We start from the raw sequence: 54,034 nt of genomic DNA, 5'->3' as shown, positions 1-54,034 counted from the left end.
TATTTTGGCTAGGAGTCTTTTGTATGCATTGTCCTATTTGCTAATGGGAAAGAGACCTGATTTCCCGACTGCATTTTTCTCAAGATCAATGTCATTTTCACTGTTGTATATGAGAACAGATTATGGCCAGTTAACTCTAAAGATTAATTAATACAATTAATATATAACTACATTATGCAATACAAGCATGCAACAACAGGAAAAGTGTTGACATTTTTCTTGCTGTTACATTTCTCTGCCTGTATTGGTATATCTAAACATTAATTATTTTTATTCATTCGTTTTTAGAGCTGACTGGCCATAATCTGTTCCCATATACAACAGTGAAAATGACATTGATCTTGACAAAAATACAGTCTGGAAATCAGGTCTCTTTTTCCATTAGCCAATAGGACGATGTATACAAAGACTCCTAGCCAAAATACAAAACTTTCAGCCAATGAAAGAAGGCGATAGAAAGTTGGGTGTGGTGGAGGCATCTGATTGGTCAACGTAAGTCTTTGGAAAATACTCCCATCTTTCTTGACTTTGACAGGCAGTATACCTGCGGACTTGGAAGTGTGTTAATTTTGAGTGCTTGTGAAATGAAAAGAGGATTCCGGGTAAGACTAAGGCATTTCAAGTTTCCTTTAATATTTTGGGGATTTTTATGACCTTTTAAATGCAAGTGGTTCCGAGAACCATGCATTACTAAAACTTTATTGTTGTAATGACCGGCCACGTACTCCTATCATTCAATTTTAATATTTAGTGACCCTCTCAAAGCAGTTCTTATGCAAAATGGTGTCAGCTTGAAAAGTATCGCCATTCTTGGCATAAACCCGCTTTGGGCGATATGTTGTGTTACCTGGGATTGCAAAGACTGCCTCACCTATGTTCCCAGAGAACAAATTCAAATTCAAATTTTTAACACGAACCATTTTAAATCCAAACCATTTTCGTGAACTGTTAGGTAATAACGACTGTGGGTTTTAAGGTTAACGAAGTTGCTTTAAATCTAATAGATATTTAAAAAAAAAATTTGGGTAATTTCAGGGTAGATCTATATTACTACTCCGCGATGGCCTAGACTATGTCAGTTGCGGTTTTTCTATGCAGTTTTACCTCCTGAACAAGAATTTTAAGTAATATTTACTCGGACGACTGTAATTAACCCCCAGGGGTCAGTACTAAACACGGCGAAATACATTAAACACCCTAATCCCTATACTCTAGCTACGAAAGGTTGAGTGAGACTTTCCTACAATTAGCATCGTTGACACGTCTCCCATCTCACCAAAGGAGGTATTTAATCCTAATCTAATAAGGTACATTTTCAGGATTAACCTCCTTGAGGCTAAGTTTAATCCGGAAAATGGGCATATACAAGCGTACTGTCCAGTTATTTGCTTTTATTCGCAGTGACCTCGTTTTTTGAAGTAATATATGCCATGTGTAGGTATGTATGCTTCCGTTTAACGTATTTACATATATATATATATATATATATATATATATATATATATATATATATACATACATATACATATATATTGTATATGTATATATATAGCCTTAATTAAATTTTGCATCAAGCAACTCGAAAAATATATAGGAAGGCCCAAGTAGTATGTATACTGTTTTGATCTCCGAGTTTTGCTTTTGTACCGACGAATGGAGGGAGGTGACAGACAATCCTCTTATTACTGTGACCACGTGTGATCCGTGGTCACTTCCCTTAATCATCCATACACGAGGAAATGGCAGTGCCGCTCAAAAATTTTGCCAAATCTACCAAATTGTCACCCCTTTTCCTGAAACGTTTGAACGAGTTTAAGAAAATATGGCAGCAGTGCTAATCACCCTCGAGTCTTAACCTTTTGTAGCCAGAGTTTAGTGGATGTCGTATCCGCCGTTACGTTCCTTGCAGTTTGTGCAAAAAAAGGAAACTATTCTTAGGAAGTTACCGGGGCCCCCTCATTCATAGGCAAGCAAAAGGCCCTTAATTACAGCTGGGAGTTTGGATGGGGTACGTGTCCTGGATTTATTTTCTCGGTACCCTAGACCATGACCTGCTCGTCACCACCTTAAGGCCACCCTAAATCCTCCACTATATGTACGTATATATATATATATATATATATATATATATATATATATATATATATATATATATATATATATATATAATTTTTTTTTTAAGGTGCGGAGCCCTTTGCTTTATTTTATTTATTTATTTTTTTTTTCAAACATAGCAGTAAGAACCCTGGAATCAGATTAAAGGCTGGGTATTTCTACAGAAGCAGTCCGCACGGACGGCAAGGAACGTAACCCTGGATACGACATCCACTAGGGATTGGGGCGTCCAATGTATTTCGCCGTGTTTAGTACTGGTCCCTTTGGGGGGGGGGTTAATTACAGTCGTCCGAATGAATATTACTTAAAATTCTTGTTCAGTAAATAAAACTGCATAGAAAAACCGCTGTGGCGGGATGCACTAAGCAACCCCCACACCCTTGATCCCCCTTACAGACAATAGTCTCCTCACAACACAACTTTCTACTTACGTTATCTGTAACCAGACTCTTAGATAAAAGGATATTTAAACCACTCAAATGCCTTAACACTACATTTCCTAACTTACTTAACACTATATTTCCTAACTTGCCTAACACTTAACCAATAACAAAAATAAACCCACAACCTAACATAAACGACCCGACTAAGATTATATGATATATTGGCCTTATAAGCGAAAAGTGCCTGCAGCACTCCACACCAGTGGCACTTGAGCCTCAGTACCGTGACCAACGGTACTTTTAGGTCAATCAGTATGATCCGCAGTCAACCTCTCAATCCAAATTCGTTCCAGTCGTCAACTTCAGGAATATCAATCCTCCGATTCCACTATCAATTCCAAGGTCCAGCCATAGTCGTCGTCATCAATATCAATCTTAATCCATAGTCACAATCTTCCACAATCAAGGGTCGTTCCGGGTCGTCAACAATATCAATCTTACAATCCTCCAAGAACAATCTAATCCGTAATCCAATTCCATGCAATAGCCTCCAATCCAATGTAATACCGGGAGATATGAGGACAATTCCCTCTCTACAGCTTATGTGGGAAGATGTAGATAGAGGAAGGTTAGGAGGAACTGCAGTCTGTAAAGAAACGTCAATCATCACTATAATTCAAAACTAACTAAATAAACAAACAATTATAACCCAATCCTATCACTCACATCCACACTAAAAAAAACAGAAGTGCTTACTGTCAAAATCAAGACAAATAATCCAAAAACTATAAATAGTCCAGGCAGCCGAAAACACATTCACCTCTGCTGCAGCCAGAATAAAAAAATCACTCGCTCGAAACACTCGCTATCGTACTAAACTACAAAAATAAACTACCTCAATTACACTCACAGTTGTTTGTATCACAAACTACCGTTCCACCAACCACCTCTCTCTCTCTCTCTCTCTCTCTCTCTCTCTCTCTCTCTCTCTCTCTCTCTCTCTCTCACTGAAGAATTTGGCAATACAGAAAATTCAATCTTCCACACCGCAACTGCCATAGTCTTGGCCACCGCGGATAGTACCCTAGATCTACCAAAGGCTGTTGTCGTTATCCAATTCTTTGAACTTCTGTTCTGAGGAATGTCGTCTTTAGGGATGCAGGCTTATTCGGACCTTGGCTGATTCGGATTCGGACCATTTGCTAGGCTGATTCGGACCATTTACTAGGCTGATTCGGACAAATGTTTAGGCCATATACCTTTTGCTCGGCTGTTTCGGACCTTTGTTTTGGGTGATCTGGACCCATACTAAATTTTATATTATAGCAATAATGTTAGTGAAACCTTTGATGAACTTACAGGCAAGGCGGGTGTTATTGGGCCAGTTAGAGAGTTTATGGATTATGCTGACCTAACGTGGTTGCAGAGTCGTGCATGGAAAAAGGAGAACTGGTCAGTGTTTGGGCGCAGTATTAGGTCAAACAACCATGTGGAGGGGTGGGATCATAAGCTGAACAAACTAGCCAAAAAAAGTAACCTCGCATCTTAGTCACTTATATCTTTAATATACTTAGAGGCAAAGGAAATACCGAATCAGGTGAATTAAGCTTGTTAAAGAGGGTAAATTAAAGAGACATCAGAGAAAGCAGGTCAAGGAACTACAAAGGGGTGTCATGAAACCGTTGGAGGACTATAATGAAAGGAAAATAACAACTGGTCAGCTACTGAAGAAATGTGCACATGTATACTATGCGCCAGTGTAAATAAAGGGGCTATTTCGGGTGAATTTGAATGAATTTGGGCTTTATTTTTACATGAACTATTTTAAAAATTAGAGCAATATGTAACTGTACAAAATAAATGGTCCTAGAAACGCGAGAGGAGTGGATTTTCATTGCTTCCCCAATATATTTTCATATTAGACTTTGGAATGATTATGGATTACAAACATTGAAACAATATTATAAAACAATGTCACATATGTTACATATGTAAATACATAGCAGTGGCGGCGCGTCAGGAGGCATTGTGGAACTGCAGCACCTCCTATAGATTTCATAATATATATGCACAAAATTATGAATATATACATGAATAGGAGAAATTAAGCATAGATTATCAATAATCCTTTAAAAATGATACCATTCTCTTATTTTTGTTAAAAAATAATAATAATAATTGAAACTATGTGGAACTGCTGGTGCTCAGCAGTTCTTATTTTGCTATCGTAAGGTGATAATGTAGCCAGCTCGCACGAAAGGATGATGGGAGCACTGCCCAGTGGCCAGTGCGGCCTCGAGCAGTATTAGCCTAGCTGTTGGAGGGCGAAAATGTGATTTGAAATTCGTCAATAGCCTAATCAATATGTAGTATTACTGTATTAATGATAGTGATAAAATCAGTGACGATACTAATGATATGTAATGTAATGCAGAATAATCAACTCAGTGGTGAGTTGCAATAAATGGGAAAAAATGTTAACCACAATAATGTCAATGATGCTAAAATTCAAAATAGCTTTCGGCAGCGATTCTGCTTCCTCCTTCAGTGAGTGAGTGAGAGAGAGAGAGTGAGTGGGTGACGTGCATGTATGCATGCGTTTTAGGTGGGTGTTCTTTAGTCATTTTGTTTTATATAGGCCTATGTTATTTTATTTTACTTTCATGCTCAGTTTTGTACTATCTTAATATTTTTGCTTTCGAGTTTATATTCTTTTAAATGGTTTAATGATTTTTATTTTGCTACGCTTAGTTTACATAAAATTAATATTTTTGTTACCTCATATACTCAATTTTCCGCCAGTTCGTCCGCCAGTCTCTCCGCTGACGAAAGTTACTGCTTTGAATTTTAGTATTTTAATACTTTTTCAGTTTTGTTTACAGTTTCAAATTTTATTAGGGTAATCATCCATTAGTAATCAGTCATAGCCCAAGAAAAATAGAACCTGAAGAAATTAAGTTTTCGGCATCTTTTATAGTGCCATATATATATGTGTGTACTATATAATGTTTATACAGTTAATATCAATTAATTGGAAAAAAAAAATTAACAGCAGCCCTATGAATGATAGCCAGGAGCCGCCACTGCATATTAGGTCCGAATCGGCCAATCAAATGAAGCCAAGGCTCCGAATAACCTGTTCCCGTCTGAGGCACTGTAATAGTTGAGGTGGCTAAGGCGCAGCTTTAGAAAATTTTTCTGAAACATACGCTGCCTTGCTTAGCAAGTAATTCATATATTCTTTTTATATATATACATAACGCCTGTACCTCCTAATATAAGTCAGTAACATGAAGTCATACTATTAGGATCCTGTGTTAACATGTGTGATATGCTTCTTTCCAAATGTTACTCAACAGGTGCTCAGTAAAATTCTACTTGGAGAACATGAAAAACTCTTGGTGTTCTAGGGTGCTGCATATTTTTGTGGAAACATTGCGTAAAAGTTTACATATTTGAAAAATAAATTAACGCGTTCGTTTAAACATCATTCCGCTTTAAACGCAGTTTCTCATAACCATAGTTAAATAAGAGCTAAAACTAGCAAGCAACAGCCGGACCTCAGCCTAGACTTTACTTGACTAGGCTGCTCTAATATTTCTTAAACTTTTATCTAGGGTTATTGCATCATTTTACTGTCTTCAATATCATGTCATATTTTCCCATACGGAGAATTTTTGATTTTTTTTTTTTAAGGTCACTTTGGGGTAATGGGGCAGTGTGGGGGGTGTGCTAATTTTTGGGCTACACTTTTTTTCTCTACATTATTTCTAAAAAAAAATAATCCCTTAACTGCATCAGCCGGTATTCAGGTTTACAATCGCCATCAGGATTTAACATATTTCCTTTTATTCGCTTTTTTTCTTCTTTTTCTTTTTGAGGCACAGCTTAATCGTAGTTAGGGAATAAACGCTTATATAGTATTGAGCCTTGTTTTCTACCCGATGTATTGAAGTTCCAGATAGGCCTAATGTACCCACAATTTTGATTCAATTTGTTTACTGCATTCCTCTCCAGTCAAGGGATAAGTTAACTCTCTCTCTCTCTCTCTCTCTCTCTCTCTCTCTCTCTCTCTCTCTCTCTCTCTCTCTCTCTGCGGAATATTAGAAAGGTAATGTAAGATATGTTGGCAACCCATGTACAATAGCGTTAAACCATTTCAAATGTTTTGAATGTCGACAGAGTTTTTGTGTTATCGAGCATGGAGATCGGTGCCCGTGGGGACAAGGGGTGTGATTGCTTCTCAAGCAGATAAACGAGAGTGAAATGACTCGGCATAGCTGAACCTTTCGGGTGTGGGCATGCAGGCAAGTTAGCTGCCTATTCTGAGTGCAACACTGTGGCGAAGTGTTCCTGTAGTTAGCCAAAGAAACCTTGATGTCCTCTGACAGGACAAGAATCCCCCAGTCTAGTGCAGCCCTTAAATGAGCAGGAGATGCCAAGAATCTCACGGTCACCTAATTCTTTTATTCATGCTTAAAGCACTATCAAAACTGACAATTGGAATGTGAGAACGCTAACTCAGGATAGCAAAGTTGAAGAGTTGTTGGCAAGTTTTTAAAGTTAGTATTTATACATTTGTGCTGTGAATTAGGCATTTGTACAGTAACAAAGACAAAGATTAACTGGAATCGATAAACTGGATTTGGAGAATAATTTGTTTGTTGACGTCGGGACGACGTGATATAATGCATTATCAGGGAGTGAGATTGATGTTGGGGTGCAAGGCAAGAGGGCTCTGATATAAGTGAATGGGAAGAGGGCCGCAGGTTGCAAAGGCCTTACTTAGATTATGCTGATGATATTACTAGTTTTGATGTGCGAGGAACCAGGAAAGATAGTGTTGGATTGTCTAGTTTGTGAAAGTCGAAAGGTTGGTTTGGTTATTAACAGTTGTAAAACTTAAATCATGAATAATGAAAATGCACCGTATTGTCTAATTGAAGTCATGGTTGTAAAATAAGTGAATAAGGTTTAAATATTTACAATACATAGTTATTTAGATAAAGATGGTTCTCTGCGTACATAATTAATTAAAAATCTCATTAGGCATTGCGAGTCCTTAAAAAAACATTTGGAATAATAGCAGTTTTTTTTCTATGCATGCAAAAATAGAAATTTGAGGTAATGGTTAGGAGTATTTTTATTATTGGGCATGAGTCTTGGTACAGTACAGTAACTTCGGATAATAAGTTCTTAGCATTTAAAAATGAGGCGCTCGGAAGAATATTAGGAATTAGTTGGAGGGATAGGATATTAAATAACAGAATTAGAGAAGTGACGGGGATGCAGCCGGTCGATGAGTATGTTAAGTTCTCAATTGCTGGAAGTAACTAGACTAGACCATGTGTATTTACTATAAGCGGGAAGCAGATGAGTTTTGGAGAGACCTTGAGGAGTTCGCCCAGAACAGAATACGGTGGCGGGAATTCATCGAGCCCCTATTCATCCCCTTGGGCGCCACGGGAAATGATTGATATATAGGCATATTTTCGAAATAATTTACGTGGTTTGGCACCGCAGTATTTTTTATATTAAAGCTGGGGGCGTTTTATAGTTAACCATTAAACGTAAAAATTTTCTCGTGCACATCGAAGTTTTCAACAGGGACCATAATGGCATCTCAAGGCCTTGTTGACTAAAGTTGAAACGCATTTTTTTTATTTTTAATTGTTTTTCTCCACTTGAGCATGCAAGAATTAACTATATTTCTGCGTGATTTTGGTTATTTTGTATTTTCAGTAATTTAAATGACAGCTGGCCATACAGTTGTTCAGTTATTCGTAAATAAAGCTTTACGTTAAAACCATCTGAAAAATTGTCATTAGAAAAAGCTATAATGTTGAAAGCCAAATGGTGAACAGGTACTAAAATGTATTAAAGAAGGCTTCCAGTGACCTGCCAAAAAATTTGACATGACCTTCATCCATTCTGTCAAGAATAAAGCCCTTACGTAAAATACACTTGTCAGAAAATCAGGAAGCTATGCATAATACTGTGCAGCAGCTAATAACTGGGAAAAGCATTCTGCGTCTTATTGATGCCAGGTACCTTTAATATGGTAAATCCATTTCAATTTGATCTTTTAAGTATTGAATAAGATTGGCTATTTGATAATTTATAGTAATGCAATGTTTAAGAAAGTGGACTAAATACTGTATAGAGAAGAATGGGTCTTAATCTGAAATTCAAACTTCCAAAGAATATATACTTTTTCCTATTTAAGTTTTTATTTAAAAAATTACTTGCACAAGTTTACAACAAATCAAGAACTACATACATTTTCATGTAGAATACATTGCTGTCAATGTTACAAAAATTCTTGTGAAATGCTTTAACAATTTGTCTTTCAAAATGGCTTTGATATCTCTTTGGTTTTTTATAATGGAAGCTTTTATTCTATTTATAATCAAACGTTCAGGCACATTTTTCTTCTAGTGCTGAAATAGAATCATGTAAACCTGCACCGTGCTGCCACCTACCGTCACCCAGAAGAAACAATCAACCGGCTTCTTGGGTCAGCTTGGTCGGTTGACTACTCATACCCGAAACCGCTGGACATCTTAACAATTCGTTCGGGTTTTCGCTCATTTCTGCGTTCATCGTCTCATTTACCTTCACGTTAATGATGTGTTTCTGTAGTGATGTGTGAGAAAACAATAGAATACCTAATTACAATGTATTTGAATTAAAACTGCTTACACTTGGTGCGTTATCTCTTCACCGGAAGATGCAGTTTTGTAGTTAAATAAAACAAAATATAACTGGAAATATTTTGAAAATAGAGAGGCTGATTCGTTGGTAGTTAAGTAGTGCTAATTAGAACTACTTTAGAAATGATAATATATTGATATATACTTTTATGATTCTGTATACTTCGTAGCATAACTCTTGATGCAATGAAAGATGTCTCACATGCATAAAAAAAACTAAATATATATCATTCGTTCATGGCAAATAAGAAACAGAAATATTTACCAATTCTTCCGAGTATTTGTAAAATTGTGCTTATCCTTTTCAGTGGCCGAATGCATAGTGTAATCATTAACATAATTTGAATATTGCACATTAAATATTGTAAATCAAATAGACAATAAATAAACACAGGGTGAAGGAGAAGTAAAACAGAAAAATATATTATTATTATTGTTATTATTCTGAAGATAAACCCAATTCATATCACCGGCCAAAAAGTGATGCAATCACAATAGGGGCAGTGAAGCCCAGCCACAAGAGACAGATGGTCAAGAGATACAATTTAACTGACAAACTGACACTCGGCAAGGTCTGAATGGTGTAACAGGAGGGAAAATCTCGTAGTCGCAGAAAATTTTCCTTTTCATCATAATATATCAGGTTGCGGATTAGTCATGCGCCCAACGACTTCCTTTGTATTCTTTGACCTTATCTGTCTCTTGTGACTGGGTTTCACTAACCCTTTTGTGATTGCTTCACTTATTGGCCGGTGACATGAAAGAAGGTTATCTTCTTAATAATAATAATGGGAAAAAGAAACCCTCAAAACTACTGAGTATAACTTGTTTACTTGTATTTACATAGTATCTTAATACTTACAAGTAAACAAGTTATATTCAGTAATTTTGTGGGTTTCTTTTTCCATCTTCAGGAGAAAACTGAAGGAAGTTTTAGTTTGATTTAGTATATAATAATAAAAATAAGTACGAGGATCTAAATGTGGAATTGTGGGAAAACTCCACATATTCACTAAGAAGTAATATCTAAAGAGGCTTGATAGCAAGACTGAAGAAAGAATGAATTGGATTGAATTGAATATGGAATTTAGGCCAAAGGCCAAGCACTGGGACCCATAACGTCATCTAGCGCTGAACTGAAATTGACAACAAAGAGTTTGACTGGTATATCAGGAGGAAAACTTCAAAGCAGTTGCGCTATGAATCAACTGTTGGGAGAGGGTGGAAAGTTAGATGGAAGAAAGAGAACATGAAAGGAAGTATAGAAAGAATAGAGGTTGAATAAAAGGTTAAAAAGTTGAGGTGTAGCCAGGGGCCGAAGGGATGCTGCCAACGCCATTTTAATAACCCCTACAACATAGTACTTCGAGGTGCACTGAAGCCACTACCCTCTAAACCTGAAGAGGAAGAAGTTGAGTATTATGTATATCTCAGTTTAACCAGAGCACTGAGCGGATTCATAGCTCTCCTAGGGCTGGCCCGAAGGATTAGATTTTTTTTTTTCTTACGTGGCTAGGAACCAAAATGGTTATATAACAACGGGACCTACAGCTTGTTGTGGGATCTGAACCTTATGATATCGAGAAATGAATTTCGAATCACCAGACATAAATTCCTCAGATTCCAGTGGGGAATCGGACTCAGGACTACAGAATTGTCCAACGAGGAACTCATGAAGAGGAGAATTCGCGCTGAAATTCTGAAGGGAAAGTCTTGTCAATTACCAGAATGGCATAACAGATAAGTCAGTCAAGCAATACGTGAACGAAGACACAAATCGGAGACAGCTTCATATTGAAGAGGCAGAACACGAGCGCTCAGCGCCGACAGGAAATAGAACAAAAATAACCTTAACAATGCATCCATTGTGACCGGCTACACGATCCACTATTCCATTTCGTTAACGATGATGATTCCCACATGTCTTGTAACATTTATGAGGCGTTTTTGCAAATTATTTTCGTTCCTTCTCATCCGTGATATTTGACCTTTGAAAACGATAAAGGACATTCTGTTTCAGCTAAACTCGTGTTTTTGCAGTGCCAGTTTATGATTGAAATTGGTCGTTTTAGCGTTTGAAAAATGGTATTAAAAAGTGAGAGTGATGGGCGTAAGGTGTTTAAGGTCTTTATCATAATTGCAGCTGAGGGAAAAGACATAATTATGGATAAAATCATGAATCTTTGTATAATAAAATAACTTGGTAACATCCACAGCTAGGAAAATGGATACAAATTTTCAATATGAAACGGCTGGACCATTATGCAGAAAATAACATTTTTTTTTCATTATCTGAAGAATCTATAATCATTATTTTTCGTGGAGGAAGAGAATGCGGTCAAATTATGCAAATCTCTATCAGTTCAGAGATGAGGTCATTTCCGAGGACAAAGGACCTTTGACATGAGCGAACGATAAATTTATGAGGTAGCGCAACAGTAGGTATACGTCTGAAAAGCCTTCACGAATTCTTGACCAGGGGGTCGTTGTTTTCTTGATAAACGACTAGTTTGCTATACTGCAAAGATAGTCAAATGAAACGCTCCTAGTTCCTCGTTGGACGAGTGGGTTACGTACTCGCCCTGGGGCGGGCAGGCTAGGAGGTCTGCCGAGCAGTCTCAGGCAGGCGGACTGTTCTGGCCCACCCGCCCCGGGATGGCTCGGCAGGCCTCCTGGCCAACCCACCACGAGACAGCGCAGTGGAATTCCTGGCCCGCCCGCCCCAGGGCGGCTCGGCTGGCTTCCTGAACCGCCCGCCCAGCGGCGGCTCGGTGAGCCTCCTGGCCCACCCCCCTCGGGGCAGCACGGCAAGCCTCCTGCCCCGCCCACCCCGGGGCGGCTTGCTGGGCATCATGGCCCGCCCACCCTGGTGCTGCTCGGAGGACCTCCTGGCCTGCCCACCACGGGGCGGAGGGAGGCTCGCCGGGCCTCCTAGCCTGCCTGCCCTATCCCAGGCCAGGAGGTCTGCTAAGAAGCTCCGGGGTGGGCACTGTCCTGGCCCATCCGCCCTAGGGGCGCTCAGCAGGCCTCCTGGCCCACCCGCCCCAGGACGGCTCAGTGAGCTTCCTGGCCCGCCCTCCCTGGGGCAGCTCGGCGGACCTCCTGGCCCGCCCACCCCAGGGGGGGCTCGGTGGGCCTCCTGGTCTGCCAGCCCTCCCCCAGGGAGGCTCGGCGGGCCTCCTGGCCCGCGCCCAGTGGGGGCTCAGCGGACCTCCTGGCCTGCCCACCTCTGAGCGGCATAGGGACTTCCTGGCCCGCCCGCCCCACCCCGGGGGACTCAGTGGGCCTCCTGGCCCACCCGCCCCGGGGCAGCAAAGCAGGCCTCCTGGACCGCCCACCCTGGGGCAGCTCGGAGGACCTCCTGGCCCACCCACCCCAGGGCGGCTCGGCAGATCTCCTGGTTCGCCAGCCCTCCCCGTGGGGGGCTCAGCGGACCTCCTGGCCCGCCCACCCCAGGGCGGCTCGGCAGATCTCCTGGTTCGCCAGCCCTCCCCGTGGGGGGCTCGGCGGGCCTCCTGGCTCACGCGCCCCAGGGGGGCTCAGTGGACCTCCTGGCCCGCCCACCCCATGGCAGCTCGGCGGGCCTTCTCCAGGCATCTGTAATTCCCCTGCAGGTTCTTGAGCTTGCAAACCAATTTCTCCTTCGCTCCTCGCATCTGTCGAACCTCGTCTTCCAGCTGGTCCTTCAGTTCGGCCTGGACACCAGTCTTCCTCTCCTCCGAAATGATTGGCGACGGTTTCCTTCCTCAAAAAGGGCATGTCAGCTCGCTCCTCTTGAGTTACGCAGTCTGATCTTCACACTGGAGTCCACCTTTTTCCTTCGTCATGTCTTCCACTTCATTCTGCAGGCGCTGCAACCTGACCTCCACGTCTTTCCGGTCGCGTCGTTTTCTTCCTGGATGAGCCTCCCCATCCGCGCCGCTTCTGCGGTCTTTAGCTGCAGGTGTTTCTCCTTCTGTCGTAGGAGTTTCTCTTGCCTCTCAACCTGGCAGTTTACCTCTGCCAACTACTCACATAGGGCATCGTTTCTCTGCCCAAATTCCTTTGTCTTGTCCATCAGCTGCTGATTTTCTTCTGTGTCTTGGGGATCTTGTCTTCCAGCTGCTGTTTTTCCCTCTTCTCTTGTTCGTTCTCCTTCAGAAACAACGTCTCAGCTTCGAGCGGTCGATCCTCTGTTGCGGCTGAAAAATTATCCTGTCGAAGTTCACCTGCTGCTCTCTCTGGCACTGGATGGTGTCTCGCAAGACTGCAATTCTCTGGTTCAGTTCCTTTTCCTTGGGCTGTTCACTTCCATCATCAGTCGACAGGAGGAACCTCACCAGTGAATAGGCATTCACAGTAAATAAGATGATTATTCCTGCGTTAAGACTTCTCTCCGTATTTAGAACATCTGGACAACAACGTCCCAACAACACCTTCTAACTGGAAGCCATCTCTGAAGTGTGTTACCCAGTTCATATACTCTCCTCTCTCCCTCGATTTGTCGTTGGTTGTCTATATTCCACGAGAGATATTTCGATTTATCAAAACATAGCAGGAAATATTCTGAAAATATTTTAAGTATACCTTGTCTCCTGGCGTTTATGAATTGCTGAAATCTCTCTGGGATTTTTTGCAGTACGTATCTTTTTCGTCTGATCTTTTACTTACTTATATCAGTCCTTATTACAAAAATAAAAAACTTGTTGATGTAAATAATTTAATTTACAGATCACTTGTCAGTGCCAGTCTTATTATTAAATACTAATAATTTCAGGTCTAGTTTAAATGTATTATGATGTAAACAGAAATAACTAGATTGAATAATGTGTGCTACTAATTTTACTTCAACATAAAGGACAAGATATTGTCATGGAAAATTAACAGAGTACACTCCAATATAGCGAGGTGGGCATTGTGATACAAAGCTAGCTCTCTCTCTCTCTCTATCTCTCTCTCTACACCCTTTGCAATGGCGGCATGCAGCTGCCCACGGCGATTTCGCGCATGTCCATTCCATGTTTATATACATGCATATTTATTTTATTTTTTTATTTTTTTATTAATTAATTTATTTAAGTATTTAATTTAAGTAGAGGAAAAAAAAAGACCCCATATAGACTCCACTTTTCTAGCCCCGCCCCCCCCCCCCGCCCCCCCAACCCCCCAGGGGCTACCCCCCCAACGCTGTGGCTACCCCCCTGCCCCCCCTCCTGATTGGCTCATCCCCCCTACGTACGTGAGGCCAAAATAAAAAGGGGGCGGGACAAACCCCCCAAAAACCCCCAAAAGCAAAAGGGGTGTGGCCACCCTGACCCCATATAGACTCCACTTGTCTGGGGGGGTTGTGGCCACCCCTGACCCCATATAGACTCCACTATTCTGGGGGGCGTGGCCACCCCTGACCCAAATTGACTCCATTTGTATTATAAGCTCATGTACGTACATGAGCTCATAATTGACTCCATATGTATGATAAGTTCATGTACGTACATGAGCTCATAATTGACTCCATTTGTCTTACAAGCTCATGTACTACATGAGCTCATATTAGGGGGGTGTGGCCTCCCCTAACCCCAAATCGACTCCACTTTTCTACCCCTGTGAACGTCACATAACTATAAGGAATAAAAACCATTCTTTTCAACCCTCCACTATTCTGGGGGGCGTGGGCGTGGCCACCCTGACCCCAAATTGACTCCATTTGTATTATAAGCTCATGTACGTACATGAGCTCATAATTGACTCCATATGTATGATAAGTTCATGTACGTACATGAGCTCATAATTGACTCCATTTGTCTTACAAGCTCATGTACGTACATGAGCTCATATTAGGGGGCGTGGCCTCCCCTAACCCCAAATTGACTCCACTTTTCTACCCCCTGTGACGTCACATAACTATAAGGGAATAAAACCATCCTTTCAACCCTCCACTATTCTGGGGTCCCTGGCCCACCCTGACCCCAAATTGACTCCATTTTGTCTTACAAGCTCATGTACGTACATGAGCTCATATTAGGGGGTTGGGGGGCGTGGCCTCCCCTCCAACCCCAAATCGACTTCCACTTTTCTACCCCTTGGTGACGTTCACATAAACTATAAGGGAATAAAAAACCAACGTTTTCAAAGCCCTCACAAATTGACTCCAACTATTCTAACCCTGTGAACGGTCTACCGTAACTTCTGGGAATTTAAAACCAATTCTTTCAACCCTCACCCCAAATTGACTCCACTTTATACACCCCTGTGACGTCACGTAACTCTCTGGGAATAAAACCATTCTTTCAACCCCTGACCCCAAATTGACTCCACCTTTCCTACCCCTGCCCCCTGGACGTCACGTAACTCTCGAATAAAAACCATTCTTTCAATTTTAACCCCACCCCAAATTGACTCCACCTTTCCTACCCTAAATTGACTTCAGTAACTCGGTAATAAAAACCAACATTTCAACCCCTCCCCCAAAATTGACCATATTCTACCACTGTGACGTAGTAACTCTCTGGGAATAAAAACCATTCTTTCAACCCCCGACCCCAAATTGACTCCACCTTCCTACCCCCTGTGACGTCACGTAACTCTCTCGGTAATAAAAACCAACATTTCAACCCTCACCCAAATTGACTCCACTATTCTACCCTGTGACGTCACATAACTCTCTGGGAATAAAACCATTCTTTCAACCCCTGACCCCAAATTGACTCCACCTTTCCTACCCCCTGTGACGTCACATAACTCTCAGGGAATAAAAACCAACATTTCAACCCCCACCCCAAATTGACTCCACTTTTCTACCCCTGTGATGTCACGTAACTCTACGGGAATAAACTTGACCCCACCCTGACCCCAAATAGACTCAGTTCACTGTTTTTTGCGACTCATGTCCCCTTTAATTGTTTTCAAAGTAACCGGGACGTTTACCTCATCCTCCTCCTATAAAATCTCTAAATTTATATATGCATATTGCGAATATACTCTCTCTCCCTCCCTCCCTCCCTCCCTCCTTCCCTCCCTCCCTCTCCCTCTCTCTCTCTCAGCCGTTACATTTTGTTTTATATATATACACACAGCTGCTTAGATATTCAGAGTATCATGATAAAAGGATATTTGGCGACTGACTTCATCCACATGTGATATCTCCCCCAATAACCATATCAGAGTCAATGTTATCTGATGATGAATCACGCACACACACACACATATGAAGAAAACGAGACCTTATCGCCATATTTGCCCAGCTGACTTCACGCCAACGTGAAATTTATTTTTCATAGAATTTGAGTCATAATCTAGGTGGCGAACACAAGGACAAAGGTACACATTTCAATTTTGTTTATTTATTATACAGAGTTTGAAAGAGGATGAAAAATCAAATTACAGACGGAATTGTTTATTTTATATTTATAACCAATCCTAAATACAGGGGAATGAATTAATATTCCATACAAATACATACATTAGAAAAAAACTGTACAAACACGAACCGATAATATGCGCATTCGCTTTTTCAAAAAAACAATACTTCAACGAAAACATACTACGGTACTATATATATTTTCTAACCTGTTCCTTGGACATCACACCCTTAGTATATACCACAAACATCTTCTCCAGCACTTTCCCGACCGTGTATCGAAGACGACGACGTTTTCATCTAACACCTCAAAGCTTTTAAATTTAGCTAACAAGTTTTTCAACTAACTTGTGCGAAGAGGTTGATGAACCATGGCGAGAGTTCACGTCTTGATGTGACAATCCTTCAAGTCACCACGCATGACTCATTTTATCAAAAATCAGTATCACGTGACTAAACAGCTCCGATATCATTGTTCCTAAAATGTTAATAAGCACCCACACACTCGCCATCTTGTTTTTCGCATGTCCCGCCCTCACCTTCCCACCCCCTCCTCCCCCTCCTCCTCCTCTTCCCCCCCCTCCTCCATTTTCCCCATATTTCGCCACGTTTCGATTTGCTTTTTAATGGCTATATCCTTAACATCCAATCTTTAACCCCCGCCATTTCAATGAAGTAGCGATAATTCGAAAATATTATCAACGTGGGTTTTTTTTATTCCCTTGAAATTCTCGAGCTATATCTAAAATATTATAACCTGCGAGCGGATGAGTTAAATCTCCTTCTTCATTCCATTCAAACCGTGTTAGAATCTTGTAAGTGCTTAACAAAAGCCATAACGTATGACTTTTGGGGTTCTTTAAAAAATATCGGAATAATACCTGTTAAATCGGGATTGCTCTTTTTGCGAGTCATGTCCCCTTTAATTGTTTTCAATGTAATGGGGGCGTTTACCACCTCCTCCCCTCCAGTCACTGCACCTACATTTTCTATAGGAGGGGGAGGAGGAGGAGGAGGAGGAGGTCCCGTGAGCGATATAGCCGGCATAGGTGGTTTTTGGATATTAAGGGAGACGTGTCCACTACTACTAACAGCTGCCGTATCCAACTTGCCAGTACCCTCTAGGTTATTAATATCACCATCATCAAACCTCTTTTCTATTCATTAACCTCTCATAGGTAATGGCAGGGATAACGTAAAACTCCTTCATTTTAAATTAAAAAGACTCCCTACCAAACTCGCAGCAATAGGCAATAAAAACCGATAGAATAGTCCCCCCTTTACGACGTTTTCAGTATATTTTTCTTCTTAGATATGGACGTTGTTTTCAAGGACACAAGATGAATTTCTCGTCTACAATTTCTTAAGTGTTTAATAAACTTCTTATCTTGAGTTAGATTACCACCACAAAGAAATTTCTAAAAATTTCCGAGAGAGTAGACACCAAACCACCGTTTAAGATGGGAATAACTTTACTTCTTTCACTGGGTGATAAACCAGAGATGAATAAAATAAAGTTTTTATTTTTACGTATTAAAGGTTGCTTACGGTTCATATCCGTACAATTTGAGACTCATCAACCCAGGAATTGAATTGACTCGGATAACCTTTCCAATGAACGTAATATTGAGTTTTATTATCTTTCCTCCTCCTTCCCAGAATAGTGATATCATACGTTTCTGGTAGATTTGTGCGAATTAATTCTTCACGATAAAATACGCCCATTTATTTCTTCACCGCTAAATCTTCCAAGAAGTATAACGACCGGATTTTGCCTTGTATCCACTTTTCGGATTTTAAAAATTTCAAGAGTATTTTGAATTGTATATCCCCTCCTAAAAATTGCGTTGCGACGCTCATCGGCAATACGTACAACGTCTCCAACATTCAAGAGCGAAATGGCGGGAGGATTAACGAGAACAGCCTTTTTATACATGCTCGAGAATTGACGTTCAATGTCATCTCTATCCGTTTAATGCGTGAACCTCTTGCGGGGTGCGACCCAAACTTCTATGTATGATTATAACTCTGAACAATGTCGCGCAAGACGTTAATGTATTTTAAGGTATTCTTATGTGTGAGATATCTATATATACGACCCTTAATAGTCCTTATGACTCTTTCAGCTATAGAGGATTTTATTTCTCTCGAATAAACGCTATATAATTTTATATTTTTACTATCTAGATATTCCCTGACGTGTTTGTTATAATATTCCCTACCCTCATCGCTATTCAAACGTGAAATTCCCAAAATTCGGTAGATTCGATAACCTTCTTCAAGCGCGACGCATAGTAACACCATCCTTCTTTTTCAAGGGAACAATTTGTAGATATCTGGAAAACACGTCAATAAAGACTAGCAAATATTTAAACCACCCATTATTATCCGAGCTAATTTTGGACATATCAGCTAAATCGGTGCTCGCTATTACTCTCGGTTTGGGTGATATGATTTTTCTTCTGGGGAATTTTTTTCGAGTGACTTTATGCAGTGTGTAAGACTTTTGCCCACGTAAGAATTCTTTAACATTTTCACGAGTAATTTGGCTATTCAGATTTTTCGCTACTCTGAATAAAGAGTCCACCCCGCTGAAACTACCCACACCCCGTGCATCTCCATACAAAGTTTTTAGCAGTTTTATCCGTTCTTTATCCATATTGGTAAGCTATTTGATATTCCGTTTCACCCAGAATATTAGTTCGGAGCTGTAACAGTTCAGGTGTTGACGGAGCGAAGTCTACTAACAAATAACCGTAGCGGTTACGTGATAGGGCCTTTTTATATATGTCTGAAAAGGCTGAACGCTTGACGGCCGAATAACTGCCCGACCTAAAGTTTCAATTTGACTAAAATCAACGATTTTTCATTAGAAATATAATTGTGAGCAATTCAAGCTTATACTTCTTACTAAAACTTGCCCGAATGAAAACATATTCTGCGTTGATGAATATAACTGAAAATAGATGAATGGAACTGTTCCCGCTGTGTGAAGGGCGTTGGTGACAAATTGTTTATTATCACTGGGGCCTCAAGGAAGCAATCATCGAGTAATGAATAATAAGACCTTTATTAACCCCCGTCTGTACCCTTTCAGTGTAATCAAAGGGATTTAAAATTTCTTTGGATACTTTAAAATTTGGGACCTATTGAGGATGCGTTTTCGAGGGGCGGGGTGGTTTCAGATACCCGCCCCCAATATAAAATGTATTGGAAATGCGTTTCATAGCAGTTCAATGATTTTGTTTTTTTGACAAATAGGACTGACATTGCCACTGTTACTAAACCCCGCGATGATAATACGAGCGGGATTGAGCGCAACTGGGTTCGAACAACTGCCAGGGCAAAGGGAAGGGACCTGTCGCGGGGCCATGATGTTAGCAGCGTTTAAAGAAGTTTAAGACTATAGTTGTGTACTTTACGTAACCGCTACTTTTTTCCTTTTTATATACAGCCTTAATAATAATTAGGGTGAATGGAAGTTGACGGCAACTAATATTTGTTTTAATTTTCCATAATGAAATACATACAAGGTTTTTCCTACAATATAAAAATAGAACGTTAAAGTATAAAAATGCAAACTATAATAAAAAATTAAATATAATAATTCAAAATAAAATAATAAAAAACTAACTTGTGTAGTATGATTCTTATCATAAAAAATAAAAACATTCATTTTATATACCAATATAAACATATTAAATTAAAATAATGAAATAAGAAGAAAATAAAATATAAGTAAAATATAACAAAACTTAATGACACCCGGCTCAAGGTGTGATACGCCCCCGTTTAACTGAGGAGGAGAGGGTGAAACCATTTCCCGTCCGAGGAGAAGTCCAAAGACGTCGAAGAGAGAGAGGCAATTAACAGCGTATATTTTTTACTTATTCTCCTCTTCGATCGTTTTGAACATCCCCTTTTCAACCCGTGGGAAAATGACGTGGGATGGATGTATGGTCGGAGGAATAGGAGTACGTAGGAATTCTCCGAGGTGCTATGGAGCGGGAATATTTAAAAGTTGGAGAGATTAGCCGGCAACTACCGGCGCCACCCACTACCCTCTTTTTTTTCTACGATCCTCCTCCTCCCTTCCCCCTCCCCCTCCCCCGTCCCCACCCCCTTCCCCCCCCCCTTCCTCCTCCGCTATACCATCCTTTCCACCCCAATGTCTGGATGGTCCATTACGGCCAAACGATTTATAACGGTGTCACAAATTATATTCTCTTGTACCCTTCTAAAGGACAGAGAGATAACCTTTCACTGGCTCGTATGACACAATCGTGCCTCCTACTCTTTGCCAAATTGTGCACACGAGTATTACAAGTAAATTGCTCATTCTTTTCGATTACAGCTCGATACTGGTCATGTGGAATGGTCTTTTTGCCGGCATCCTTTGTACACCTTTCAAGGGTATTTACTAACGACTAGGTTTTCCGGTACAGATAACGAATAAAACCTTTAGGTTTAACGCCGAATAAATTCCCTCATGAGTTCAGCCCCCCCGTTTTCAACCTTCACTAACCCGAGTTCCCCCTTACGTGACGGCCATCATTACAATTCGTGGAGTTTTTGGGGAAATTACTCAAATCCATGTAGGGTTTGAGCACACCCTTCAGTTCCCGATTGAGTGGTTATCAGTCACCAGGGAAAAAGATCAAGCTGTCAGTTGTCGGTATTAAAGGAGCTTGAACTCGGTGTCCAATACTGCTTTCGACGAAACGTCGTAATAGGAACGCCGATACATTCATATCCTTTTCGCCATGTCCTAGTAGACTGAAACCGATATAAATCGGGATTCAGCCATAACAGGACTCTTTGCAATGGTTTACAATGTACCTGTCTGTTACCCAGTTTTCCAAAGACTTGTACGTGTGTTTGGACACATTCCTGAGAAGAGAGGATTCACCGGTGGTGGGGGACGACAGTTCGAGGGTAGAATAATTCCAATGAATTTTTAATAGTGACCACCGAACAAAAGACCATTTCATCTTATGATTTTGATGGTGTTCCTCTTGTCGGATCGGTCTCTTTTAGCACCCGCCTTTTTTTCGGCATTCTCCAGAAATATATTCCCTCAAATAAACACAAAAAATCCTGTTTGAATTTGTTAACCTTTCCCTTATTACCATTCACTTCGAGACCGAAGCCTTATCAAACGTTTGTAATAACGGAAGACAGATCAATGTGATTAGGGCGGCGCAATGGGTTAAATGCGTACCCGTCAAACTTAAACATTTTTCGTTGGGTAGCTTTCACCTTGAACCTTAATTCATTAGGTTTTTACAATAGCGGGCGATTAGAAATCCTGGTGGGAGTCACAACTTCATGTGATGAATGGCGGAGAAGGGAGATAGTCCCGTCTGTAGAGCAAACATTCCCAGTCTAAAACTGGTTTGGTATCGAGCAGTAGTATAAAAATAACCGTATTTCCACCCTGTGAATCAATGGCGGTAATATCGCTAGCGACAAAATAAAACTTTCTAATTCGACAGGCGGGGAAAGTTCAGTTATTTTCACCCATAAGGGCATTTTGTATTTACTCATGACCTGTGGGATACAAACCTGGTGAAGTCCAACCTTAATAATAAATGTACGATTGAGGATCACCCACCCTAAAACTGGGAATTTAACTCTGGATTATTAGCTACGCATTGCCTTCGAACTAGACTACAAAACCGCCGCGGATGTCTTTTTAAACAAATTAATGATAGAGTTCACCAAGGCGAAATGCAAATGGGGGAGGGGGGACGAATTTTAGAGGAATAGAGGAAAGCATCGAGTGAGAGAGAGGTAGAAGCTCAGGTTAACGGGCAGGGTTCTAGTCCCGAATTGCACCATGGCAGCCTTCCTCCAAGCTAAATAAACGTCCGATTAATAAGCACCCACATCCATTAAACAAATACAAAAACGGTATAATCTAAAGAAGATTGGGTTGCACAATTACGGCGTTCCAAAACCTTGACCACGTTGTGCATAGCTCCCCCGCTGGAAAGGGTTTCTTTCTCCCGTAACGTTCCGAATCGAACACAAAACTCCTCGAGAAGGGATCTGCCGGGCTTTCCGCAGGAATATTGAAGCCCGTAACACCTAAATCATAAGGTTTAGTACTGTTTACCCGTACCCGAAAAACTAAATAGAGACAATCCCGAGAATACTGGGGTTAACAACTGACGTGCGATTCGAGGGGAACCGTTTCTGTTTGATATGACTCGAGGCGAAGACTAGAAAAGGGGTCCACCCCCGAATCACGTTGTTTTTGCTATCCACTGAATCTCAGATTGTCCCGATTTCCTGGCCGAAGGTAAAATTTACTAACCCTCAACGGCGTTTTCAGAATTTGAAAATCATCATGTCTTGAGCCCCCAGCCTCTTTGCAAGACCAGAGGGCGAATGTCCATATGACAAATTGTGTACGAAACAACATGTTAAAGCTTGGCTCCTTTTAAATTGCATATTCAAATTAACACCGTTTGACCACAAAGCCGTACAAACCACAAAGTTGTCCCCGTGCCACAAAATGAGCGTGGATGTCGCATTTTCGTGACTTCCAGCCTTGAATTCGACGTTTACATCCTCCGCAATGAGTGCGCCGCTTTCAAACTTTATCGGGCCTGGATTCAGGACTTCATATGTAAAGGATACGCACGCATTTGTTCACTCGGCAATAACGCCCAGTCCCGAGGTTCACGTTTTCCTGAAACAACAATCATCAAAAAACGCATTTGCTCTCCGTGAACGTTAGGTCTATGGGTAGCAATATTGCCCACCCCGTTCTACCGTCAACGATCACGTAGCAGTAAGCGAAAGCTTTCTGTCCGAGTATACTATTCTCGGATCGTCTTCTCCGGTCCTTTTCGGTTTTGAATATTATACTGCCTCAAACAATCCATGGAAAGCCATGTGCGAGATTGGCAGCAGGAGCTTTAACTTTAGTACAAAAAAAACTGTTTTACAAATTGGCCGGGTTCTGGGTATTCGACAGTGGTTCGAGCAGTACAGGGCCTGGGTCCTTGTGTGGCGCCTCAACGGATGGTGGAACTAATTAAACAAAGTCCAAAACAATTGTAACAACATTACCACCCGCGCTGCTCAATTCCCCCGCCCCCGCCCTGCTTGAATTCCGTGGGTCGGAAACTTCTTCACGAATGCCAACAATATCTTTAATCAACGCGACGTGGTCGTCCAGTGAGTTAATAACAACGTGGAACCAACATGAGGGACGTTTGGGGGTTTACCACCTTTCCATCGCTAGATGTAACCGTCCCAACTGTTTTTTCCGCTGTTTCCCATGATAATTTCAACTTAAATAATTTTATACAGATATAATTGTTGAGGTTATTCCCCTTTTCTAATGTTTTGAAAGAGTCATGGGGTCCCAACGGCATATACTGGCGATGTTTTGTTTAGAAATTTAAATGGTCCCCATCCCCATCCTCCTCATTAAGACACCGAGGGAGGTTGGTTAATACGTGTGGGAGGAGGTTATACTCGCAGTACAAACGTTACGCTTCTAGCGCATTGTAACGGACACCAGTTGTACCCGGACTTGAATATTGATAAACCTGATCACTACCGCGGACTCCCTTTGGGATGGAACACAACCTGGAAGTTATTAATATCACTAACTCCACGCCGCGTGATATGAAAGTTCAACCCTATTCTAGCGAGGTCATACACCAAACCCGAACCCTCAGTTACGGTTGGAAGCTCTTTCTTTCCAAGGTTATTAGCTATAAAACTCAATGGCCTCCCTCCTATGGAGTCCATAGTATTCGAGTACAATCGTAGTGAAGGGGTGGGTGGTAGTTACATTACATCAAGGGGAAAAGCACTTTTGTTTTTTCATTCATGGTCGCCTAGCATGCCTTCACGCTTGGTGAAATAATAAACGCACAAGTATAGACATAGCCGAATCGAATACCCTCTTTCGAGGAACGTTTACTGTTGCACATCTTTCGCGTAATCGGGGTTTATGCTACTACTTTAACCTTCATTGCCACGTCAATGTGGCGAACCCTACTGCGGCCGCCATAGAATGATTAATGCTACTCAACTACCTTATTACCCTCCAGTTCTTTACCCTCGTGAGTGAAGATCCCCTTCTGGGTTCCTACAACCTCCACCAACGCGCGATGCTTCAGTTATTATTTTACTTACCCGCCCCCCATCAAATCTTCATCTTTAATGGGAAGTTCTTCAGCGAACGGGATCTTGTAAAGGATAATTTTAAATAAGCACCGGGGAGTTTGAACGTGTAATTATAATTAATAAAATTTTTTTTTTAATAATAATAACTTGCAAAAACTGCAATAAATAGTAATAAATAATAATAATAATAATAATAATAATAATAATAATAATAATAAATAATAATAATAATAATAATAATAATAATAACTAATAATAATAATAATAATAATAAGTATTTTTACCTGGAGTCGGTAGGGTGGTGAGGATGATTCATCATTGGAGGTTAGAGGCTTGGAACATTTTCTTGAATGACGTGACAATCTGTGTGATAACCAAATTCCATGAATAAAGTGTGACAATAACATGAAAACGTGGAGGTTTTTATGTACTATATTATTAAACAAACCCGATGCCCATTGTTTAGTCATTACAGTCTACATTCAACTATGGTGGTGGGCGATCACATCATATACGTTTAAGAAAGCAAATGCCTGTATAGGTACATTTCCAGAAAATCGGGCGTGGCCTAAATTTACCAATAGGTTAAGCCGGTCCTATAATCATTACCGAAAGGAGTGGAATTGATGAGTGGGGTCTAGTGGGAGTCCATTCTTCCCCGAAATTATTATTACGCTATTAAACCACCAAGACGTTTGAATTTTACTATTTCAACTTTAACGCCGATTCCTATAAATGAGTCAGACATGGGGGAAACCGCATTTACACGATACTTGTATTATTTATTGAAGTCCATTTGCGGGTTTGTTGGGTTGGTGATATGAAATGTCATGACTAGTAGCGTTTAATACGGGAAATTTATTTGAACAAGTTATCTGAATTTTACGGAGAAACATATTTCGCGGAGGCTATCGCAGGGGACGGTTTATTCCTCATAGGAACGATGACACGAAGAGCAATGAGCCATTCCACATATCGATGCAGGAGGCCAGCCAAAGTATTGATATGATTTAGATTCAATTAATTACGATTAAAAACTCAGTGGCTAAAGCAGCTAATATGTTTGGTTTCAATGAAAAAGTCAGGTTATTTGAATATAGCAGTTGCGGGTGGGGCGTTGAGACGCCTCATCACAGTAGAAAATATATTCCAGCAGGGGGCGTTGAATACGGTTTACCTGGTATTCGGGTATTCGTTCAACCTACCATATTTGGGGTGATAAAACGAAAATGGTTAATCTCTTAGACTTACTTTCACCGTTAGGATGTGCAATGTGGTAAACGGTCCGCATAATGCCATTTTAAAAACCGATTTAAATAAACCATTGACGTATTGGATTACATTACTATCGATGTCTTCCAGATCAGAAACGGTGAAGAAATAATGTTTAACTGAAAATGGGGTTTCTATCGTGCCAGTCTTGCAGATAAGACCTAGATAAAACGCTATCGGAAACTTTTCTTATAAATGACCATAACGTGACATAATCATATCCCGTCGTAGGTAATTTAAACCGACATGGCTGGTGAACACACTATATATTTTGAGCAGTGTTCTCGGCTGTTTAGGGACCACGTATACGCAAAAATACACCTTCGAAATTTGCCAATAGAATTACCATACACCATATATTAGTTACCCTAATGGGGTTTGAATATGAAGTAGGTTTAGCTTTCGATTCATGTTCCACCGGGGGAGTTATTACTGCCTATATATTAAATCCAAAGATGATTTATTCACTCCTAGAATGTTTTATTACAGAGCGTCATAAACGTGATAAGGCATAACATAATTTGTATAGACCGAGAATAAGCAATGTTAGCGGGGGATATGAAGAGACTAGTTGAGAGCTCGTTAATAAGGACGTGTAATTGATTAACTTAAAGTTTATTAACGGTGATAATTTTCATAAAATTGATTTTAACTAGTAAACGTTTATATTTCATTGGAGAAAGATTTAAGAAGAATTACTATAATCCAACGTATCAAGAGAGAGAAACTTGAGAATCGGGGGACCGGTTAAAAAGTATATACGTCAAATTTACGCCCCCCTGGAAAAAGCCCGCCGCGAAATTATTTAGGTTTTCATATTTAATAACCGGTTATGAAATATTAAATTGGCGGGGGGGGGGGGGGGCGTTGAACTGATAATTCAACACGTTTTGCCCTTGATTCTATTTACCTGAATAATTGTGGGGTAGGATTTATATAATATGTTGGTATACGGATATAGTTCAACCGACGATTTTTGGCGGGAGACTAGTCAAATTCATATTGGACTGTTTTACTTTACTTTAGCAAGTGGTAGAGGAAAGGAAAATACATAATAACTACAGTCCTACAAAGTTGTTGGAACACGAAACATCTTTGGATCAGATTTCTATCTTTTATCACGGATCAAAATGGTCAACCCTCCTTTTTCTACCTCCTTTTACATTTCAATAAAGACTCGAGTGTTTACTTGCCTGCTCCGTATAAAAACCTAGAGGAAAATTAGATGAAATAGGGGAGGTATAATAATTCGATGTTCACCCTTGGCCATTCCTTATTCGTGATCGGTAAACAACCCCCTCGGAGTTCAACTAGAACTTGCGAATCAAGCTCAACTTCAAAAATTGTTTTGGGGAATAGTATAAAACAGTAACAAAATGAGAGTTGTATTGCGCGCCGCCTTCAGAGGCGGAATTTAAAAAAACTTTTTTATTTTTATCAGACCCATTTATTAAGGAGAGGAGCGGGAATTTGAGGATATTTCCGTTTTTCTATTTTCTATCCCGCCGGCAAGAAGGGGAAGCGGTTTTTCTTTTTTTTTCGGCCATAAGTAGGTATTGCACGGAAAGTGCTTTCCACCTTTTATTTAACGCCGGCGAAAACCTTCAGTTTAATGAATTTCGGTAGATCTGTGTTATCTGATATGGTAACAAAAAGCGGTTTACCTTTAAAATTTAAAATGAAAATCCATAAAACGTAAATGGTATAAGGGGGCCCTCCCCAAAACCTACCCGGGACAACGAATTTTTGAAGCAGGTACTGGAAGGAAGGACGAAGGGAGAACGAGACGGAAGAAAACAGTGAAAAACGTTTTAGTTAGACGGTCGAAGTGTGTGGGAAGGAAAGAAAAAAACGGAGGAAGAGGAAGGGTCCACACGGAGTTAAAGCTAGGAGTAAATAAATTAATAAGGACGTGGGTAACGATCTTTTGTTAACTTCATTCATCAATTGACCATTTGGCGGGTACGCACTCGTTCTTCTACCCTTCAGCTAAAAATTATATAAAACAAAAACAAAATAAAATTGGCTAGCGCTTAGTTCCTAACATACCCGGAAAACTGGTTAATCACAAGTTCCTGTTTTTCATCGTATATTGCGGGTATATCAGAATTGTTCCCGAATGGTAATAAAAGACGGAGAATTATTGAAACTTACAATTAATTCAAAGGAAAGGGACTGGATTTTACACCCTTGTAATATTTCCATAAATCAAGGTTCCTATCCTGAATAAAAATACTATAGAATTTCGCATTAACTGGGGTGGCACACTTTTTTCTTAGATTTGTCAAGTATAGCTTTAGAATTAATTAATATCTCCAATTGATAGGGACGAGTGCGCAATTAGCGGATGATTGTTCCAAGTGGGCCGTCGTTAATGGTATTTAGTAATACATTATTTAAAAATCCGCCTTCCGTTTTCTTGAATGAAAAGTTGGTGGAATCCTGTCCTGATATTTTAAACTTATCAAATCATATATAAAAATGTTGAAAAATGATAAAACCCTCGACAATTACCGTACCAACCGGTCGGGGCGGGATTTTTATACGATGACTAATCATTGTAACAACAACGTGGGGTAACTCGGCAAATTTTACAGCCGGTACCTTCGGTCAAACCGGCAGGTGGGAAGGACGAAAGTTATGGGTGACATTAAAAAACCGAGGGGGCGTGCATACCATATTTTCCACTTCTTGTTTTGGATATAGCGACTATAGACATGTATTTACTGGAATTCAGGTTGATTTGAGACTTGAGGCTCGAATTAGCGAATAATAGCTTGGTTTTATGGGCGCCCACATACAGACGGACATTTTAAAATTGTTGCAAATGTTCAGAACAAAAAAGGCTAAATTTATGGATCGATAGAAGTTACCTTTGCCAACCCCCATTATAACGCAATGTCCGGCTTTAAAATGAGGCGATAGGCAGTTAATCCTTATTACAATATATATTTGATAAGAAACTTTATACAAGAACATTAACGTTATTGGGCAAAATGAAAATCGATTTAAATTGAATCAGCCTTTTTAAACAGTTGTATACCTGAAAAAAATCACCCATTGGCCATGATTTGATATGGAAACCATTTTCAGGTAATTACGCGACCAATAGTCCTATATTTCAAATCCTTTCGATTTAAATAATATACATATTACCGTTAATGTGGGAATAACGGTATTAATAAAATTCAATGTAGTTTCCCTAATACCATCATGCCAATTATATCACGAGACGCAGAAAAAGTATAGGGGGTGGCGGGTATAATCTCCCCGATCACTTATGATAGTTTTTTTAAAAATGGTTTAGAGCATATTTACTGGCTGTTTAATTTTGTTGACGGTGGAAGATGTTGAAGAGTTCCATGCCAGTGGGAAATTTCGGAAAACCTGCGAATATCGATCAGGCTGGGTACGGCTAAGCGCCTAAGCCCTTTGCATTATTTTACTTTTTGCGGGGATACCAAGGGGTATTTTAAACGGTGGATGGCGGATATTGGGTTTTACCAGGTGATGTATTTAGGGGTTTAAATGGAATGGATACAAAAGAAATTGAAATAAGTTTAAAAGGTTCACTTCCAGGTGACCGGGTTTTAAATATTTAGGTGGTGTTTCGCTCGGATTGAAAGTAGGATTATTGACATTGCCAGAAAAGTAGAAATTAAACCCTTTAGTTGTTTTTAAGATCTAATTACATTATCTTCGTCTACTGATATTAATATTGTTTGGTCCAATCTTGGGTATGTTTTAACGTGGAAAAATCCACCTAGAAATATAATCTTCTTTTTTTGAGAGTTACGGTATAAAATCCCAACAAAAGTTTATTCGAATGACTTCTCTAAATTTTATATATGGCGCATCCCGAATATAACCTATATAGCCCTAATAAAACAAAATACCAACCTGAATAAATCGTACAAGTTGCCGGTCTGTTTACGTTAGTTTTTTTGTTCATTGCGTGAGGTCATCCCGTGGTGTGAAAGACATGTATTATCCTTAAATAAAAACAAAATGTATTCCTCATTCACTCGTTTGGGATGGTACAATGAATAAATGGGGATAACGGGATATTAGTTTAAAATATTTGAAAAAGTTTAAAATGGTTCACATTGGAGGTCGGGGGTCAAAACGTGCTTTACGTAAACGTACAAGGAATGTACTCCGCATATTGAACAAAACTAAGGTAAATGCATATTTTTCTTTTGATTTTGAATATTACTCCATTTACATTTCCTATTAAGGATATTATTACCTATATATGTATCATACACCTTCCAATCACATAATTTCTTTTTTACTTATTTCAGGATGGAGCTGTGGAGGAGCATTCGCCCATGAAACGGTCGGTGTTTAATCTGCTAAGACGTCTTAGTTCGGTTTCCCTCTTAAACGTTTTCGGCATATTCAGGTTAAAAATAAGGATACACGTGGAAGTTTATATTGGAATGCGTGCTGGAGACGGTCTGACAGCGGGATTAGTGTATTGAATTTTGCTAAACTCTTTATGGTGGTCAATAAATCCTTATGAATAATTATATAGGTGTTTTTTTTAACTATGCCCAAATGCAATTTGAACGGAAAAAAAAAAAATTTGAAAAACAGGAAAAACCTCAACAAACGGATGAAAAAGAGTGCGGTGTTTTCTATGGAATCAGGAACTATTATTTAAATTAAATTAAACTATTAACACATCGGTTTTTACAAAATACCTTCACCGGGTTGCTCGGTTTCCTTCAGTAGTGGGTGGTGGCGAAGTTGATTCGGGGTGGGGTTGCACTGGTTGTGGGCTGCCAGTGGTTAAAAAAAAAAAAAAAAAGTTGTTGCATCTCCTGCTACTTCTTCTTCTTCTTCTCCTGCTTCATGGTCATGAACCCGTTTTCACCATTCCTAATAAATGAGTTTGTTTGGGGCTCCCAAACACCATAATAGTAATGGTGTCTGAACTTGAGGGTGGCTACTTCGTCGGCTGACAGTTCACATACTAGGGAGTTATGTTTCCCATATCTGAAAGGGAGGAAGAATGACTGTTTTATATATTCCGCTTCTTTCAACGGGTACATTATTTTATAAGAATATCTATTCCATATACAGATGAATCTTATTGCTGTTTTTAATATTTACTATACTCTATGTTCAAGTAAATGGAAAGTGTTTTATATGCTACTTACTGAATAGTGACGGAGGGAAATGACGTTTCGGTCAAGAAGAAAATACTTGTAGGGACGGAGGGTTGGTGTGTTGCACTTACTCTATACACTTTGGGTAAGGAATAACATCAATTTTCCCTTGTCGGTTGTATTTATGGTGTACAGTTGGGAAGTAATAATCAGGTGTGACATATGATGTTTCGATGAAGTATTGTATTCCAAGATGAAGTTCACGCCTTTTGTAGCGATAGAATTTATCCCCATTGGAGGAAAGATGTGTGGAAGTTTTTATATATGAGTCATATGTGTGTGTGTGTGTGTGTGTGGTGTGTGTGTGTGTGTGGACGGCCTTTGTTGTGAGGAAATGATAAGGCTTGTTTATTCGTGTCTGCGAGAAACATTGTCTGGAGTGATACTGATTTTGATAAAATGAGTCATGTGTGGATGACCTTTCCCCTGAGGGTGAGGGGAATGATAGGACTTGTTTATTCATGTTAGTCTGAATCATTGCTGGGAGAGGCTTGATGCTTCGTCACAAACAGGTTTGTAATCAGTGATTGTGATAAAGGGGTCTTGGGTTAGCGGGGCTTTCGTAGTTCATTATCTCTTGAAGGATTGTCACATCAAGACGTGAACTCTCGCCATGGCTTCATCAGCCTCCTCTTGTAAGTTAGTTTTCGGGAACTTGTCCGAAAATAAGTTCAGGAAGAGGAATATGTGTCTAGTAGTGGCCACTAACTGTGTGACAGCAGGAATTACGGTGTTGTGGCGGACGTCATTCGAGCTTATCCCATATGCCGAATTGGCAGGTTTTCGATATTCTCGCACGGTGCATCATATGCCTGTCTTCGTGATAGGGGTATTGAAGGGTCCGCCATTGTGAAAAGACCTGAAAATATCACATCTTGGGAATGCGACGAAGAAGGTTGATCTACCCACCATAGTACCTATTAACACAATACGGTATTGGTGCCCCCATTGAAGATAATGAATACGCGCAAAAAGAGCGTGGCTTATTCCAAAGATGAAGATCACGCCGATCGTTTGGGCAGAGATACCAAACAGATGAGGTTTCAATCACTTTTTTTCTTCGGTCAAGAAATTGAAGGAAGAATTATTTAAATCATCGTATGACTATGCCAAATATGTTATCTTCCCGCTGGCATCGGTCAGAGCGGACTGGTTAATACGACTTGGTTGAATCAATATTTACCTGTTAGCTACATTCAGATGATGAAATGAGCAAAATTGGTAAAATATGCTGCGTGGCTATAATGAAAAAGAATTTATCCCTGTTGGAGGAGAGGTGTGTGGAAGATTTATATATGAAAAAACTTGTTAGCTAAATTTAAAAGCTTTGAGGTGTTAGATGAAACGTCGTCGTCTTCGATACACGGTCGGGAAAGTGGCTGGAGAAGATGTTTGTGGTATATACTAAGGGGTGTGATGTCAAGGAACAGGTTAGAAAAATATATAGTAAGCCGTAGTTTGTTCGTTGAAGTATTGTTTTTGAAAAAGCGAATGCGCATATTATCGCGTTCGTGTTTGTACAGTTTTCTAAGTATGTATTTGTATGGAATATTAATCATTCCCCTGTATTTAGGATTGGTTATAAATATAAAATAACAATTCCGTCTGTAATTTGATTTTTCAACCTCTTTCAAACTCTGTATAATAAATAAACAAAATTGAAATGTGTACCTTTGTCCTTGTGTTCGCCACCTAGATTATGACTCAAATTCTATGAAAAATAAAAATAAAATTTCACGTTGGCGTGAAGTCAGCCTGGGCAAATATGGCGATAAGGTCTCGTTTTTCATATAGTGTGGTGTGTGCGTGATTCATCATCAGATAACATTGACTCTGATATGGTATTGGGGGAGATATCACATGTGGATGAAGTCAGTCGCCAAATATCCTTTTATCATGATACTCTGAATATCTAAGCAGCTGTGTGTATATATATAAAACAAAATGTAACGGCTGAGAGAGAGAGAGGGAGAGGGCGAGGAGGGAGGGAGGAGGGAGGGAGGGAGGGAGAGAGAGTATATTCGCAATATGACATATATAGAGATTTTATAGGAGGAGGATGAGGTAAACGTCCCGGTTACTTTGAAAACAATTAAAGGGGACATGAGTCGCAAAAAACAGTGAACTGAGTCTATTTGGGGTCAGGGTGGGGTCAAGTTTTATTCCCGTAGAGTTACGTGACATCACAGGGGTAGAAAAGTGGAGTCAATTTGGGGTGGGGGTTGAAATGTTGGTTTTTATTCCCTGAGAGTTATGTGACGTCACAGGGGGTAGGAAAGGTGGAGTCAATTTGGGGTCAGGGGTTGAAAGAATGGTTTTATTCCCAGAGAGTTATGTGACGTCAGGGTAGCAGGGGTAGAATAGGAGTCAATTTGGGGTGAGGGGTTGAAATGTTGGTTTTTATTACCGGAGAGTTACGTGACGTCACAGGGGGTAGGAAAGGTGGAGTCAATTGGGGTCGGGGGGTTGAAAGAATGGTTTTATTCCCAGAGAGTTACGTGACGTCACAGTGGTAGAATAGTGGAGTCAATGTGGGTGAGGGGTTGAAATGTTGGTTTTTATTACCGGAGAGTTACGTGACGTCACAGGGGGTAGGAAAGGTGGGAGTCAATTTGGGGTCAGGGGTTGAAAGAATGGTTTTATTCCCAGAGAGTTACGTGACGTCACAGGGGGTAGGAAAGGTGGAGTCAATTTGGGGTCAGGGGTTGAAAGAATGGTTTTATTCCCAGAGAGTTACGTGACGTCACAGGGTAGAATAGTGGAGTCAATTTGGGGTGAGGGCTTGAAATGTTGGTTTTTATTCCCTTATAGTTATGTGACGTCACAGGGGTAGAAAAGTGGAGTCGATTTGGGGTTAGGGGAGGCCACGCCCCCCTAAAATATGAGCTCATGTTACGTTACATGAGCTTGTAAGACAAATGGAGTCAATTTGGGGTCAGGGGTGGCCACGCCCCCCAGAATAGTGGAGGGTTGAAAGGATGGTTTTATTCCCTTATAGTTATGTGACGTCACAGGGGTAGAAAAGTGGAGTCAATTTGGGGTTAGGGGAGGCCACGCCCCCCTAATATGAGCTCATGTACGTACATGAGCTTGTAAGACAAATGGAGTCAATTATGAGCTCATGTACGTACATGAACTTATCATACATATGGAGTCAATTATGAGCTCATGTACGTACATGAGCTTATAATACAAATGGAGTCAATTTGGGGTCAGGGGTGGCCACGCCCCCAGAATAGTGGAGGGTTGAAAAAGATGGTTTTATTCCCATTATAGTTATGTGACGTCACAGGGGTAGAAAAGTGGAGTCGATTTGGGGTTTAGGGGGAGGCCACACCCCCCCTAATATGAGCTCATGTACGTACATGAGCTGTAAGACAAATGGAGTCAATTATGAGCTCATGTACGTACATAGAACTTATCATACATAATGGAGTTAATTATGAGCTCATGTACGTACATGAGCTTATAATACAAATGGAGTCAATTTGGGGTCAGGGGTGGCCACGCCCCCCAGAATAGTGGAGTCTATATGGGGTCAGGGTGGCCACACCCCCCAGACAAGTGGAGTCTATATGGGGTCAGGGTCCGGGTGGCCACACCCCTTTTGGGGGTTTTGGGGGTTGTCCCGCCCCTTTTTAGGCCTCACGTACGTACATGAGCCAATCAGGAGGGGGGAGGGGGGGTAGCCCACGCCCCTTGGGGGGTGGGGGGCGGGGGGCGGGGCTAGAAAAGTGGAGTCTATATGGGGTCTTTTCCTCTACATAATTTAAGTATTTAATTTATTTAATTAATAAAATTAATTAATTAATGTATTTATTTTTTATTTTATTTCATTTTATTTTTTATATAATTTTTTTTTATTCATTTATTTATTTGTTTGTTTGTTTATTTTGATTTAATTTCATTTATTTTGATTTATTTATTTTTTTGGTATTAAAATTTAATTTATTTCATTTAAATTGGATTGAAATTTAAATTATTTAATTTAATTAATTTTTTTATTTGAGTTATTTATTGTTTTATTTTCATTATTTTATTTATTCTATTTTTCTTTTTTATTTTATTCTTTATTGCTTTATTTTTTATTGATTTATTTGTTATTTATTTAATTTGTTTATTTTATTATTTATGCTATTTTTTAGTTATTTATTTATTTTATTTATTTTTTTTTAATTTATTATTTTATTTATTTTATTCTTTGATTTTGTTATTTAATTATTTATCTATTTATGTAATTTAATTATTTTATTTAATTATTTATTTAATTTAATTATTTATTCTATTTTTTATTATGTTAACGTAACTTAAATTGGTCACTCGCAACTTGTAGATTTCAGATTTTATATTTCTTAGTTTATTTAGTATTAGTGTTTTGTGGAATCTGAACAAACAAACATTGTGTGTAATGGCGACTGTTTTTGTGAGAGAGTGAAACAAGCTGCAGCAGAGAAAGAAAATTGGTAAACCAAGAAGGTAAAGTGTTATATTTTTATTAGTTGCAACTAATATCTAATGGTTTTGATGGTTTGGTAAAAACTAATAACTATTGGTTACGATGGTTTAGAGAACTAATAACTAATAGTTACAATTGTTTGAGTGAAAAGATTTACATTTTTACACATTGCAAATTTTTGTGTTTGTTTCATTTGAAGTGCATTTATCCATTTTCTTATTGAAGTGTTTATTTTTGGTGCATTTATCCATTTTCTTATTGAAGTGTGTCTTTTTATTCTATATTCTGTGTGATTAATACTTTTTGCAATTTTGGTATTTTCCACATTTTTCTGTTTTCATTTACATTCACAATTTAATTACCTTAGTTATTTTCATTACTTAATCGTTGCACATTTAATTAAATTTAACACTTGTGAATTAATTTGCATTTACTTATCTTTTCAAGTTTTATTGCTGTTTAGCACCTGTGAAATAATTTCCAAATTTCAATTATTGCCAAACACTTTTGAATTTTGATTGAATTAATTTTCTTGAATTTTGTGATAAATTAATTTTGATTTAATTTTACTTAATTTAATTCAAGAATTAAACTTTACTTTGTTTTCAAGTAACAGTAATTTTCCCTGATATTGTGAATTTCCCTTATAAATTTTGAGAATATTAAATTTTAGTATTTAAAATTTTTCTAAGTGTTTATTTTCATACCAGCATATACAGTTCCTGCGCAACAGCGCCCTTAATTTCACAATTGAATTTAGCAGCGAAGTTCGGCTCCCCTTCCTCGACGTCCTAATTACGAAGACTACCCCGAAGATGACCACCACCGTCTACACCAAATCTACTAACTTGGGACTTTGCTTAAATGGAGAGAGTGAGTGTCCTGCGAGGTTCAAGACCACCACCGTCAGAGCCTTCGTGAAGAGGGCCTTAACGCACTGTTCAGCGTGGCAGGACACCCACGCAGAACTGGACCGAGCCTCACAAATGATGATCAACAACGGTTACACCAACAAGCTGATCAACAGGGAGATCAGAACAGCCTTAAACAAATGGTACTACATGGAGGACGGAGAGAATAGAGAGAATCCCCCCTCCGAGGATATACGTATTTTCTACAAGTCCTTCATGCACCACGGATACAAAGAAGAGGAGATATGCCATTAAGAAGATTGTAGAAGAGAACGTCACCCCCACCCCGTGGAGGAAGGGAAGAGGCTCTCTCTTATATTCTATTATAAGAACAGACGAACAAGGGACCTGATTATGAGGAATAACCCTACCCCGCCCGCAGGAGATCCCCTGAAGCAGAATAACGTCGTCTACCGGTACACATGCCCTATCCAAGGATGTCCTGGAGTTTATATCGGTATGACAACGTACGACTGTCTAGAGGATCTCCTGTCACGCCCAGAACGGTGCCATAAAACACCACGCCCTCACCGCACAACAGCACAGTCGTGCGTGAGGATATTGTAAAAAACACAAAAGATAATTCGAAGAGCCCCCGATCAGCGACCGCCTAACGCCTCCTTGAGGCTTTATTCATCCTTGAACAAAAACCCTTCCTTAATACGACACAGGAACCCTTCCTGCTGCCCACCGCCCACCTGTGTAAGGAAGACCCAGCCCCCCCCCTCCTCCAGACGAGAACACCAGCGCCCAGGACGGGACCAATATCGAAGAGGTTGGTAGAAATACCAATACCAGGAGTGACGTCACCACGGTCGCAGCCAATGAAAACTCGGCTCCAGGTGACGCAACACACCTGAGAAGATCAACGCGCCTCGAGAATTTCCGACGCCTGGCCGCCAGCCAATGAAAAGTCGTGCACCCTCCGGGTCCTGCAGGAGCATCCGTGAGCGCCCGCACGACCATGATATATAGCGAAGGACTCACCGCTGCTATTGAGCAAGAGCCCGTGCTGGCACAAGGCCAGCTTAATCTTAAACAACAACAACGCTGCTATGTTTCAGTTCCGTAATAGTCGCGCACAGGCGTGCTACGTAATCCTTGCCTCATTCAAGCTATTTTTAGAGACCTAACGGTATTTTACTGATGGCAGAGAAGCGACCGTCGTCTCCTGGCCCCCAGCTGGCGGACCTACCCTCTCCCGACGAGCAGGGCTTCCAGATGGTTCAGAAAAAGCGAAAGAAAGCTTTGCAGACCATTTTTGATATCTCTCGCCTCCCGAACCCAGCACCGATTTCGACCGAATTCCAAACATTACCCAAGTTTAAGGCAGTAGCACCGCAAGGCCAGACGTCATATGCAGCTGTTTTAGCCCTGGAAAAGAAGCACCCTGAAGCCAAACTTCATGCAAGACCTAATTTGAGAGGGGAATTTATTATTTCCCCGAAGGACAAACGATCAGCTGACCTCCTTATCAACGATCCCTCCTGCCTTCTGCTGGATCCTGCTGAAAAAATCATGAAGGGGATGATTTGCAAAGTCCCCAAGTACATCACCATTGACAGAATTCTGCAAGTACCGAACGTTCTGAGTGCAACAAGATGCACTGTGAAGAAAGACATGGAGACGACTGAGGAAACCCTGAAGGTGGAAGCCACCTTCAAAGGAAAAATCCCACCCTGTATAGATCTTGGAATCCTCGGTACCTATCAAACGGAAGCCTTTGTTCCCGAGCCTCTGAGGTGCTTCAAGTGTCAGAGGTACGGCCATCACAAGAGAGAGTGTACTTCCCACCACGTCTGCGGGATATGTAGCCAGCGACACGAGACTGAAGTATGCCTTCAAAAATTCAAATCAAAGGGCCACACAGTTGCCCGATGCCCCAACTGCCACCAGTCGCACCACGCATGGTTTAAGGGATGCCCTGTAAGACTAGAAAAGATCTGGAGGATAAAGGGCATTTCCCCACCGCCAGCAAGACCTCGACAGCGACAACCATCGCCCCCAAGACGACCACCATGCCAACCACGTATCGATCCAAGAACGAATCGACCACCTCCACCACAAACTCTTCAACCTTCCCCTGCAGAACACCCCAAACCTCGTCATCATATCCCAGACCCTTCATCCTTTCCTTCCCTCCAACCTCCAATTCCCAAACCCCGTCCAACCCCCCCGACCCCTAAGGTTATTCCCTCAACCTCTCAGTCATTTCCCCCAACCCCTCAGGTTATTCCCCCAGCCTTTGTACCACCGACAATGCCGACTCCTGCTCGTGTTGAAGCAGGAACTCAGACGGAAGAAGAAGCCACGATCGAAGAAATGGAAATCCAGACACCGGCTGTAGCTCCCATTTTGCACAAGGAAATGGGAACACAAACGGAGGAGTTCCCAGTCAAAAAAGACATGGATGTCCAGACCGGCAAAGCAAAACTCAAATCTGTCGCCTCTGGAAGTGAATTCCGCTTCGTAGGAGAACAGGGGATAAACAAGCTCCTGATGACCTATGACGAATTCAATGCCTTCATTCATAGAGCTCTATCTGACAAGCATTACACTTTCAACGACCGACTGTTTACAGAGATCTTCCAGGAAGCCCTCAACTTTGAGATCTCCCTCCCAGATGATTTCCTCCAATCTGAATTTCGATTCAGAACTCCTCAAAGACAACTACCCATTCAGCAATAGAACGATCATCAACTGTTCTCTGAGCTCGTCCACGTTCTGTTGGACCTAGAGATCGGTTCCAGATGACCTCCTTCGAGAAAAGTGCTGTTTATAGCATTAACTGCTTTTTCTTTTACTAAACAATCCTCCTTTCCTCTCCGTTTTTCGGCCGCCTCACGTCTAACGACCGAATATTTCAACTGTCACTCTAACTACCGCTTAAGCTGTTGTTTACTTTTGTTTTGCAGTCTCTTAAACTTATAATATTTCGTTTTTCTCTCGCCGAATCTCTATTACTAACGATCGGCGCTGTTTATTCTATTGTCGTTAAGTGAAATATGGTACTTGAATTCCATAGATTAATGTGCTTTTTTTTCCGTTTTTCTACGACTATAAATTTTTCGATTTCCTTACTGGCTATCTCTGACTCGCCAGGACTCGCTACTATCGATCTTTATCTCCTACTAATGGGTACCTTAGGGTTTAAAGGGGTTTGTAACCTTGCCTGTTCACCTTTCCTTTCCTTTTCAAATCATACCATTTCACGTGCATAACCCATAGAATCATAAATAAAGGCTCACCTCATATCCTTAAAAATCACCTTTCCACATCCAAAATTCAAATGACCTACGGGCTGCTCTATGAGCAAGAGCTCGTGCTGGCATAAAGCCAGCTTAATCTTAAACAACAACAACAACGCTCTATGAGCAAGAGCCCGTGCTGGCATAAAGCCAGCTTAATCCTAAACAACAACAACAAACACTAAGAAGGACTCACCACTAAGACCATGGCCTTCGTTCACCTTTCAACCGACTGGTGAACTCGGTCTGAGTCCGCTTTTCGACCGATTAGCGGATTCGGGACCTGGAGGGGTCCGGGTTCTTCGACGTCATTCTATCTCCTCACTGTATCTGAGTGGCCTACGAGCTCTCTGGGGTTGCGATGTGTCCACGTCGTATCAATGCACTTGTATCCACTTGGCATCGATCATGGGGAGCTCTGGGTTGCGACATCTTTAACAACAATCACCTGCAAACCATCGGCCTTTCACCTTTGATGTAAACACCAAGAGACCTGCAAGATTCATTGATCTGCAAACACCAAGAGACCTGCAAGATATTTATATGACCTACGGGCTGCTATAGAGCAAGAGCCCGTGCTGGCATAAGGCCAGCTTAATCTTAACCAACCACCAAACCAACCACTAAGATTCAGTCCTCCAGCAACCATCGCTGTGACCATGCCCTGGCAGATCTGGGCGAAACGTCAGAGAGAGAGAGAGAGAGAGAGAGAGAGAGAGAGAGAGAGAGAAACTTGTAGCAGTAATATATGTATATAGCAGCAATAAAGACAATTCAATATGACTACACTGGATTTGACAATCCCCTTTGGCACGTTGCTTGCCAGTTTCAGCAACATTGAGAAATCCTTAATAAGGAAAATAGAGAAGACTCTATACAAAATTAATGGAGCTGATGCAGCAATCCTTTTCAACAAGACATACCAGCATATAATTATATTTATGTTAGGTAGAAACAGAGTGGTAATTGATCTGTTTTCCTTCAATTAAATTGAGGTGACTTAGAACCAGGAAAGTACTTAGACTTTTGAAATCAGGGAAATACTTAGAATTTTAAAGTTGTTGGAGTGATGCCCCTTAATTAATTTAATTACAAGATTATCTCACACCTGTTTTGATGAACTTAGTCTGATTTTCTGCAATACTGGTAAGCTGTTAAGGGATCAATGTTGCCTTTAGAGTATTCAGTCGTTTGGTACCTGTGATGAGGGTTCAGGTGTCTGGCTGTTGTGAGGTAACAATTAATGAATGGCACTTCGTCACAATATATACATTAGACGCTGTTTTCTGTCAATTCTCAGCATATGTTAGATTTCCTTCTAAAAAGCAACCAGCGTTTCAGCAAATACGTTATAAAGACTTTCAGTAGTCATGTTTTTCAGGTGTATCAAAGATCGATAATCCTTTTCTTCAGTTTGAAGGTCGTTTTCATTAATCTTAGTGGTTGAGGGTCACCATCATAATTTAGCACTAACGTTTGCAATAATCAATTTGTAAGGACAGCATTTCCACCGAAATGTCCGTCCTCCCAACGTATATACCTCTTTTTGTAGAGTAGTTTGCATCATGGATTTACACTCCTGTACGCTTAATTATATGTAGATTTGTAGGTGCGAGAAAGCACCATCACAATCGGGGTCCGCTCCTTTTTTTTCATGTACGCGTGACGGACACTACAATTACGTCCGCACAGCCTCCTTATATGTCCGTTTCTGACCAATAAAACGTCTCGCGTGATCATTTTAGTTAAGACAAGACTTTAGCGGTTTACTTTATCGGCTGTCTACTAAGGCTGTCGTGATTTCTCGAGATGGCAGAGAAGCGACCGACCTCTCTTGGCCCCCAGCTGGTGGACCTGCCCTCCCTCGACGAGCAAGACTTCCAGATGGTTCACAAGAAGCGGAAGAAAGCCATGAAAACCATCTTTGTCGTCTCTGGCCCCTCGATTTCAGCACCGAATTCGACCTCTACAAATGATATCCAGACGCTACCTAAGTTTAAGGCAGTCGCAACGCAAGGCCAGACGTCATATGCAGCTGTTTTGGCCTTAGAAAGTAAGCATCCTGAAGCCAAATTTCAATCCAGGCCTAATCTGAAAGGGGAATTCATGATTCCCCCGAAAGACCAACTGTTCTGCTGAGCTGATCAACGATCCCTCCTGCCTTCTGATGGATCCTGCCGAAAAGATTATGAAGGGGATGAAAGTATACATCACCATTGACCGTATCCTGTTTTACGTTTTAGGAAAAAGTAGTCGTACTATGAAATTAAAGGAAGAATGGCAATGAAAAATAATAGTACTATTTACATATTAGTTTCGTAGTTTATCAAGCTGTAAACGGAGTGGAAGTGTATTCTTGCATTAATTAACAATTTGTACCAAGGTTTCTACGCGTTCTTTAATGTGAAATTTTGTTTGATAATGAAAGCCAGCTTAATATTCTTTATGCGTTACAATCATTTGTGTGTTCAATAACCAACGTATTATCTTAGGTCTACATATTTTACTTCGGAAATATTCAAATGTAAGTAATCCAATTTGATTATTTTCAGACTAATGTGCTATGGGTTTCTCTCCAATTGTTAATATTAGCGTCTCTTAAAATTTTCGTGTTCTCAAATTCAAATAGGTCTATACGTGACTTATAACAAGTCGGCAGGTATATTCTCATGTAGTAGACAATTCTTAAATAAAATTATAAATATAGCTTCTCTTGAAATTTCAGCGTTCTCAAATTCAAATAGGCCTATACGTGACTTATAACAAGTCGGCAGGTATCCTCTCATTTAGCAGATAATTACTTTAAATAAAGTTAATGATTAAATGGTGATTTATACCTTTTGCAGAATCAAGATTTGTTGGCCTGCAAGCAACAAGAATTTCTTCTTCGGTGGACGCTAGGAAACGTGAAACAACAATCAGCTAAGGACTAGCTTTGAAAAACAAAATACGTTACATGCTAAGGACTAGTTTTGAAAAACAAAATAAGTTACATGATAGTAAACGATGACGATGGCTGCTGTTAAATGGTGTTTGAAAATTCAGCTAAGGACTTGACTTAGAGGCAAGGGAGTTGTTCTGGTAATGACACATGTACGATTGTTTTGACATTTATTTTTTTAAACCAAGAAACTAAAGTTTCCCAGTATTTATACAGCCTAAGTTCGTATGTTATTGCTTACGTGTTATTACTCATCCGTTCATTAATACCCTTAAGAACTGATCGGTAAGTATAAATCCATTTGCAGGTCAAATAGATATCGTCATAAGGGCGGTAGAGGAAGAGATGTTGGACCAGTGAAGGAAAGAGGATTGACCATTTCATGCTGTGGGAATTTGCATTCTCCAAAAAATCGCAATAATAAAGTAACTGGCAACAATCCCAACCAGGAACAGTGAAGGGAATAGGATCGACAATTTCCCGCTGTGTGGGAATTCTCATGGAAGAGAAGAGGACCCCGACCATTTCCTGCTGTGGGAATTCATCAAAGAGGAAGAAGAGTACGAGAGGCAAGGCATCAAAGAGGAAGAAGAGTACCCCGACCATTGCCTGCTGTGTGGGAATTCACTATCTCCAAAAAATGGAAATTATAGAATCAACTGGAAACTATTACAACCAAGGCTCGCTGTAGTCATGATTGAATAAACAACCAAGGCTCGCTGTAGTCATGTTTGAATAAATAAAAACAAGTCTTGTAAAAATTAGGAATTTTATTAATTAAAAACAATTATCCTAACTACTAAACCAATTACTTTGAAGACTAAAGTAAGTTTCAAAGTTTTCCACAAAATGCTTTCTTTGAATACATAACTAATTTTTCATTCTCTTTAATACAAAACTGAGGTTTCGTGAATTTTCTTAAAGGGCCTAGAGTAACCAGTTAAGCTACCGGTACTTTTCTTTCAAGTACTTTATTCCTTTTTGATGTCCTACCTCTGGTCCTCTCTTCCTCCTCTTTCGTGTCTTGCCTCTGGTCCTCTCTTTCTATCTCCTCTTTCATGTCTTGCCTCCGGTGCTCTCCTCTTCCTCTTTGATGTCTTGCCTCTGCTACCCTCTTCTTCCTCTTTGATGTCTTGACTCTGGTATTCTCTTCCTCTTTGGTAAAGTCCTTACAGCTGCCTGCAAGAGAAAGGAAATAAATTCCCAAAATGAAGATTTTGTATCGGAAAAAAATCATGTTCGATCAAGAACGAAATTTAAACCAGATATCTTCTTTGTCCACTTCAGAGGCCTTTTGAGGATTGCTGCTGCCTTTCTCTGCCTAGATAAGTTTCATTCCTCTGCCGACTGACACTAATATCCTCTCGAAGCCTTGAAGTGGATTCCGAAGCAACATGTCACTACTTCCATTACACTTCTAAGGAAAAGAAGGATATCACTGACCTCACTTAGAATAATTTTATAAAAATGAAATATTTCTACACGAGGAAACAAACGCACAACAAGCGATCATGGTAGCCTATATAATTTGGTTAAACAAAACCACTTCTGGAGGCAAACAAAAGTTAATAGGTATAATACAACACGCAATAACAAACATCATAAGACGCTGTCGCAATTTCTTGTCAACTAATTACTAAACATAACTAAAGCATCCTATAAACATCTAATAACTATCTCCAGAAGCCCAAACACTTCATTAATTGTTGAAGCTCATGTTAAGGGCTTTTGCTACTACCCACAATAAGAGAGAATTGCTATTTATGCTAATACCCACTATAAAAGAGAATTGCTATTTTTGCTAATACCCACAATAAGAGAGAATTGCTATTCAGAGATTCAATGACACTACAACATTCGCTGTAACATGGATCTTACATTTCTTAAAGATCGGCTATAAAAAAAGCCTTCCACAGTGAGCCGTTGTGATATCAAAAGTTGCCTTAAAAAGATATTTCCAACAATCTACAAGCCACTGAGATTTCAAAGGTTGCCTAAAAAAAGCCCTTGCAATTTGAAAGGAACATAAGCCCTTAAGAGATTGCCTTCAAAACACTGCAACCTGAAAGGCTGCAATAAAAAGCCTTTGCAATCTCAAAGATCAACTACACACCCCTTGCAATTCCAAAAGGTACCGTTAAGGCCTGCGTCCAAAGGCTGCATAAAAAATGCTCCACAGCTGGAAGAATTTGCAATTTCGAAACAATTTCAAAACCCCTTCCTCTGCCAAAGAAGGCATTAAAAAACCCTTATAATTCCAAAAGCAATTAAAACACCTTTCAGTTCAAAGGTTGCATTAAAAATACCTTAATATTTCATCTCTTGCCTGAAAAAACTTTGCAATTAAAGAGCGACGAAACAGACCTTGCAAACACAAAAGGCCAACTGAAAGGTTCCTAGCTATTTGAAATGTCTCCTTAAAAAGCCTCATCATTCAAAGGGTGCCTTAAAAAGGCAGGGCAATTTAAAAGATCAGCTGGAAAACTTTTGCAATTTCAATGCTTCGGTAAAAACACTAGCAATTTCAAAACACACGGGAAAAAGGTAATATTCAGTACACTGGGAGCTATTTTTATATGAAACAATCTGGTGGAATTAGCAATGATTAAATGGAGCTTGACCAACTTGGAAACCACACACACACACTACAACACAATGATATTTTGAACCCTAAAACAAGTCAATCACACCAGACAATCACTGGTCTCGAGAAGAAAAACACGTGACAAACAGGCATGCTGCTGCAACTGCTAACAGAGCGTTCTTTTATCAGCAAATATATAGAGAGGCACAAACATTACTTCATACTTTGTAAAAGACCATGGACTCCTGCTTAAGAATAGGGGGTGTTGCTAGTTCGTCACTGAATAAAAAAAAAGTATGCTCCCTCTCGCTGAAGTGTGGGGGATTGCTAGTTTGTTAGTGAGTTAAAAACAAATGGCTTCGCAATTCTCAATACAAGGGGTGTTGCAAGTTTGTCAATCAGTAAGTACCTGTAACAACAGACAGATCTGCTGTTTAAAAATACAACTAACGAGACTTGCAGAAATATTTTACGGATCTATAATTCTCTGTAAAATCGTCTTGCAATTCAAAGATCAGGTATAAAAAGCCCTTGCAATTTAAAAAATGTTTCCTCAATAAGCTCTTGTAAATCCAAAATCGGCCTTAGAGACCTTACACTTCGAAGTTAAACTAAAACCCCTTGAAATTTCAAAGGTTGCCTAAAAACAGCCCTTGCAACTTAAAAGGTTGCCTTAGGAAAAACCTTGCAAATTCTAAGGCTAATTTAGAAAACCTTGCAATTTAGAGACTGACATAGCAAGCCCTTAATTTTAAAAACTGCCTTCAAAACCCCTCGCAATATCAAATGTTGCATTAAAAAGCCCTTGCAACTTCAAAAACTATCAATCACATTAAAACCTCTCTCGGGAGTCCAAATGCTGCATTAAAAAGCTCTTACAATTCAAAGAGCAGTTAAGCATTGCTAAGTTCAAAGGCTGCATTAAAATCGGTTGCCTGAAAAATTCTTGCAATTATAAAAAAAAAAAAAAGTTCCTAGCTAATTCAAATGATTCCTTAAAAAGGCCTTTGCAAAATCTGCCTTAAAAAGGCGGAGCATTTCACAGATCTGGAGAGCCCTTGCAATTCCAATGCTTCAAGTAAGAAGACCTTGTAATTTCTATGCTTCTGTAAAAAGCTCTAGCAATTTCAAGGCCTGCCGAAAAAGATGAAAACTGGAATTTCATTCAACAATAAAAATCAGTATACCATGCTTTGTTTAAATTTGCAACAAAATCTGGTGGAAGATGCAGGAAGTAAATCTGACTTGCAAACCTCAATCACAGAACACAATCTTTAAAACCATTTTAATCCTAAAATAAAACTAACAGTAAGACGAACTCACCAGAATCACTGGTTTCGATAAAATTTAAAAACCACTAAACACACTTGCCAACAGAAGATGCCTAAAATGATTAACATTTAGCAAGATGAATGCCACCTTGTACTATTCAAGAATGTTTATAACTAATCATTTCATTGAAAAGACGGATGTTAACTTACCGAAGATGCGACATGCTGAAAATGGTAAGTTTTAAAAAATCTGTTGCTTTCCCAACAAGCCTGCTTGAGAAGTCAACTTCATCAGAGATTTTTGCTTAGCCAATCAGAGAACTCCTACCATGATAATCTTTGTCCATTGCCTTCTCTCATTGGCTGAGCTCTTACGCTTTATAGCCAGTGAATGGAAGGCTTTGAGTCTTTCTCCTATTGACTGGTGGAACTACAGCAGTTTTTTTTTTCCAAGATAGTCTTTCCTAATTCTTAAGAGGAACATTGTCACCTTCAGTATGAAATTTGCGCATGATCCATCTGTAATAAACAAAAAAAGATAAATAATTAGTACACAAAAGTTAAATTACTCATCAATACAGCATAATGCAACACTAATGTACAATTTAGGTGAAAATCTTACAAGTCAACCAGGAGAAGCAAAACAAAGTAGCTGATGCAAACTAAAAACTAAACTGCACTTTGGATAGGTAGGTACATAGTAGATATAGATAGGGGTAGGTACCTCAAAGACCTCCTTATTGGGTCCTGGGTGCCTCCAGCAGCTAGCTACTCTTCCTAATCCTTTAGATCTGGGAGGCAGCCTATGCAATTTGGTGGCCACCGTGATTACATAGGCTTCAAGTTTTTTGTTGGTTGTAATTAAAAAAAAATTCAATAAATGGTGGTATCAGTAAACAGCTTCGCCAAGAATATGAATGTACGTACTTTCTTGAGCTTCGAAATATTAATGGGGTTAGAGTAGTACACCACTCACAATCGATATTCTCAGGCTTATAGAAGATATAACAGCACTCTTAGAAGTACACTAATGAAAATCAAGAACTGTCAATAACGAGAAACTGACTTTTAATAAATCGATACTCAAATTTATTGATATGAACGCCAGCAAAACGAAAAAACTATTGATAAGCAGATCTCGTACATATTACCCACCCCATCCTCCCCTTCAGGTGGGTGGAACTTTTCTGAAAGAGGTCCGAAGCTTTAACTATTTCTGGCGACCTTTGACTCACATCTTCTAACTTTCAAAAAACATTTAATGAAAGTTTTAGTAATGCCTCACGACAGTTAGGTATTGTTCTGAAGGCCTCATATATTATAACAGTGATAAAATCAGTGAAACCTGTTTTAGGACATTTGTATTTCCTCTACTGAAATACTGTTCTCCGGCGTGGAAGTCTGCTTCTGCCGGAGATTTATATACTTTTAATAGTGGTTCGTAGTAGTAGGATGGTCTCTTGTTAGCCACTTTTTCATAAGTCGTATTTCAACGGATATTTTTCATTCACACTTGATCTCGGATCCCCTTTACCTTCCGAGAGCAATCAGATTCGCTGAGAAGGAGCACCATTATGCAGTAAATGTGCCTACTTGTCGAACTTCTCAGTTCTATAGGGCCTTATTCCTCACACCGTTGGACTATGGAACCCACTGGAACGTCAGATGTTCAAGCTTAAGTGCAATGCATTACTATTCAAACACTATTCTCCTTGCATTTTAATATATTACCTATTTGTGAATTTATTAATGTTTCTTTTTTAATGAGAACTTATTTCTGTATTTCCCTTTATCTCGTTTTACTTCTTCCTACGGAGGCCATTATCTTGAAGCTTGAATTTCAAGTCAATGAGCCTTGTGGGCTTGTTCCATATAAATACACTTCATCTTCTGATTATATAATAATATTCAGCCAAATATCACCCAGGCTCCTTCATTTTTCCTTTCCACCAACATAAATTCGGTTTTCGTTATATTTTTGTAATCCACTAAACTCTTAGGATTTTGAAATCACTCTATACCGATTCAAAGTCTCAATAAAATTATACTCCCTTCAACTGCTAATACCAATGGCTTTAATATAAATTGCTTAGGAGAAAACATACTCAAATAGCCTGCATCGAAATCATAATACAACTCATGCGCTTTAATGTTGTCACAAGCGCAAATGCATTCTTGAATTTAATTCATCATGCCTATCTAGACATTCTTTGAAAGCCTATATTTTTAGTGATAGTTACGGGTTATTTGTGAGAGAGAGAGAGAGAGAGAGAGAGAGAGAGAGAGAGAGAGAGAGAGAGATCAATTCGAGCAATATGACAAAAACCTTGGGCAGAACAATCACTAGGTGTTTAACATTTAGCTACAAAATGCTATTGCCTACATGCTGTGGGGACCCCAAGCAAAAATCTGATGGTTATATCTTGACCAAAAAAAAAAAAAGAAAAATAAGTTAACTAGGATGCTATAAACTATAATTAACACAAAACAATTATACTTCCATTGTGTTGCTTTACTTACCGGTTGGAAAGGCAATTGGTACGTTATACGTACGTATATGTTAATTCTATTTAAATGTTAAAAGGTAATTTTTTTCAGCTCAAATAAAAGGGCTAACAACCTTTGCGCAAATTACCGAGATAACCTAACTTGTGGGCGTGACCCTCATAGTTTAAAATAATCTAGTTGCATAGACTGACAAGAAAAGTCGAACGCGAAATATTGACTTCGATTCATACTTGATGCAAGGGACAGTACATATGTTTAACATCTATTACGGGTGTGCTAAATGGAATGCTTGTCTTCATTTGTGAATTATGAATTAGTGGTCTGGTTTAACTTGTGTGGGAGAGATGCAATTTATGCAAGGTCCCCAAGGGTTGCAATTATTGCAAAAACTCAAATTTCCCATTACACAAAAGCAGCAATCCATTATATATATATATATAATATATATATATATATATATATATATATATATATATATATATATATATACAAACCACTTTTCCAGCAACACAAATCAGTATTTCGGTCAACATAAACAACTTCAATTTAAATCGGACTTGCCAAGAAATTAATACATAAAATGTGCTGAATTCATTGAAAAGGTGTCGACACTTCCGTTGTCCTATCACGACGATTATGTAATCATTACTCCACTAACTGAAATGTTTACTTTATTTGGTTCACATTGTTTATATGAGGGTTCTGCTAGCAGGAATGCAATATAGCGTTTTCAGATTCAGCTTACAAGGACGTTATCGCATTGCATATTTTCAACAATATCTTCGATTATACAATCTAGTTCTTATCCAACAAGCAATGTTACCAAGAAGTGCTAATAAAGGCTGGATTTCTGCTAGCAGGAATGCAATAAAGCGCTTTCAGATCCAGCTTACAAGGGCGTTATCGCATTGCATATTTTCAACCCATTATGGGGGATAACAGTGGCGTCCATAAAAGCCAGCTTTAGTCAAGTCTAAACACACAATACCGGATAACCACTTCGTACGGCCAACATATCCTTTACCCAGTGCTTATAACAGGACTGACCTCATACAATCACTTGAAAGCTACAGGTAAATAGTATGTCTAATGAAAATAGTTTACGCTAAGTTAGAACCAAGATATTTGAGGACATTATTGTACTTGGTCAAGTCATCCGTTGTTAAGTGTGAACTAACAAATACGGATTATAGGTACAGTATGAATCAGTACTCCTATTAGAATGTACGTCATCACAATTAATACGGGACCTTAAAGATGCAGTCCTCTTCCTAGGCCTATTAAGTTAATTCTAGTCTTATATTTCAAAAGATTTGTTTTTCTTTCAAAATTTAAAGCTTAACACAACTGGAAATTACAGGAATTGGAAGCTGGATGCTATTTTAATTAATAACGACTCTTCCGAACACGCAGCAATCAGTTGTATAAAAATCTTGTTAGCCACTTCCTCTTCCATCTACTACGTTAACGCCAAGTAAAAGACACACGTCCCTTTATGCATCATGCAAGAAATATCAAGCCCCACCTCCATAACCTAAAAAAAATCTGCTCTGAAATCTATTACAAAACCTCATGAAACCTATAAATAGTACGAAACAAATCAATACCCGAAATTCTGTTTAACCTTAGACACATTTTGCAGAAATACCTTGATGTCACCAAATGCATTCAGTCAAAACTAAGGTAAAGAACTTAATGGAAGTCGTGATCAGTCTGTCACCGGCATGTCAGCCGACGAATTATTCAATTATATCCTACAACAAAATATCTTTGGCTGTCTAATTTTTCCCAGACCAGAGGCGCTGAGCCCTAAGTATCCCCCAGAATGGTAGAAACTTTAATTACCTCGCTCTTTACCCAAATTCTTGTCTTCATTTAACTAGCAACACTAGATGAACACACCTTCCATTCTGGAACTACACTGGGACTTTTCAAGACTGAGAAGGAATTCGGTCAAAAAACTTCTCTGACCAATCAGAAGCCTCCACCTTACAATAATTTCTACCGTCTCCTATTATTGGCTAAAAGCTTTGTTTTGGCTAGGAGTATTTGCACGCATTGTCTCATTGGCTGATCTGACGGGATGAGAGCTTATTTTCATATGATATTCTTAAAGGAACTATATATGAGCACTTTAATCTATAAATGAATAAATGACAAGAATTGATTTATGAATATATCAACAATGAAAAGAAAAATGAAATAACAGATAAAATATGGTCAAAATTTACAGAAACGTAATCACTTGACTACGTGAACTGAGGGTGAAAGTAAGATGGATTGGAAGGTGGTTGTCAGAACTCAGAAATTGGAGGTGGCGGCAGTTGTAACATGTGACTACAGAATGCCAAATAAACCGATACTGTAACCACACCAGCAAGATGTATGGTTAAAAAAAAAACATGGGCATTAAGGAGGAACAGAATCTGAAACAAACAGAAAATGTGAACACAGGTGGATTTTGAAGAACTCAGATGTGCTGGGCTGGCAAAGATTACTAATATAATAAGTCAAAATTGATATGGTAAGGGCATATAGTAAAGATGATGAGGGGGGAGGGAGTTCATGATTTGCTTGGGGAAGAACCTGTTAGGAGTATAAGGTCTAAATGAAAGGAAAGGATTTTATGCTGTACCACTTTCTCTGTGCTAATAGCTTTATATGTATGTATGTATGTATGGTTTTTACGTTACATGGAAGCAGTGGTTATTCAGCAACAGGACCAACGGAATAGCTTTATAACGAAAGCGGTGGCATGCAATTTTTTTTTTTTTTTTCTTTTTACTTCCTTTAAGACCATTGGAAATTCCTTGCAGGGATGATGATCCTAGGATGGATGAGATATCAGTCATGTCGTCTTGGCGATGTATTAAAAATCCCCTCTAAAAGAAAACTGGAAAATTATCCATTTTACTACTTGGAATTGTGTGCTTTGGTCACAACCGTGTAATAAGTCATTATTGCTGACTGCATTCTGTTGAGCACTGTATTCTCAATTCTGATTAGCGTAAATTTCAATGCACAAAAAAAGAAAAAATAAATATAAATAAAGTTTGCATGATGCCAAACATTTGCATGTTCGGTTTTCAAAATCCTAATCAGCAATTTAGCATAACTGCCATCTCCAATTACATTTAGTAATTGTTTAAAGAACTCAAGGAATTTAATATTTGACTGGAACATAATTATTTCTATAACAATTACTTGGTACCTGGTACCTGATGAGGGGCCTTCTTTCATATTCTTCTCCCCAAATCTTCCCCTTGAATTCATTTTAACATCCTAAACTAATCCTCATAAACACATGCTTATGATAATATGAATTTACAGGTTAAATGCATCAAAACCCACCACAGTATGCTAATAATGTGAAAAACGATAAAATTCAACAGGCATCTTTTAATTGAATGTTCTAATTCAGTAAAATTCCTTCATTCTAAGCAGCACAAATGAGAAGACAGTTTCCATTTACACAATTATCCATGGACTTTTTTTTCCTTTTCTCTCTTTACCCTCACTCTTAAACAACCAACAAGTATGTCCATAACTTTTCAAATAAAGTATGTACTATCATCTTCCCCTACCAAGACTTATAGGTTTCCTACTTGACCCATTGTTACTGGATGACCATGTAGGTTAGTTACTGTGTGAAATCAGAGAATACTGTATTCGTCGGCATGAAAGGATCTCGGCTTTGTGCTAGAGAAGTTTTCTCATCACACATCCATTGCAGCCAGTGAATCAACGAGTACATGACATATTACCATTAATAGTAGCTACCTAGATCCTCATCTATACTGTCCACTAGGAGGGGAACGTCCCAGGGCAGGAGCAGTGGCTATAACATTTTGCAGCAAAAACATTTGATAAAGGGAGATACCCTTACAGTGATGATAGGCAAACCCTATCATACATACACCTCACTGCAGATCTTGCACCATATACATGTCACACCCAAAACTCAATACCCAAACATTGAGAGGTAGAAGTCAAGGATCAATTGGACAAGAACATCAAGAGAGAGGTCCATGAAGTTTCCATAGACGAGGCAACAGGGTGGTGTGCACACATGGTCGCTATGGCCAAAAAGGCAAGTCATCCCTAGTGCACACTGGACTACTACCATCTCAATGCTTCAGCAGAACAGAGATGCACCATACTGCAATATATGACACTATCTGAAGTACCTCTACACTCATACAAGACTAGTGGAAGTACATTAATATTTCCATCAGGTGAAACTGAGAGATGAGAGCTACCTCCTAACTACCTTTATAACAGCTTGGGGTTGCTATAGGTACAAAAGGACACCAAGAAATACCAGCGCAACGATAACACTGAACTGCACAAATATGGAAAGGATACTCTGGCAACATACAGCATCTGGACAACAAAAGCTTTAACAAGAATACTCTTAAGCTAGAAGTCCTGAATCTGCAGAGAATACATTCTATCTGATACAGCTAAGTTGCAATAATCCCTCAGAAGACAGTTTTGTGGCCACCAAGAAATTCACCACACCCAAATGCTTTCACTATTACTGATATTAGGTCATAGTGCAGATTTGCGAATCAGTTAGCCCATTCCTAGCTACTGTGCTCATGATGGAACCTTTCATGAATCTCTTAAGGAAACCAGGCAGGATCTGTGCCTATTGAGGCATACAGGTGCAAAACCTATGTATCAGGCGTAAGTCATTATAAGCAAGTTTGCAAAAGATGGGCTTGAATACTGCAATACATAAGTCACATCCCATGGCAGCACAGGAAGAATATAAGATTTTTTCATGTAGATAAATATGATAGGGCACAAACAGCAAGGAAAAAAGAAAAATAATTAAACTATTAATTTTCTGAATTAATGTTGTCCACCTTTGACTGCTTTTATTTCAACTCTCTTATCCTTATATAAATGGCTAACAAGATCTGATGACTACATGTAGGGACTTAGTCAAAGTCCACATGCATTCAT

General features: G+C 39.6%; 1 long non-coding RNA gene across 1 annotated transcript; it reads left to right on the top strand.

Annotated features, from left to right (window-relative positions):
- Positions 1-540: 540 nt before the first annotated feature.
- LOC135215476 (uncharacterized) lies at positions 541-43,838 on the top strand. The gene is made up of 3 exons (XR_010314696.1): positions 541-602; positions 42,606-42,840; positions 43,008-43,838. It is a non-coding gene; the product is annotated as an uncharacterized LOC135215476 (long non-coding RNA).
- The last annotated feature ends 10,196 nt before the right edge of the window (positions 43,839-54,034 follow it).

The sequence above is a fragment of the Macrobrachium nipponense genome, chromosome 5 (genome assembly GCF_015104395.2).
Source record: "Macrobrachium nipponense isolate FS-2020 chromosome 5, ASM1510439v2, whole genome shotgun sequence".
Lineage (NCBI taxonomy): Eukaryota > Metazoa > Arthropoda > Malacostraca > Decapoda > Palaemonidae > Macrobrachium > Macrobrachium nipponense.
Note: the sequence above shows the minus strand (reverse complement) of the source record. Positions and strands in the feature narration are given on the sequence as shown.